A 72089-nucleotide genomic window follows, 5' to 3' on the forward strand; every position below is an offset into this window, starting at 1 on the left:
CGGGCTTTCTCTAGTTGTGGCGAACGGGGGCTACTCTTCATTGCGGTGCACGGGCTTCTCATCACGGTGGCTTCTCTTGTTGCGGAGCACGGTCTCTAGGTACGTGGGCTTCAGTAGTTGTGGCGCATGGGCTTAGTTGCTCTGCGGCATGTGGGATCTTCCTGGACCAGGAATCGAACCTATGTCCCCTGAGCTGGCAGGTGGACTCTTAACCAGTGCACCACCAGGCAAGTCCCACACTATCCAATTTCGAATCAGCTTTTACAGAACTTAGGGACCAGACAGAGGGGAGAGAGGCTGCTCAGCTGACCCTCAGAAAGGGATGGAGTTAATTCAAAATCATTCTGCTCTAGAATTCAGAGTCAACCAGGCTGGAAACCAGGAATTCCTTTGTATTTATATGGATGGTCACCTTATTTTTATTTATTTATTTATTTATAAATTTATTTGTTTTATTTATTTATTTTTGGCTACGTTGGGTCTTCGTTGCTGCACGCGGGCTTTCTCTCATTGTGGCGAGCGGGGGCTACTCTTCGTTGCAGTGCGCGGGCTTCTCATCGCGGTGGCTTCTCTTACTGCGGAGCACGGGCTCTAGGCGCGCGGGCTTCAGCAGTTGTGGCGCGCGGGCTCTAGAGCGCAGGCTCAGTCGCTGTGGCACACGGGTCCAGTTGCTCCGCGGCATGTGGGATCTTCCCGGACCAGGGCTCGAAGTTGTGTCCCCTGCATCGGCAGGTGGATTCTTAACCACTGCGCCACTGGGGATGCCCGGTCACCTTATTTAAGGTAGGTGAGTCTAGCTCTCCGTTCACGGTAGTGATCCAGCTTCCTTTTCAAACAAAATTGCTTACCGTACCAAAAAAAGGTCATTTTCAAAAAAATACTAAGTAAATGATAAGACAGGTAACACACAGAAAGGGCCAAAATTCGGCCTGAATGACAGAGAACCCAGCCTCTGGAGGTGTACACCTGGGCTCAAATACAGACATCCCTGGTGACCGACGGCTTTGCCCTCGTCTGGCCCACGGGGGCGACACCTACTCCACAGGGATGTTGTGACAGTCAGTGAGCTCAGGGAAGCCCAGGGGCTGGCACAACCCGGCTGAGTAAAGATGGGCCCCAGGGAGGAGCCTGGTCCGGGCCTGGCCTCCTCCCTGATCCAAAGCAGGCACCGCCTTCAACTCACCCCCGCCCTCCTCCACCCCCCCCCGCCCCCCCCAATATGTGTCAAATGTAAACATTCACACACACGCAGCATTCTTCCTTCTGTAATCACCTCCCCACAGCGGCCAGCACCTGCTCTCCATGACTCAGCATTCCGAGCCCAAAGTTGCTTTTTTGCTCCTGTCCCTGGAGTTTCAGCTGCTTCCTGTAGCAGGCCAGCTGCCCTGAGAGCGGGGGAAGAAAAACCCACCAGCACAGTTCGTATATGAGTTTTGCTCTTTTATCTTGTTTTAAACTTCCGGGGTGGGGGGCGGCCTCTTGGTAAAATAACCTTCAATAGATAAACACAGTGCGGCATTGGTTGCGAGAGTCTTCATCCCTAAGTACAGCTCCAGGGGGCATCCAACAGCTCGCGATGTAAACAAAAAGGCCCGATGCTTCTCCCGGGCGCAGGACAGAAAGCAGGAGCGGCCTCTGTCCTCCCTGCACCAACGGTTGCCCAGCGAGTGAGGGAGACCAGCTGTCGCAGCGCAGCACACTGTGTGCTCTGTGGCTCTCCTTGCAAGGGATGAAGATTTGTCAAGTCTTCAAGTGACAGGCATTCATGGTCACAACAGTCACAGCCACCCTAGCCGGCACTGGTGCTGGACAGACGCCAAGGGCTGCCCTTCCACTCCCCACCCTTCCGCAACTGCCCTGGGCCCTGGCAGGCCGCCCTCTGGGTTCTGCATCCTCCTAAACGCCTTGCCCTTTGTCCCCCCGTTGGATTGGCCTTTGCGGGGTAGGGGCAGGAGATCAGAGCGGGCGAGGAGAGGGGCTCGGGGGTATGCATCCCCTCCACTCCCGCCCTGCAGGGCGGGCTGGCCCAGCGGCACTCCTGGCCAGAGCCCACAGTTGCTGTCCTGCCACCCTCGCCTGAGTCTGCCAGCTGGCTCGTGACTGCCCCTTCCCCTCACCCCATCAGGCCCAGGAATGGAACCGGCTTCCTGCAGGTACCATTCTGTCAGCGTCCCCGCCTCTGAACCACACCTGTGTAAATGATCCCTTACACCCACCTCAGTTACCCAGCTGAGTGTTCCCCCCAGACCCGGGCTGCCACCTGGTTACAGAGCGCTTCACACGTGCCCGCCTCTTCTCTGCATATTATATGCATTCACTCACCCAGTCCTCACAACAGCCCTCTGAGGCAGACACCAGTATTAGCCCTGTTTACAGAGGCGGAAACTGAGGCACAGAGAGGTCAATAACTTACCCAACTTCACACAGTAGTAAGCAATGGGGCAACATTCAGACCCAGGCAGGGCAGCGCCGGACGCCACTGTTAGGATGTGTAAGGGACCAGGGAAGTAGGTGTGTCTATTTTTGCTCCAGGGAGCACAGGTCCAGCCCTACAAAGTTTCTGGAGTCTGGGGTGTAGTTCCAAAACAAAAAGACCCTCCAGGCCCCTCTGGGGATCCCTCACTACCTCACAGCTCCTGATATGGCCACATCATCGGGACTCAGGCATGATCTCTCCACTTGTCCTGCCACCAGCAGCCCTGCTTCTCTCTGCTCACCTTTTCTCGTCCTCATTGCTTCTATCTGCTGCCTTCCCTGTGTGTCCTTTAAAGTCCCCAAAAAAGGGTCTGATTGATGGGGAAGCCACCAGTGAGCCCTGAGTCACCAGCCCGTCCCTGAGTCAGGAGCTGCATGTTTACCACAGCGGGATGGGCTCAGGGGAAAGACCTCCACAGCCCCAGGGCAGGATTGTTTCATGGCAAAGAAAACAGAGCCACACACAAGCAGGAGATCACACAGCCTGCTCCAGGGTGTTCTTGTGGTGGGTGAAGGACGGTCCCTCCCCGGCCTCCCAGCTATTCCAGAGCCTCTCCCCGGGGCAGGACACAGGGGCAGGATGGCCTGGGTGAGGGGATACTCAGCTTCCCGGGGACCCCCGCAGAGGCTCAGGCTCATGCCAAGGCCACCCCTGCAGGCGCCCACCCCTGGTCAGCCACAGCCAGGGTGGGACCTCCCAGAAGGACAGAACCGGGCCGGGGACATGTAAGGAGCCACGCAGGGCCCTCTCTGCCCTCGTGGGGCATGGCAGATCCCTCGGTGCACACTCCTTGGGTGCCCCCCACTCCAGTCTCGCTCAGCTTCCAGGTCCCCAAACACACCGTGTTCACCACCTGTCATCTCCGCCCAAACCATTCCCTCCGCCCAGAAAGTCTTCCTCCACTGCGTCCCAGCAAACTCATTCCCACTCATCCTTTAAAAGGCATTCTGGAGAAAACCTCCCCAGATAGCCCAAACTATATCAGATGTCCTATCGCCTCAAGAGCAAGGCCTGGGTCTGATTTCTTTTTCTATTTGGGGCCCTTCCCCAGACGAGGAACATTCTAGACGTTCCCTGCGTGAGTATTAAAGAAATGAAGAGACGAGATCAAAGAACATGATCAGAAAAAAGGACGGGGACTGTTGTCCGCCCCCCTCCCCCAGCAAGCAGAGCACGAGAAGAGGCTTCAGTGCCATGTGTTTGGGGAAATGATCCCAGGGAACAGGGGTGAGGTGCGGGGAGAGGGGAACAAGCAAGGAGGGAAGGCCAGCACGCGGGTGGAGGGTGGGCTAGCAGCTGCTCACCACTGTGGGCGTCTGGGGCACAGTGCCACGGGCACTTCTGAGGAGCTGTGTGAAGGGACCTCGGAACCGCCCAGCTGACAGATGGGGCAGGCGGGGGGTGGTCCTCACCCTCCAGTTCCCATCCCCCAGTCATCGGAGGCTGCCCTGCAGCAGGGTCAGTCCCTCACACGTCCAGAAGGCAACCAGGTGACCAGCGTGTCCACACTGCAGAGTCAGGGAGATGTCAGGCAGAAAATGAAAGAGTCTCTGTGCAGCTCAAGTGAGAGCTGTCGGGCCACAAGCTGGCTGCCACAGGAGCGGCGAGAGAAAGGAGCTGGGCCAGAAGATGTGGAGCATCCACACAGGTCTGTACAAGGAGTAGGGGATGTTAAGGCTGGAGAAGTAGGGTGAAGGTTATGTTGTAGACGGCCTTGAACATCAGCCCAAGCAGTACAGCTTTATTTGGTAGGCTACCGAGAGCCACTGAGGATTTCTTTGTGATACGGCAATAACATGGCCGCACCAATGGGTGGCTTGAGTTAGTTTCAGCCCCCTTCCTCCATAAAATAACAGCTCTTCACCAAGACCTCACCAAATAAACATATAATCATAGTAAAAACCAGTGCAGGTCCTCTACCCTACTGCCATCAATCAAGAGCCACACCTAATCCCCTCTATAAAGAAACACTAAGCCCCAGTTGGGTGCTGCCGTCTCTCTCTACCCGTCCATGAAGAAATCCCTATAAATACATTTTGAAACGTTCAGTTCTTTATTTAAGCATATCTTTCAGATCTAAAGAAAGAGAAGCTTGGGAACCTTTAAGGAAGAAACCAGTTAAGAGAGCCTTCCTTGTTGCAACCCAGAAGGGGTCTTCAGATGATGGGGAACCAGCCAATTCCATCCAAATTTCAAAAAAAAAAAAAAAAAAGCAACTTAGAAAAATGATAGGTGAAAAAAAAAACCTTCAAATTGGAAAAGCATCAAGAGAGTTGCACCTGGAGAGTGCATGAGGTGCGATGACATGGCTTTTTAAATAATTCTATCAGTATACATACACTGAAAGCTCTGCGGCCCCCTAACACATGCTCTGATGTGTTCCCTGCTCCACTGTAGGAAGCATTTCTTTATCTTACCTCCTGACTCTGGTGGCACATTTATGTGAATATCCTCCAGGGTTGCTTTCTTTGTCTTTTTGTGGTAAATCAGATTTTCCTGAGTAGTCCAAGATCAAAGGCAAGATGAGGGATTAAGATTTATTTTCTTGTGTGAGTCACAGCCTGGATCACCAAACACAGAGTTCACTAATGTTTTGAGTGGTGGTGACACTACCGAGACAAGATTATAGAGTTCTGTGTGATGTTTAATTAAAACTTTTCATCTGATCAAGGGCACCGTCACTGTTGGTGACAATGTAAATTACCCATCACCCAGCAACTCTGCTTCTGGGAATTTATCCTAAGGAACTAACAAAAAATGTGGGATAAGATTTTGCTACAAGGTTATTCACTAGGCTGCTCTCTAAAAGACCAAAAATTTAGAAATAACCTGAATTCCCAAAGGGGGGTGGGATTAGTTAAACAAAGATAATACCATCATGTAATGGAATCCTATGTTCCATGCTGCCATAAATATAAACACTCTATATATGTATACACACACACACACATATATTTATATTTTATGCTTTGAGGCAAGGTAAAAGGAATCTGTGGTATCCCAGGGTTTGGGTAGATGCGATTGTGAGTAATTTGTGTTCTTTTCGCTTGCTTTTTCCTTACGAGCATGAACTGCTTTTTGTTTGGTTTTGTTTTGTTTTGTAGCCGTACCACGTGGCATGTGGGACCCTAGTTCCTCGACAAGGGATCAAACCCACAACCCCTGCATTGGAAGTTTGGAGTCTTAACCACTGGACATCCAGGGAAGTCTGAGCATGAACTGCTTTTATAGCATAGAAAAAATAATTAAAGAAACTTCACTGGAGGGAGTCCCATTGCTCATGCATAAGGTGGTCCTCATTTCCCTCTTTTTCGAGCTTCAGCTCATGGAGCAGTTTGGTCCAGGAGACACTTACCCAGCTTCAGTGGGACATGCCAAGCACTGCAAACTTCTGAGGACACAAAGATGAAGAGGGGATATGGTCCCTGCCCTTGCAGGACTCATCTCAAGTGGGGACACATACACCTCAACAGAAACTCATCAGCAATCTCAAGGAAGTCTAGGATTTGAAGCACAGCTGGGCCTCCCAGAGACCAGATATTATGTTAAAGTGCTTTGAAAGGCAGCACTATAGTAATGTGGGCTCTCAAATACTTCCCATAAGCAGGACCAACTCACAAGAGAAGCTAAGTGTCCTCAAGAGAACTGATACACGGCGTGTAGCATGTGAGGAAATGGTTGTACACCCTCTTTATGCAGGCGCACATAGGTAGAATCTGAGTAATGCTGCAGCCATCCTTCCGGAAGCAACAACCCTCTGATATAATAATAATAACCTTTTCCTCCTATAGAAGAGTACCATAAGATACTATATTAAAGGAAGACATTTCACTTTCCTTTGACACTAGACAGCTTAGGTCTTTTTATGGTCTGAGTTTCAAGTGTGATTTTTAACTGCAATTGCATGTCTCCCCCTAGTGTTCATCCACATTATTGCACCCTGTTGTAACAGGGTGAGGAAAGGGTGAGGATAGGGTGGAGGTAGGTCTGGGTCCCTCAACTTCCCAGAAGGAAAAAATAAGTGTATCGGACGTGTGATAGAACCGTCAAAAGCACTCAAAGAATCGCCACTTCAATTGCAAAACATAAGTCATGGCTCTATATTTTCTGTAACCACATAAAATTTGCTAGTTTTTGGTTGGGATAATAATAACAAATAATATTTATTGTACACTTCCCATGTGCGAGGCACAATGCTAAGTGCATTGCATATATTAACCCATTTAGTCCTCATAATAATCCTAAGGGCGAGAACAAGTTGTCACTCTGAGCTCGTGCAGTGTCTTGAATTCAAGGGAGGGGACGGACATAAGATGTCCCGTCAAAACAAAGCAAAGGGGCGGGGGCTTCCCTGGTGGCGCAGTGGTTGAGAATCTGCCTGCCAATGAAGGGGACACGGGTTCGAGACCTGGTCTGGGAAGATCCCACATGCCACGGGGCAACTGGGCCCGTGAGCCACAACTACTGAGCCTGCGCGTCTGGAGCCTGTGCTCCGCACCAAGAGAGGCCACGACAGTGAGAGGCCCGCGCACCGCGATGAAGAGTGGCCCCCGCTCGCCACAACTAGAGAAAGCCCTCACACAGAAACGAAGACCCAGCACAGCCAAAAATAAATAAATAAAAATAAATAAAAAAACAAAGCGAAGGGGCACATGATATACAGAGCAAGGACACTGGAGTGAAAAACCACATGCAGAAGGCGTGGTCAGCGCTCCATACTGTTGTTTAATTGTTAGTAATGTCTGGGTGGTGTGCTTTCAGTTTACCCTCAAAAGTAAACCATCTTTTTTTCTTTTAGCAGCTTTATTGAGATATAATTCACATCCCATATAATTCTCCCACTTAAAGGGTACAATTCAATGGCTTTTAGTAAGTTCACAGAGACGTGCAACACCATAATTAATTTTAGATCATTTCCATCACTCCTTAAAGAAACCACATACGCACAGGCAGTCACTCCCCATTTCCCCAAACCCTACTGATCCTAGACGACCACTGATCTACTAACGATCTCTGTACATTTGTCTATTTAGCCTATGCTACATTTCATAAAGATGGAATCACACAACACATGGGCCTTTGTGACGGGCTTCTTTCACTGGGCGTAATGTTTTCAAGGTTCATCCATGTTGTAGCATGTGTAAGTACTGTATTTCTTTATATTGCTGAATAATATTCCATTGTATAGATATGCCACATTTTAGTTACCCATTTATCAGTATATGAACACTTAGGTTGTTTCCACTTTTTGACTCTTATGAAGAGTCAAAAATATATTATGAATAATGTTGATATGAACATTCATGTACAAGTTTTTATGTGAACATATGCTTTCATTTCTCTTGGGCACATACCTAGGAGTGGAATTTCTGGGTCATATGGTGACTCCGCGTTTAACATATCAAGGAACTGCCAGACTGTTTTCCAAAGTGGCTGCACCGTTTTTCATTCCCATAAGTGCATCTGAGAGTTCGATTTCTGCATATTCTTCCCAACACAATTTTTTTTTTTTTTTTTTTTTTTTTTTTTAGCGGTATGGGGGCCTCTCACTGCTGTGGCCTCTCCCGTTGCGGAGCACAGGCTCCGGACGCACAGGCTCAGCGGCCATGGCTCACGGGCCCGGCCGCTCCACGGCATGTGGGATCCTCCCAGACCGGGGCACGAACCTGTGTCCCCTGCATCGGCAGGCGGACTCTCAACCACTGCGCCACCAGGGAAGCCCAACACATGTCTTTTTTTTACTATCGTCAGCTTAGTGAATGTGAAGTAGTGTCTCACTGTGGTTTCGTTTTGCGTGTCTCTGATGGCTAATGATGCTGAGTGTATAAAATCACTTTTTCTGATACTAGTAATACAGTAGCCACAAAGGCCAAATTAATCTAGTTTTACTTTTATTAATAGTCTAAACACCCCAGATAAAATATGAGTAAGGAATAATCAGAGGAGATGGAGTTGAAAATTCTGAAGATGGCAAGTCATTCATTTATTCTTTTGTTTGAGTCCCTGTTAGAGGGAAGAGACTGCTCTGGGTGCTGGGAATGGGGCGGACAGCCACACAGGGGCAGTTTCTGTCCTCCTGGAGTTTAACAGTCTATCAGGGGAGACCGACTAAGCAACTATTTACATAATGAAATCATTACAGTCATGAAAATCTCTGTGAAAGAGAGGTAACGGAGGCTGTGAGACATATAACACAGGGTCCTGACTTCGTCGGGCTCTCCCCCTTCATCACTTTAAATATGTCATGCCACTCCCTTCTGGCTTGTAGTTTCCTCCGAGAAATCAGCTGTTAACCTTACAGGAGTTCCCTTGCATGTTATTTGCCGTTTTTCCCTCGCTGCTTTCAATAATTTTTCTTTGTCTTTAATTTTTGCCAATTTGATTACTGTGTGTCTCGGTGTGAAGACTGGGTGCAGACACTGAATGAGGAGAGGCTGGCAAAGCAAGCCAGGTCATGCAAAGCACTACGACTAGTGTTCAGGGTTTCAACCTTTTCCCCAAGAACAATAAGAAGTCATTTTTTGTTTGTTTGTTTGTTTTGTGGTACGCGGGCCTCTCACTGCCGTGGCCTCTCCTGTTGCGGAGCACAGGCTCCGGACGCGCAGGCTCAGCGGCCATGGCTCACGGGCCCAGTCGCTCCGTGGCATGTGGGATCCTCCCGGATCGGGGCACGAACCCGTGTCCCCTGCATCGGCAGACCTTTCAGGAAGCGATTTTGACTATTCCAGGCCAGAGAGAAAGGTAACTTAAGTCTAGGGCTGGAAACAGTAGAGAGACGTGAGAGATAATTAGGAGAAATGTTAAAGAAACTTGGTGAATAATTAGATCGGGGGGCTAGGAAGTGGCACAGTCAAGGATGACTCTGCAGTTGGATAGAAGATGGAGCCATAGACTTGATCATGGAAACCCCAGGGAGGGAGCAGGGTGGGGATGAGAGAGATCATGAGTTCATCGCTGAGAAGCTAAAGTTAGGTGCCCAGGAAACACCAGAGGAACTCAGAGGAAAGAGCCAAGCTAGAGGTACCCATGTGGGATACTCAGGGTGTTGATGGTAAATGCGGCCTTGGGTGGAGATGAGCTTTTTTTTATATATATAAATTTATTTACTTATTTATTTATTGGCTGCACTGGGTCTTCGTTGCTGCATGCGGGCTTTCTCTAGTTGCGACGAGTGGGGCTACTCTTCATTGCGGTGAGCGGGCTTCTCATTGCGGTGGCTTCTCTTGTTGTGGAGCACGGGCTCTAGGCGTGCGGGCTTCAGTAGTTGTGATATGTGGGCTCAGTAGTTGCGGCTTGCAGGCTTAGGTGCTCCGCGGCCTGTGGGATCTTCCCGGACCAGGGCTCGAACCCATGTCCCCTGCATTGGCAGGCAGATTCTTAACCACTATGCCACCAGGGAAGCCCAAGATGAGCTTTTTAAGGGTAAAGGTATAGAATTAGAAGAGAAGGGAGCGCAGGGATGAGGGAGCCCATGTATTACTGCAATATTTAAAGGTCATACAGGAAGAGGATTTGCCAGCAGAAGAGGGAGGCTGTGGAGAGAGTAAACCGGTAGGATGAGAAATGGGAAAGTTATTCAAGTCAAGAGATAAGACAGTTTCGAGGAGCTAGTGATCAACAATATTGGAAACTACCGAGATGTATAACATGACATGCATTGAATTTAGCTACAGAGGTCATTGCTGACCTCAGCAAGATCTAACATGGCTGGGCAGTAGGGGCTGAAGCCAGGCTGGAGTGAGGTGAGGGGTGTGTGGGAGGTGAGGAAACAGAGATGATGCAAGTAGGCAACTCCTTCAAGAACTATGGAGGTAAAGAGCAGAAGAGGGGGAGTAGCTGGAAGGAGATGTGAGGTCAAGGGAGAGTTGAATTTAAGATGGTAAGATGAGGCATATTTAAATGTGAATGAGAAGAATCTATCCTACTGGTAGAGATGGGAAGATGAAGATACAGAAAGGCAACAAAGCTGAGTGACAACCCAAGTGGTCTGGCTTCTAGAGCTAGACCACTTGGGTTCAATTCTGGCTTCTCCATTTGCTGCCTGTGTGGCTTGGATCAGGGTATTTGGCCTCTTTATGCCTCAGTTTTCTCATCTGTAAAATGGAGAGAAAATGGAACTTCCATTGGGAGTGTTAAATAAAAGAGGAGCTGAGGTTTGGATTGAGTTACTTTGCCAATGCAGGATTCCAAAGCCACATTGACTATTTTCACCCCTCACCTGAGCTTTGCCATTAGAGACACCCATTTGCTGCCTTTTAATTCTTCACAGCACCTACCATATAATTCCTGACTCAAAGAGGATGTTGGCGATGGTAAACTATTTCTACAATTAAAATTAAGTGCCTGGGACGTCCCTGGTGGTCCAATGGCTAAGACTCTGCTCTCCCAATGCAGTGGGCCCGGGTTCGATCCCTGCTCAGGGAACTAGATCCCACCTGCCGCAACGAAGATCCCACACGTGGAAATGAAGATCCTGCGTGCTGCAACTAAGACCCGGTGCAGCCAAATAAATAAATAAATAAATAATTTTAAAAATAAATAAAATGCCAAGGGAAGGGGGAAGGATAAATTGGGAGATTGGGATTGACATATACACATTACTATATATAAAATAGATAACTAATAAGAAACCTGCTGTATAGCACAGGGAACTCTACTCAATACTCTGTAATGACCTATATGTGAATAGAATCATAAAAAGAGTGGTGGACTTCCCTGGTGGTCCAGTGCATAATACTCCACATTGCCAATGCAGGGGGCCCAGGTTCGACCCCTGGTCGGGGAACTAGATCCCACATGCATGCCGCAACTAAGAGTCCACATGCCACAACTATGAAGTCCGCCACAACTAAGAACCAGTGCAGCCAAAATAAATAAATAAATAAATAATAAATACGTTTTAAAATTTAAAAAATAAATAAGAGTGGATATATGCATATGTATAACTGATTCACTTTGCTGTACAGCAGAAACTGACACAACATTGTAAATCAACTATACTCCAATAAAAGTTAATTTTAAAAAAAGTACCAACAGAATGTGAACATGTGCTTACCAAAAGTCATAAACTAGAAAGTTCACAGCAGCGTGACTCATAATAGCCTCAAATTGGAAGCTACCTCAAAATCCATCCACAGAATAATCAGTAAACAAACTGGTATATGCAGACAATGAATACTTACAGCAATGAGAATATACAATCCACAACTACACACAGTGATAAAAATGAAAGAAGCCAGATACAAAAGAGTATATGTTATGTGATTCTACTTATATAAAGGACAAAACTAATCAATACTGTTAGATATCAAGACAGGGATTCCCCTTGGGGGTGAGTAGTGACTGGAAGTAGGGGAGGGCTGGACAAAAGGGGCGTTTCCTGGGGAGGTCATGAATATGTGCTTTAATAATAATTTTTAAAAGAACATTCTATAAAGGACATATATATTTGGAAAAAATACTTCCCACAGCCATCTTTCAAGTTCAAGTTCCTTTATCAGGTTAGTGAAGTAAGTACATACATTCTGAGATGCAAAGCAGCAACAGGTTTTTGCATTGTTCCTACAAAGGCAATAACCCCAGACTCTAAGAAAGGCGTTTAAGAGGCACCGCTTTTCAGAGGAAAAGACTCTTGAGTCTTCTCAGGATTTGAGGTCTTCCGTTTAGTTAAGACATTTGAATAGGTAGCTTTAAAGAAAGCACCTTCCTGATTCAGCCTGGGTATCCAAAAAACCTCAGCCCCAGGGAGAGTCACTTGGTCAGCCCAGGCAGTGTGTGAAACAGCATCTAACGGCCAAGAAACTGTTCCGATCTCTACAACGTGCTTGCCCAGAAAACTAGTGGATTGACAGTTACTTCTCCGCATGATATCTAAATGCCTGAATGTTTCAGAGACACTGTTGGGTGGTGGCCATAGTCCTACCTGACCTCCTGCATAGGTCTCTTGACGTTTTCTCTCCATTCCGGGTTTTTGCCTGGATTTCTGACAGAATGACTGCAGTAATCTAGCTCTGAAACTAACATAAGGATCTTTACCAAATTCTCTTTCAAACCGTACCTCCAGCTTGTTCCCACCATATTAGATTTGCGAAAGTGAGAACTGCCCTGGGTGAGCCGCGTGCTGCTTGGGAGTTGACCTGAATGGTGGTCTCCTCCCTGGCCTTGCTTCCCACACTTCTTATTCTCTTCATACTTGGGATCCTTCCCATTTTCCCAGTTGTGTCCCCTAATGTCCCGCTCAGGGTCAACGGCCATACTGCGGGGTTAAAGATCACCCTTCTCTCTTTTCCCCACCTGCCTGCTAAATGCCATTTGGAATTTGAAATAAAACCACCCAAAGCTCAGCCAATTGGTGGAAATCAATAATAAAAAGTGAAGCCGGGAAATAGATTCCATCCATTCCATCCAGTCTTTGGTAATTTCCTCAGGAAACAATCATTTTCAAATTGATCTGTCCTTGTTTTCAATTCCATTTTTTTTTTTTTTTTTGGCCACACTGCCGGGGATTGGACCCGGGCCCCGGCAGTGAAAGTGCTGAGTCCTAACCACTGGACTGCCAGGGCATTCCCTCAATTCCATTCTATAAAGAGTATACAGAAACTCAGGTCCCTCACTGAGTAAATACAATCTTTCCTAATTTTTTTTAAAGAGGAGGAAGCAACTAAATAAACCACTCTGTGACGACCTAGGTGGGTGGGATGGAAGGGGGGATGGGAGGGAGGTCCAAGAGGGAGGGGATACAGGTATACATATAGCTGATTCACTTCATTATACAGCAGAAGCTAACACAACATTGTAAAGCAACTTTATTCCAATAAAAAATAAATATATCATGTTTCATTTTGTCCTGAAGAACCAAGACCTACATTCATAAAATTCTCATTGAAATATAAATAAAAAGCTGCAAAAATAATATGCTGCACGTATCTTAATGAAGTTAACACCCAGTGAAATCTGCTTATCAGAGATGCTTCAAGTGAAGAGCTCTAAGTGGCTTTCCAGGATATTCTATTGGAATTAGCAGGGAGAGAGAAACTGGGGATTAGGAAGTCAAAAGTAAAATGGTCATGCTCGTCTATGTTAAGGAGTTTACCTAGTCTAGACTGAATAATCCCGTCCATAATACCATGGTGAAGGATTCCAGAACTTTACAACTGAAAATTTGGTGCTCAATTATATTATTACTGTTATACACACCCCTTTTTGTCAACTCTCAGAAACAAAGCCGGTCTAAGCTAGTCCTGCCCAAGATGCGGTGTTCTCAAAGTTTGATCCCTGGACCAGTACCATCAACATCAGATAATTGTTAGAAATGAAAATTCGCAGATCTACCCCAGACTCACAGAATCAAAACTCTGGGGAGGCACTACCAAGCAACCTATATTTTAACAAGCTTTTTAGACAGTTCTGACACATGCTCAAATCTGACAACTGCCACTCGAATTCGTCCTCCCTAACACACAGAGACATCAAGTGCCCTTAATTTTTTTTACTTTTTTTAATTTTTTGCAGTACGCGGGCCTCTCACTGTCATGGTCTCTCCCGTTGCGGACCACAGGCTCCGGACGCGCAGGCTCAGCGGCCATGGCTCACGGGCCCAGCCGCTCCACGGCATGTGGGATCTTCCCGGACCGGGGCACGAACCTGTGTCCCCTGCATCGGTAGGCGGACCCTCAACCACTGCGCCACCAGGGAAGCCCAGGTGCCCTTATTTTTGTGTGAAGTCATACTGGTGTCTCTCCTCCTTGTCCCATTAGCCCATCCTGGGTATGAGATGTCATTCTTCCTCTCTTATCCAGGACCCACGACAGAGACTATGAATTGTTCAGGATCCATTCCACTCTTCTCTCTCCTACTAATACAAGCAGGAAACTACATATCTAATCCTCTCTTGCCTCTAGATACGGCTCTGCAAATAATTAGTTTGGACCAAGAGTATATGAATGAAAGTGATGCATGCGACCTCCAGATTATATCTTTAAAAAACAAGCAAACCTGGTTGCCTTCCTCTTCTTTTTCCCCTCCTCCCCAACTGGAATGCTAATATGATATTTGGCTACGATGATGAGGACGACATTGCTTTGGGGCAGCAACAGGACAGACGTAACCTGGGTCCTTAGATACTCCTCGATCAGAGCTGCCTCAAGAACCTAACCTACCTTCTTCTGAAGTATTATGTGAGAGAGAAATAAACGCACTGTGACGTTGTTTGAACTACTGTATTTCTCTTTGTCGTAACCTAGCCTGTACCTTCTTTAGGGGGCAGAGCTTCCTTCCTAGAGTTATAATCATATTTCCTTTCCTAAGGCTGAGATTTCATGCATTTGTCCCCATAAATCCACCTTTTATATATGTTCCCATCCAAAACAAGTTGCCACTTTACATAAAGGACTTCTACTTCCACTACTGATGGGCTAGGTAATTTGGACCAACTTGCCCACTGAGGACCTCTCCGAAAGCCAGGTGCACTTAATTTTAAAAATCTACTTACAGGCATTGAAGAGCTAGCAAGGCAGGTAAAATAAACTAAGAAAATGGAGAAGGGGGAAATCCAGAGATGCATTTGGACTTGCTACTTTCCTGGGTACTTGCCAATTCTAGAAGAGGCAACTGAGAGGCCAAGCAAGATTTCTGACAGCCTTAAATGGGCTAAGGGAATAAAAAAAAAAAAAAAAATAGGAGTCTAAGCCCACCAAGTCTGGGAGAGAGGTGCCGGTAACCCCACACTTGAGACTGGGACACTGAAGGCTGCATTCTAAGCACAGGTTGAAGTGGAAATAGATTAACCCTTGTAGGGATGCAATCTAGCATTAAATCATGGCAATCACTGAAATTGGATTAAGGTGATCCTGCATTACGAGCTCTTCTAGGTTCCTTCCTACAGCAAATGTAATTCCTCTCCAGAGACAGACCACATAATCCTAAACCTCAAATTACTTCTACAATTTTTTCAAATAACAATGTCTGGCATGCAATAAAAAATAACCAAGTGACAAGATTACATGAACAATAACAACAAGTGAGCAGAAAAAGAAACAATAGAAACAGACCTAGAGGATTCTGGATATGGGAGCTCTCAGACATAGGCTTAAACATAACTATGCCTACAATGTTAAAGGAGACAAAAAACGGGCTTCCCTGGTGGCGCAGTGTTGAGAGTCCGCCTGCCGATACAGGGTTCGTGCCCCGGTCCGGGAAGATCCCACATGCCGCAGAGCGGCTGGGCCCATAAGCCATGGCCGCTGAGCCTGTGCGTCCAGAGCCTGTGCTCCACAACGGGAGAGGCCACAACAGTGAGAGGCCTGTGTACCACAAAAAAAAAAAAAAAAAAAAAGGAGACAAAAGACAAGTCTGAAAATTTCAATTCAAAAATATTAAAATATGAAGGACAGAGAAGATTTTTTAATGTATATTTAAAAATATACATTAAAAATGAATTAGGAAATTCATTTTTAGAATTAGGAAACCATGTGCCAACCCCTGATTATGGCGAGAGGTTTCGAGAGATCCTCCTCATGGAAATCCCATGAAATGGGGTCTCCACAAGGAAGGAGTAGAGAGAAGAAATCTCAGCAATCACTGTCCACCAGAAGGCTTTATAACCACGAGTACCAGATGGAGAGCAGACAGATCGCGAAATTAAACCAAGGGAAACGTGACCTTTCATAATGTTTCCATATCAAACTCACCCCTAGTATAAAACTTCAGCTATCAGATTTTCCTCTCTGCTCAAGCCATGTTCTTTTCCTACACAAACCCCTGCTTTTTCTTTTGTCTCCGGAAGCCCAGACACTGTTTGCAACTTTTCTGTTCTGCATTCGAAACCTAAGCTCCCACAGCTTTTCTACTGCACCATCCAGTGAGATTTGGAAGGAGCTTCTGGGTCAGCAAATGCGATGACGGGACAGACCAGAACAAGGCCCTAGGCACTGCCCTCAAAGACCTGAGGTTATTTCTTTGCATCTGGAAACAGCAGAACACATTTCTACTTCCTCCTCCATCCCCTTCTCCCCAACCCACCGCTCACCCCGGCTTCCACCAGTGCCCACAGCAGGTGAAAGGGGAGCAGAGGGCTTCCCAGCTGCTGCGAGGCCTCCCATACTGAGCCAGGTTTGGGCATGGTTCCTCTCACCTCCTGAGGGAAAGGCAACCCCACAGGGCTACAGCTGAGAGGGAAGGGGACTTCAGTCCTCCAGGCCACAAGTTGGGGACATCATGAAAGCTCCTCAGCGTGACTATGGGTGTGTACTTACTTTTCAAAATAACTCGGGTAATATTGTAAATACACATGTGTTGCAAAATATCTATATACAGGTATACATAGAGCTGAAGTTAAAGGACTTCTTCACTCTCCCACCCCACCCCCATTCATTCCTGCTTCCTAGAGGAATTTGTTTTTAACATTTAAAACAAAAAGCCAGCCCTCTCCTGCTTGAATGTGTATGCGTGTGTGTTTATCTCCATCTGTATCTAGGGTGCTGCCTGCCGTACCTGAGGGGCATCACACGTGTGTTTGTTCCTTTCTTTAGAGAAGTTTCAGCTACTGAACTCTAGGCCAGAAGAGAAAATCACTTTTAACTCCGTCATCTATCGCCATATAACAAACCATCCCCAAACGTAATGACTTTAAAAACAAACCAGGACACTCACCATTTTACCTCGTTTACAGTTCTGGAGTTCAGCTGTGCGGTCCTGACCTAGGCCAGCTGGTTCTTCCCTGGGGTCAGCTGGTGGGTAGGCTGGAATGCCCATTCACAGGCAGCTGGCTGGCCGGCTGACTGGTGGAGGCAGGGCCCACAGCTGCAATAGCTGGGCCGGGCCCCAGCAGCCTAGCCCAAGCTTCAGCACATGGAGACTTCGGGGTTCCCAGCAACAGAAACAGGCAAGCCTCCCAAGGCAGGAGTGCTTTTGTACTTCCGCTTACGTCACGTGTGCTAATGCTCCATTGGCCACAGCAAATCACGTGACCAGAACCAACTTCAAAGAGTGGAGCAAGGGACTCCACCTGTTGAGGGGAGAAGCCGCAAAGTTACAGCTACATTACAGAGGAGGGGAGGGAAGGAATTTGTAGCCACCTATTCAAGACCACACTCCCTAAGGGCATATGGAGGGCAGCTGGGAATTCCTAGGGATGTCTCTCTGAGACGCTATTTCACCTGGTCAGAAGGGCAAGAAGTTCAGTGTCTAGGGGAAAGGCACACCTCCTTTTCAGATTCTTCGTGCTCTGAGTGTTTAAGGGAAAACTCCTCCCTCAAGGGCAGAGCCTGGGAGAGAAGGCAGACAGTGGTTCTGGGTCTGAGAGGGGTGGGTACTGCGGCCTGGTCTGGGGCAGCTATGATGGGAACCGAATGGGATAAGAGCTGTAAGTTTGTGAACCCAAGCGAGGGGCACTCAGCAACCAGGATGTGGCTTATCCTCTCTGGAAAACTCAGGGCATCAGCCTGCGCGGTTGAGATAGTGCCAGCCAGGCAGGTAAGGGCTTAAGTGATTAACTTGGAAAAGACAGTGAGCGTGACCACTTTCACACGAAGTTCATGGAGAGGCTTATATTAATTATACATATTTTAGTTAATGTTTAGTCACTAAAACTTGTCCTAATGTGTTTACTTCATGAAATTTATCGAGCTGTACACTTATAATTTATACACTTTTCTGCATGTGTATTTTATTTTATTTTTTCTTTCAATAGTTTTATTTTTTTTACATTTTTATTGGAGTATAGTTGCTTTACAAGGTTGTGTTAGTTTCTACAGTACAGCAAAGTGAAACAGCTATACGTATACATATATCCCCTCTTTTTTGGATTTCCTTCCCATTTAGGTCAACCAGAACATTGCGTAGAGATCCCTGTGCTATACAGTAGGTTCTCATTAGTTATCTATTTTATACATAGTATCAATAGTGTTTATATGTCAATCCCAATATCCCAATTCGTCCCACCTCCCCCCTTTCCCCCTTGGTATCCATACGTTTGCTCTCTACGACTGTAGACTGCATGTGTATTTTAACTAAAAGTTTGCATTTTTAAAAATTGCCCCAGGTTGATCATAAAAGTGCCAAGGACATGAAGTTTTTCTGGTTTTGTGAAAATAGCATTGCCCTGGGAACCAGGTGACTTGAGTTTTAGTTCCCATGCAGCCACTAACTAGTTTTGGGCTAAGATAAAAACCATCAAGTATCTTTGAGTCAGAGTTGTTCACCTGTGAGGTTAGGGGTTATTTTAAATTATACCTAAAACCCATTTACTTTTATGTGATCTATCCACTTTTATTAAGTATCTACTAGGCCCTCTGAACACAGTGGAGGACAAAATAGATACATTTCCTGCCCTGGTGGGACTTAGAAACTAGTAAGTGCAAATAGACAAATACACCAGCAGAAACGCCTGTGATCTGTGCAATCTCTGAAGGGAGTAGCATCAGGGGCGATGGGGGAGGGGGCACCTCCTGGAAACCCTGAAAGACGAGTAGGTGTTAGCCAGGTGAGGCAAGGGGAAGAGCACACAGGAGTAGGAACACATGCTGCAAGCCCTGAGGGGAGAGGCACACGGTGGATTCAAGGACTGCAAAGACATCAGTAGGACCTGAACACAGGAGTGGGTGAGAGTTTAATGAGACATCACTGGAGAAATAGGGCCACAGCTTATTAAATCAGCCCCCAACCAAACCCTGGCTGCCCTGTTCACTGATACCATCATTGATGGGACAAGGTGAACATAGAAACACGACCCAGACTCCTGAGACACCCTCAGAGGGCCTCTCCTGAACCAACAGGCTGTACACCTTATCCTCCTCATTAAAGCTGCACTAGGAAATAAAGCAAGACTTTTAACCCCGTGGCCAGCTGCTCTCGGATGTCCAAGGCCTAGTGGGTTGTCAGCACTTACTGGAACGTAAGGATGAAAATAAAAACTATAATCCAGAAAACAGAGTAAAGAGCAAACCTGTGCATATCTCCCTGCTCACAGATGTTGTGCCTCTATGCTCTTCCCCCACGTAACATTCCTATAGGGTCAGCCATCATTTATTCAGTTACTCATTTGCTAAAAAATTCCACACAGTAGGGAGCTAACGAGTGGAGGAGAATCCGACTTGGCAAGGAATTTCCAATCAATCTGCCGCTTCCTTCTCAGCCTATAAATACACTTGGGTATTTATCATCTATGCCTATTTAAATCTCTCTCTTCTTAACCTTCTCACTTATTTTTTGGATCCATGACAAGCTTTGAAAGGGGCCTCCACATGGCTGCCTCTGGCCACAAACTTTAATTTCATTCTCGTCAGACAATGAACACCCTAAAATGTGAATAGATAATGCAATATGTACAGTGTGCCAGGAGCTGTTCTAACTTATTATGTATATCAACTCATTGAACCCTCGTGAGCAGCCGATAAACCAGTTTCAAAGAATATTAGTGCCCACTTCATGCGCTTGTCAGGAAGATTAAAATATTATTTTCATTTTGCAGATGTGGAGACTGAGGCCTTGAGAAGTCAGGTATCTTAGCCAGGTAGTGCAGCTGGTCAGTTTGGAGGCCAGGATTTAAACCCATGTCGTCTTGCTCCTCCAATCCATGTCCTTAATCATGTCACTGTTGTCCTTCTCAATAACACCACCTGCTAGGTGCTTGGATGGAGTGATAAAGAGTCCTCTGGGAAGACCACAGTTAAGTTCCAGGAGAGGAACCAGAGACTGCAAGGAGGAAGGTGGCTTTGAGCAGGTTGGGGCCGCCATGAAAATAAACACTTGTACCCTTGCTTTCTCCCAGCCCACATCCTGATTCCCATTCTGCTGAGGACTCTGGAAACAAACAAACTTGCCTCTCCTCAAACAAGCCACTTCCTTTAAGTAGAAGTGGCCAGCTGAGTTTCATGACTTTTAGGATCCCTTCCAGCATCAAAATGTTTTTATTGCCCAGAAAAGGGTTGGGTAATTTTTCAATCCATTTATCTTAATTGTATCTTGACATCTCCACCCATACTTCCCTGCACTGGCCCCCTTTCCTACCCTGGGAGAGCTGGAATGCTTTTGAATGGGTTTCACTCTCCTCTCCAAACACCCACATTTTCCCCTTCCTTCCAAAGCAGCTCAAATGTCCTCTCATCTGTGTTGACTGCTCCAATAGCCTGCAAGAGCTCTTCTTCCAACAATATTCTGTGTGTTTTCTCTCTGACTCCCTGAAGTGCACGGCAATTTTGTGCCTCTCACCTGCCGTGTCCTGTCCCAGTGCCTGAGAGCTTGCCGGACCCTTGCCCCATGCTCAGGTACTGCTGGCAGGTAGTGAGGGCAGGACACACTTCTACTCACTCATGGCCCAGCACCCAGCAGAGAGCTGGCTCATAGTACTCAATAAATATTAGTTTGATCTGATAATCATAAAATATTGCTTAGTGATTCTCGACTCTTAACTTTTCACTTTCTGCTTCCTTGAAAGCCCTGTATTCGTCTTCACATACATCTTAGGGGTAAGTATTATTATTCCCAATATACTCCCAGGGAAACTGAGGCTGGACAATGTAGGGTTATTTAACAGAGATTATACAAGGGGACTTCTAGGCCTAACCCTGGTCACTTAATATAAGGATCAATCCAGACCCTTTTCACAACATCCAGATGTCCTCAGCCACATAGAATCTCAGTTGGCATCCTTTACTCAGAGCTGAAGTCAAACAGCAGGAACAGAATCCCTCCCACCAGGAACCCTTCTCAGTCTTAACAGGCTTTTCAAAAGAAGCTGAACTGGACGGTGAAGTCATAGCTTCCAGTCTGAGTAGTAGGTAAACAGATGTCCATTGTATTATTCTGCATACTTTTTTGTGTGTATACAAATATCTTACACAAATTTTAGCAAGTATGAAACGAAGCAGGATCCTGCGGGACCCTCCCAGGTACAAAAGTTCTTCTGTGTCCCCTGTTTCTTGTTTGTAGAAGAAGGCTTTAGTCTCCTAGGAGCCTCCCCTGAGTCACAAAAGCCTGGTTCAAGAATTAATGATTGAAAGGATGTAGACATGTAGTGACAAAAATAGCAATTAGACCTAGAGAACTGGTAACAATTTAAACAGGAAATCGGGACTTCCCTGGTGGTGCAGTGCTTAAGAATCTGCCTGCCAATGCAGGGGACACAGATTCGATCCCTGGTCTGGGAAGATCCCACAAGCCATGGAGCAACTAAGCCCGTGCGCCACAACTACTGAGCCGGCGCTCTAGGGCCTGAGTGCCACAGCTACTGAGCCCGCATGCTGCAACTACTGAAGCCCGCATGCCTAGAGCCTGTGCTCCTCAACAAGAGAAGCCACCACAATGAGAAGCCCGTGCACCGCAACGAAGAGTAGCCCCCGCTCGCCACAACTAGAGAAAGCCCGCGCGCAGCAACGAAGACCCAACGCAGCCAAAAATAAATAAATAAATAAACAGGAAATCAGCCAAAGAGCAGTCACAGAATCTTTAGTTCTCCCTGAAGGACATAGATAACAATACCTGAGACACATTCCTGAGTTGTTTTGCAGATACTATAACCACCAAAAGAGGGAAAAAGCTAACTGCATGATGACCAGACTGTAGTCATAATATAAGCTGCTCCGTTCTGAGCAGTACTGAACCTATGGCTAGCACCATTCCAGGGACTGGCCTCAAGAAAATGGCAACACACCGATCCTGGAGCTGAAGACTTACTGTGCTTAAAACAATCAAGATGACGCTGACCAGACCACCGCATGACCAGTTTCAAGATGATGGTCAGAGCTGACTGTGCTGCTCTGCACATAGCCCCGGCCTGCACATCCTTGGAGCTTTCCTTTAAAGGCTCTTGCACTCTGATCTGGCCATTGGGGGATGGTTTGGGGGACACTAGTTCGCCACCTCCCCAGGTTGCCAGCTTCCTGAACAAAGCCCCTTTCTTTTTCCACCTACCCTTGCTTCTTGACCATCGACTTTTGAGCAATGAGCAGCCAAACCCGAGCTGGTTTCTGGCTCCGGGGGTAGCAAGTACAATGAGCTGAAAACAAAGCCCCAGAAAGACGCAGGAGATGCCTTGGTGGCCAGATGCCTCAAGCTTTTTCCACCTCCTGGATGGATGGATGAAACAAGCATCAATCAGACCCTGGACTAGAGCAAGGCACTCACCTCGGTCGCAAAAGGTAAGTGGCATCAAAAATCTCACTAATCAAGATAAACAATATTTAAGGCAGTGTTTTAAAAAACCAAGCCAGCAAACTACGACCAAGGACCAGTGCCAGCTTTTGTAAATAAAGTTTTATTGTAAGCTCCAGCAAGCACCCAAACGCCGGCATCAGCACTACCAAGAGGCCTTACGGGTGCCCATAGCTAGTAGCCACGCCCCCTCCCCAGTCCAAAAAGAAAAAGACTGGCTCCCCAATATTTTATAATAAAATTAAATGGAGTATGGTCTACAAAAATATTGAAATCATTATGTTGTACACTAGAAACTAATACAATATTGTAAGTCGACCATACCTCCATTTTTTAAATTTTAAAAAATTTTGAAAGGGCTTCCCTGGTGGCGCAGTGGTTGGGAGTCCGCCTGCCGATGCAGGGGACACGGGTTCGTGCCCCGGTCCGGGAAGATCCCACATGCCGCGGAGCGGGTGGGCCCGTGAGCCATGGCCGCTGAGCCTGCGCGTCCGGAGCCTGTGCTCCGCAACGGGAGAGGCCACAGCGGTGAGAGGCCCGCGTACCGCAAAAAAAAAAAAAAAAAATTTTCGAAAGACTGTCTCCAAAGGAGCTGAGAGAGATTGGAAAGGAAGATCAGTTCACGGCAGGCCGCTAGGGTTCTCCGAGACTCCGGAGAGCAGGTGCGAAAGGAGCTTTCAGTGGTCCTAGTTCCCCCCATGGTCGCTCCGTGCCTCTCCGCCCCTCTCCCCGCAGCGCCAGTCCTCCGGGCTGAAGGGTCCTGCGACTTTAATCTCCAGACTCGGGGGCCGCGCGGCCGGCCGTTGCCCAGGCAGACGGACGCACAGGAGGCCTTGCGCGCCCCAGGCCTAGACCCGCCGGTGTCCCCTGCGCTGGCCGCGATCCCGCTTCCCTCCCGCCGCGGCCAAAATGCACTCTAATCACAGCTTCAGAAAGCCCGAGGAGGAGGACGAGGAGGACGAGGAGGACGCGGCGGCGGACCAGGATGGGGGGTTCAGCGAGGAGTACTTATGGAAGCTTTTGGCCTTCGGAGATGGCAATGAGGAAGAATGGAAAGCCTTTCGTCCCCGCTCAGCCAGCGTAGTCAGCCCCAGCCTGAGCCCGACGCCGACGCTCAGCCGAACGCCGAGCCTGAAGTGGAGCCAGACGCCGGTGGCCAGCGAGAGTGCACCCTCCAGCACCTCCTCCCCAAAAAGTACCGCTCCCCGGCCCGCCCAACCCGTTCCTCGAAGGCTTCCCTGTCCGTAGGGGAGAGCAGGTCCAACTCCTCTAGAGCCTCCGTCTACCCGGCAGTCTGTTTCCAAATACACACAAGACTTCACACACACCCTTATCTCAGTCCCTCAAGACACTGAAATCTTGGCTGAGCGGTTGTGATGGTCCACAGTTGAGCCTCGTCAAACTGGAAACAGGCAGTGCTGTACGGAGTGCTCATTTTATAACACTTCGTGCCTTCAGTGACCGCGTCCTCTTACATTCATTCTCTCCCCCCGCCGCGCCCCTCAAACACGAGTGCGCGCGCGCGCGCGCACACACACACACACACACACACACACACACACACATACACACATGCGCGCGCGCCCCACTCCTGAAGAAGAAGTAGTGCTTTAAGGGCGCTCTGCTACTGAAACAGCCCAGCCAAAAATAATTCACTTTTGTGCTTAACTTCCTGGACTGAAACCACTCCAGCCACTTCCTTAAAAAGAGAGGCACAGCAGCTACTTACAGTAGACTTGTCCATCTCCCAGCATTGACAGTTTGGTCAGGATCATCCTTTGCTGGGGCCGCGTGGGTTGAGGGCAGTTGGATGGACTACACATTACAGGATGTTTAGCAGCATCCCTGGCCTCCACTTCTGACCATGCCAGTTAGCCCCACCGGGCTCTGTGACAATCAAAAATGTCTTTAGATGTTGCTAAATGTTTCCTGGGGGGCAAAATTGTCCTTTTGAGAGCCACTGATTTAAAGGGAATGGCTAAATTGTTTCATGTTTCATTCAACAGGTTTTCCTAAAATACTTCAGACATTTAAAAAAGACATGTCTGAAACGGATTTAGATAGGTAAGAAATTGTTTTCAGTGTTCTATATTATTATTTTTTTGAAGCTGATGATGTTTACTTTTGGAATAAACATGTCAGGAAGTAGAGTAAAATCATCCAGGGCATTTACAACCAATTTATTCAAAAAGGTGTTTTTTAATCTACACTGTTAGACACTTTGGAGGAGATAGATAGGGTCCCTGCCCATCACCGGCTTATTATCTACCTGTAGAGATGGCATGTCTACTTACTAATATAGCATGAAATCATAAATGTCATGTGCACAACAGTAAGTGCTATGAGGCTGTAGGACATAAGTCTCTATTGGCTAAATTTAGGAGTGATCAGGGACACCTGTGGTGGAGAGTGGACCGTACGGTTTCTTTTTCTTGTTGTTATTGCTATTAGCCTCCAAGCACTTCTAACTATAATAGGAAGACACCAGAGAAACACATTTGCAACATCTTTATCAGTCTTCCCTGAAACCTCACACCAAACATGGGTCCACAATCTCACATTATTGTTCACCTAAGTTTTGCTTTTATAAGCAAATTTCCATTTTTAAGCAGAAAGAGAATTGTTCTGCCCCACTAATATGTTTTTATTTATCCAAGTCAACATTTTAATAATATAATATATGTACATGGTTAAAACATTAAAGTAGACAAAGCTATAAAATTTAAAATTTCTGTACCCTTCTCTGCTCCCACTTCCACTCACCCGAGTTAACATATTGTTAACAGTTTGTTTTGTTTCCAGTATAATTTAGATAGCATATTTTCATTCCTTGATTTATTAATCTTTGACATAGCTACTGACTTCCCACCATGAAAGCTGAGGAACGTAACACACTACTTCCCTCCTCTCCATTTTCAGTAGATTATTTTTATACTTTCTAACCTTTAGGACTTTAAAGTATTTAAACCTCTACTTCTTGATTTATCAATTTTAGTAACTATTAACTCTATTTTGAAAAATTAACACCTTAATGCACTTCTACTTCCTTCTCTCTCACCCTTTCCTCTCCCAATTAACAACAAATTATGTAACAGACTTTATTAAAATATATAATATATAGTCCTATAAAGTCATATTACTTTACCAAGTTTTATAGTGTTTGCATATTTTGTAATTATAATTAGCTAGCTCTTAGTGCTTTGGGTACAAGTTGATTCTAAACGTTGAAGACCAATAACCAATACTCACAATTTCCTGCTAAGAACCCAATGATGTGACTGCATTCATGCATAAGAAAATGAAATCCTATGTCTGTAAAACTTGGCTCCTAAAAGAAGAACTTCTCAACTCTCAGTTGTTTTTAGTTGTCTTCAATTTTTCTGAGTTGGGCTCAACGGCCATACTTTCTTGTTTTCCATATTGTTTTCTTTCTTTTATTCCTTTTCTTTTTGCTGGAGAAACTCCCCAGGTAATTATTTCATATTGATCTCATGCATAGTCAAATTTCTGAGTTCTCGCCTGTCTTGAAATTTCTTCCTTTTGCTCTCATACTTTATTAATAATATAACCTGGAATAAAAGAATAGGTTTAAAACCATTTCCCCTCAGAGCTCCGAAGACATTGCTTCATTGCCTTCTAGTATCCAGTATTGCTGATCAGTCTGATTTTCAAACCCTTCTAATATTTATTTCCTCCCCTTCATTTTCTCTAGTCTTTCCTTTGGAACTGCTACTAGCTGGCTGTTGGACTTCTTGGATATCTTCAAGATTCTTGGTGTTTACATACTATGATGTAGCCTTTGTACAGAATTTTTTATTGGGGGATTCATATAATTTCCAAGAACCGATTCTTACTCTCTGAAGAGGTGTGTGTGTGTGTGTTTAAATCTCTTTAAGGGTACTGTTATAAAATACTAAAGTTCTCATTTGTTCTTTGTATTTCTTCTTTTTTCTTTCAAGATCACTTGTTCTATTTGTTTTTCTTGGTCCTTCTATTCCATGCTATGGATTGTCCTTCAGTGACTGGTAATCCTTGGTTATCCAATTGTATTTATCAATGAATGACTGACAGGTAGCTGAAACTAGGATAGGAGTCCTGCAGCCAAGTAGTTCTGTTTCTTGACTGGGCTGGCAGGGGAAGGTTGACTGTGAGTCCTGCGTGGGTGGGTAGGGCAGTCACAGCCAGCTTCCTGTGGGGTGTCAGCAGGGAGCAGGCAAGGTGGGTAAGCCCACTATTACTAGTTATGATAAGGACACTTCACTGTGTGGCTGGAGTTCCTCATGCATTTCTTTCATGGGACTCTCCCTTCCTCCTCTTTCACCCAAGCCTATTGGGTAGGTCCTGGGTAACTCATCCTGCACTCTGCTTCTCTTTCAGACCTAAACTTCCCCAGGCAGGCTTTTTAGAAACCAGTTCTTTGGGCTTCATCCAGAAATAAACACAACTGCTGCCAACTGCCCCGTGTAAGAGGAGAGGAAGGGGTCTGACTGGCCAGCTGTCCCATGTTCACTCCTTGAACTACCCTGATGACCATCTCCAGCCCCCTCCCCTGTGCATTTGGTCGAGTCTGGGCTAGGAGCTTCTCAGGAGTTCCCTTTGGAAGAACTTTACTTATGTCTCTTATCTTGAGCTGTGGCGGTCTCTGCTCTAGTTTTCCATCAACCTGAGGCCATTTATTTTCTTTCTTTCAAGGACTTCTTCAATATTACTTGGCTACTGACGACACCGCTCTTGTTTTCCAGGGCTATTGCTTGTTTGTGGGTTTGAAGTGTTAGTTCAATAAGATCTTGGAAGGAAGGGGAGAATTGTGTGTTCAGGTGCCATCCTGACCTGGTCTTTCTATCATATGGGAACTTCTCTTTCCTAAATCAAATTCTTAATTTCTCCTCATAAATCTTCCTAAGAAGATGCTTCTTCTGTACTTCAAAGCATTCTCTGGTGAATTTGGTGAGATTGTGTTTTTAAGGAAATCTGTCCTTAAACAGAAATGCAACCAATATTGGCTCAATTTGTACTTTTAATTGCCCTATTACTATTCTGGGGCAAACTTTAGGAGGCAGATGAATCTGGAGAAACACAGGTTTTGGAACCAAATAGGTCTGGGCCCCATCTGCCTCGTCCATGTTTGATTTTGAGAAGGCCCCCCAGAGCCTCGATTTCCTTGCCTATAGAAAAGGAATACTACCTGCTGTATAGCACAAGGGACTACTCAATACTCTGTAATGGCCTATATGGGGAAAGAATCTAAAAAAAAAAAAAAAAAAAAAGGGGAAATATGTATATATATAACTGATTGACTTTGTTGTACACCTGAAACTAACACAACATTGTAGATCAACTATACTCCAATAAAAATTAAAAAAAAAAAAGGAAAGGGTATACTAATTCCTACCTTGATTGGTTTTTGTAAAGATAAATGAAGTAATGTAAGTAAAGCAACTACTATGTATCTACTACAACACAGTAAGTTCTCAGGAAATGTTAATTTTGTTCTTATCCTCCAATGTCTGCCATCTTTACACAGAATTTCAGAAACAATCTTTCATGTTGGTTCAAGGGAGGCAGAGACCTAGATGAGTTATGTATTGATTTTGTTAACTACTGTATTGGGAAAACACTGAAATGTAAAATGTTGTCTAGGGATTGCTCGTCAATGTTCCTTTACTCTTGGTCCCATAACTTCTTTCCATGGGAACTTAGACAATCAGGACTCCCCCAGACACTTGTTCAGGTGGCTTCTGCAGAGGAGTTCTCAACACACAATGTTTCAAGGAACAAAGCACCAAAAAAGGAAGGTGGAGACATAAGAGAACTGAGAAAGGTGAAAAAGTGACAATCCTAAAGTTGACTAAATTATTTGGGAAATTTTGTTTGATAATTTTAGAAGAGCCAGCAAATTATGGCAAAAAAATTTGAAATTCAAAGAGGCAAAGGAACTTGAAAAGCAATAGGTATTGTTTACTTGTTACCAGTAACAGTCATTTTAGCTAGTAAAAGTCAATAAATTCCTGCTTCCTATCATGCAGATGGTAACTAACTGATTAAACTGCTTGTGGAAAGAATACAGATTGCTTAATTACAACGCATTTAACTTCAGCCCTTTAAAAAGAGCTTGGATTATTTTAAAGCTATTTTAAAATGAACAACACGTTCTAATTTAAATTCAAGTAAATGTTTAAACACACATACCATCATCGCCACCACCACCAGCAACACACAGCACAGATAGAGGGGTAGTAATTTACTCCGTGAGAGAAATAATACGGTATTGGGAGCCTCCAGGATTGAGAGAGGAGTGCTTTGCAAAGAACAGATATGATGCAAACACACTGTGCCTGACTTTACTGAAGACACAGAACGGAAGAAAATATTTCAAAGGAAAAAGAAATCAGGATCTTCTAAGAACATCTGTTATTTGATTGTTAAATGTACTAGATTTAGAAGAACTGCTAACAACTCTATAGGTATACTGAAAACTAACATTTTGTCTAAATTTCAGGGCTGTCTATCACAATCTGTATCCAAGAATTTCAACATCAGTACAAACAGAAGAAAGTTGGCTTCAAGAATTGTCAGGCATGCAGCAGCTGAGTGAGTAGTTCGGTTTTTTAGCTTTTGCTGGGAGATGGGATTGTACACTGGAAAGGGCACTGGGGTAAATGGCCAGGAGAGCTAGGATTGAATCCCAGCCCCAAAACAAACTAACACCATGACAACTGGGCAAGTCACTTAACCTCATTGACTCTGTTTCTTTCTCTGTTGGCCTTAATAATCCTTCTGCAACAGGACTGTTATGGAGATCAAAATGAAACTCAACATTTAAACTCCTTGGCACTGAGCCTTTAATAAATGGTAGCACCTGTGTTCACATCAAGAAATAATCTGTCATCATATTTTGAAACACATCTTTATTTTTTATTACAGAAGTAACATGCGTGCCGTTTTTAAAACATCAAACCATTAAGAAAAATATAATGTAAACATTAAGTTTTTAACTTATCCCAGTATATTCCTCAGAAGTGATCGTTATGAATAGCCTTTCCTTTCAATTTTATTGTTTTATGTTATATCACTTATTCATGAGATGTTTACTGAGCACACACCAAGCACCTGTCATAGGTCAGTTTCCTGTTCTAAGGTAACAGCAATGAATAGAGCAGACAAACCCTCTGTCTCAATGGTCTTCTATTAAAGTGTGGGAGGTGGAAGTAATAGTGAGATAAATGATACACAAAGTAAGGAAATACACAATATCTTATATAATGTAATTGCTAAGGAGGAAAATAAAGCAGGGAGAGGGATGGGAAATGTTGGGTAGATGGGTACAAGCTTACCCAGGATGCTGAGAGAAATCTTCACTGAGAAGCTGAAATATTTGAGTAAAGACCTCAAGGAGGAGAGAGAGTGATAATGATCTCTGGGGGAAGAGTGTTCCAGGCACAGGGAAGAACAAGTGCTTCCTTCTAGAACAAGGAGGCAGCCAGCTTGGCTGCAGTGGGGTAAGTAAGGAGGTGAGCCCTACGGGATAAAATGAGAGACAATGAGGACCAAATCTTACTCAATGAGAATGAAGTGGGAAGTCACTGGAGGGTCTGCACAGAGGAGTGACACAATCTAACATAAAAATTAAAAATTTGGGCTTCCCTGGTGGCACAGTGGTTGAGAATCTGCCTGCCAACGCAGGGGACACGGGTTCGAGCCCTGGTCTGGGAAGATCCCACATGCCGCGCAGCAACTAGGCCCGTGAGCCACAACTACTGAGCCTGCGCGTCTGGAGCCTGTGCTCTGCAACAAGAGAGGCAGCGACAGTGAAAGGCCTGTGCACCGCGATGAACAGTGGCCTCCGCTCGCCGCAACTAGAGTAAGCCCTCACACAGAAATGAAGACCCAACACAGCCAAAAATAAATAAATAATTTTTTAAAAAAATTAAAAATTAGACGTATAATTAATATTAATATATTAAACCTAATATTAAAACATGTTAATTATTCCCAAATTAATCTATATATTCAATGTAATTGTGATGAAGTTTTTCAATGGAGTGTGACAAGTTGATTCTTTGGTCCTGCTCTGCAGCGTTCAAAGATAAGTTGAGGCATTTTCAAATTTTTAAGAGTTTATTTGAGCAGATGTGGATTGGAAACAGGTAGCGCCAAACCAGAAGTGGTTATGTCCACAGACAAGAGCTAAGGAGAGGTTTTTATAGAGAAGTCGTGGGAGCAAAGCAAGGAAATCATTTGGCTGTTGCTCAAGGTTGCATTACAGTAGGTCACCTACATATGAACGAGTTCCATTCCGACAGTGTGTTCGTAAGTCCAATTTGTTCGAAGTCCAACGAAGTTAGCCTAGGTACCCAACTAACACAATCAGCTATATAGTACTTTACTGTAATAGGTTTATAATACTTTTCACACAAATAATACATGAAAAACAAAAAAATTAAGAAAACATTTTTAATCTTACAGTACAGTACCTTGAAAAGTACAGTAGTACAGTACAACAGCTGGCATCCAGGGGCTGGCATCAAGTGAGCAGGCAAGAAGAGTTACTGATTGGAGAAGGGAGATGAGGTGGGAGGCGGTAGAGCCCCCTCATCTAGTGGCTTCCTTGTTTGATTAGTTTAACAGCAGGAACCTAATGTACATTTTCAATTTTTTCATATCTTTTTTTGTAGGTTTTTTTAATAGAGAACTGATATGCACCTCTTATTAGTTTATTCCTAGGTGTTTTACAGTTGTCTTTTATTGATGTAATAATTGGAATCTTTTTTTCCTATTATATTTTCTAATTGGTTATTGTCAATGTATAGGAAAACTATTGATTTCAATGCATTAATTTTGTATCTGATTCCCTTGCTGAACTTTCTTATTCTAATATTTTATCAGTTAAAAGTCCACTAGACAATTACATTTCCTGTGAATAACAGCAGTTTTATCTCATCTTTAATTTTTTTTACTTAGCAGTGTATCAGGGACATCTTTCCATGTCAGGAAATATTGATCTAATTCCTTGAAATGACTATGTAGTATTGCCTTATATACCTACAGTTACTGTGACTTATGAATACATCTGATTGTTAGATGTTGCAGGGTTGTTTGGTTTGGTTTGGTTTTGTGTTTTGACCTCTTCCCTATGACAAATAATGCCTTAATGAAAGTCTTGTTCATTCGTTTGTTTTTTAATACCTGTGCTGGTATTCCTGTTGGGCAAAATGCCCAAAACATATTTTTAAATTGTTCAGGTACTCAACATATGAAGTATGTCATTTTCTGAAGCCCACCTCTTTCTCCAGCACCAGCCCTGGCTATACAGGGAAAATGGGTCTGCCCTCTCCCTTTACCTCTGCTTCATTGTAGGTTGTTCTGATTGGTTTTTCATCATCCCAGTCCTATCTGCTTACCTTCCCAGATATTTACTCCAAGCGGCTCGTGTGTTGATAGATGGCTGTCTTCCCCATTTCCAGTATTGCCCTGGAATCTGCAGAGGGAATTATTCTGGTGGTTTAGTTCACTGTCTTGAACTGGGAACCGCCCTCTCACCCCACGCCAGCACTCTTCTCCCTGAAAAATCTTTTGCAGAATAACAGTCATAAATTAGACAGAACAGTAATTTTAAAAGGCAGAACACAAAAGTGTCTGCAAACCATGATTATAATCAAATAAAATATGCATTCGTGTAACATTCTACGACTAAAAAGAAGCAAGGAAGCATTTTTTAATGTGATTCATTAGTGGTGAGTCTTCTCTGTTTTTTACTTACTGTTGACAAAATGTTATTTGGGAAAAGGCAAAAAAAAATTAAAAATAAAACACAAAAAGGGCACTTATTTTTCCAAGAGGCATATTTTCTTTTCTATTAGACTTCTTTCATCCTCTGTCAGGATTGATGACAAATGTACACTCTTTTTACAGAGAAGGAAGTGCCCTCTGTAGAGAAGGAAGATGAATCTGAAAATCTAGCTTCTAAATTAAGAGGTAACTGGATGTTTGGCGTCATCCCCTCTGCTGGCAAAGGCAAACTGCCCTTAGGAAACCAACCCCTTTAGAAAAGAGCTCCCCTAGGAGTATATGCAAGAAGGTGGTGAAGGTAGGGTTTCAGGGCATTTAGACAGCGTGTGTGTGTGTGTGTGTGTGTGTGTGTGTGTGTGTGTGTGTATGAGTCAGTGTGTGTCATGGGCTAGGATCTTCAAACTAGAGAAAATGGAATACACTGCACAAAGTTTTCAAACATTCCTTCTAAATCTGTCTTTTTGTCTTCAGCAAAATGGGTAATTAACCCAGAAGAGCCAAAACTAAATATTTTATGTGAGCTGGAGGTAAGAAATGCTTATCAGTCCAACTAGTACACTGAACTCATGGTAAAAATCACTTATTCAATCTTCAATTTTTTTCTTTCTCCCTCTTTCTAAAATTTAGTTTAAGGAAGACTTCATAACACTTTTTGAGCCCTCTCTGAGAACACTACCCAGCATCGGACCACCATCTATTCTCACATTCAAACAAGAGAGTTCCAATTTAGGCATTAAGTTCAAGGTAATTTTCATTTATATTTCTTTTTGCTTTTACTGTAATAAATGGTATAAAAAGCCCCATGATGATGTGCACAAAAGACAGTGAACATACTTTTACAAAAAAAAGGCAAGGAGCTCATTTACTTGGAATAGCACTTAGGGTGGCTCTATTCGTTTCCTAGGGCTGCTGGAACAAAATACCAGAAACTAGGTGGCTTACAGCAACAGAAAAGTATTGTTTCACAGTTCTGAAGGCTGGAAGTCCAAAATCAAGGTGTCAGCAAGTCTAACCTGGAGGGGAGAGTCCCTCCTTGCCTCTTCTGAGCTTCTGGTGGTGGCCGTCAATCCTTGGCATTCCTTGGCTTTCGGCTGCATCACTCCAATCTCTGCCTTGGTTGTCCCAGCACACTCTGTGTGTGTCTGTCCAAATGTTCCTCTTCTCCAAGGGCACCAGTCATATTGGATTAGCGCCCACACTAATGACCTCATCTTAACTTGATTATATCTGCAGAGACCCCGTTTCTAAGTCAGGCCACATTCACAGGTACCAGGGGTTAGAAATTCAACAGAGCCTTTGGGGGAGCACAACTCAGCCTATAACAGTGGTCATAAAGCCAGGCAGCACAGGTGAACGTTAGCTGTATTTGATCACATTAAATGACCAATTAATGTCTGCATTCAATGGGCAAGGGAGAGGTCACCTTAGTAATTCCAACAGGACACAAATCACCCTGCCTTGCCACAGAGGTAAGGGACTGACCGGTGGTATGATTATTTCCAAACTTGCAGGGCATGGCCATGTGGAGAGAGCTGCACACTCCCCAGACTGGAACCTCCTTGATTACTTCTTTTGGGGTACACTAAAGGTACAGGCTTATTCACTGAAATCAGAGATACCAATCATGTGAGGCAGGACGGCACAGATGCGTGTGCAGGAGTTGACGGGAATGCCGTGTGGATGCACCAGTGTGGTTGGTGTTCACTGTCATTCTGTGCAGCACGTTGAACTATGCGATCTAATGCATGGTAATCATTAAATACATCACGTAACGTAATATGAGTCAACATTCACTGTTTATATTTGCCCAGGTTTCTAAATTGTATGGTCACCTTATAGACGCTTCAGGCTGAAATTCTTTCTTCAAACATAGCACCTTCCTTTTTCTGAAGCACAAAGGCCTGTATCCAGGAAGTTTCTTGAGCTCTCTTCCCCTGACACCCAGAGATGCGCCTGAACATGAGGAAGGCCTTGGGGACTTCCTTCCACAGAGCTGTCCCTACACCGGCCCCTGGACAGGGCTGGCTCCCCCTGCATCCCTGGGCCAAACTTTCAGGTCTTCTGAGATGGGCCTGGACACTGGTCTAGTTCAGGGGCAGCAGCAGCTGGTTGGCCAGCTCTCCTCTTCAGCCACACCCTCTTGAGGTGGAAATTCCAACCCCACTCATGTATTTTGAAGCATCTTTACTTACTTCGCCCCCAGGTGAAGGAGTGAAGGGGTGAAGGGGCCATGGGCAGAGGAGTTCACTACCGAGATGCTGGCAGCACAGTCTGTAGCTGGCCTGGCGTTGCCAAGCTCTTCCTGCCCATTCCATCATTTGGTAGCTGTCCTGGATTCGTCACCACCATCTCTCTCTTACAAGGCTTTCCTCCCTGAGTGTTCTGCTTTCAGCGATGTGCAGTACTTATTATGGGGTACTTTCCATGGCCTAATTATACTGGACTGTACTCTAGGGTCCCTGGCTGCACCGGCCATCTCAGTCACCCTTTGGCCCCATTGCGGTCATTTTGCCAGGCTCGGAGAATGGTTTCCATGGCAACTGCAGGTGCCCTGGTGGTTTCATGACATGCAAGTCATGATCTGGGTCTTTTCCTGGAGGCCTGTGCCGAGGCTTGGCTGCTCACCTGCCAGGAGGCTCTGTAGTCACAGCCATGACCTCAAATCACTAAGAGTGCCATAGTGCATCCACCCCTCACTAAGTCACCTGCGCCCGTAACTCCCAGCCTCCTCTTGCGTTCCCTAGCCTCCCCTCCCCTCCTGGATTACCTTCACAGCACAGACAGGAGAATGTGGTGCCCCAACTGGGGCTTCCCTTGAGAAAGGACTCTAATTTATTTTAGAAAGTTGAGCATTGTAAACAGTGGCCTACATAGTAATGTCAAGACTTTTTCTTAGCTGACACTTCTTTTTTAATTTTTATTTATTTATTTATCTTTGCGGTACGCGGGCCTCTCACTGCTGTGGCCTCTCCCGTTGCGGAGCACAGGCTCCGGACGCGCAGGCCCAGTGGCCATGGCTCACGGGCCCAGCCTCTCCGCGGCATGTGGGATCTTCCCGGACCGGGGCACGAACCCGTGTCCCCTGCATCGGCAGGCGGACTCTCAACCACTGCGCCACCAGGGAAGCCCTTAGCCGACACGTCTTGAAAGAGTTTATGGTATTTAAACACCTTAGACCATTTACACAAAATCAAATATGTGTTATCCTTTGTGTCCCGCATCTAGTCACACACTGTACCTCCCCCTGCTCGACAAGGGACACTGATGTCAACAGTAAAATCATTTCTGCAAATTTCTTCTTACACTGAGGAGGCATCCCAAGGACCCACAGAGCTCCTGATGGGCTCAGCTGCACCCCAACGAACTGCACCAGACAGAGGCCTCCAAAACACCACTTCAGCCTCCCCAGCCCTTAAGAGCCCTTGAACAGAAATGATGTCTCATTTCTGGAATACACAGATCCTGCTGGCTTCGTGCCTTCTGATATAGGATCTCAGACCCCTGAAAGTTCCCTACGAACCATCGCTGGGAGGCCTCATGTTGTCTGACAGGAGTTCTCAAGCAGGTTTGTACATCCCTCATCAACCTGTTGTCTGACTGGACATTCGCTGGCCCCGTCCAGGGCTCTGGCTCCGCCTGCTCTGAGAGGCTCTGGGCCTCCTTGTGGGCATGTCTTCATTTTTTTTTCTCCTCTCTGAAGAGAGAAGAGGAGGAGGTATCACCCACGTGTGAGTTCTGTGGGAGCGATCTAAGACCATTTCTCTCCAATGTGGATCTTTCCTGTGACTACAATAGCTCTGAACTAGTAGAACAGGTAAGTTCTAAAGCAGGTTCACGGAGGAAATAGTGTTACTTTTAGACACTAATTTAAGCATAGGTAGTATTTTCTTCTGCATCTTTCCAATGCATTGCCTTTCTTTTTCTTTTCTTTTTTTTTTTTTTTTGGCTGCACTGCGTGGCTTGTGGGATCGTAGTTCCCTCACCAGGGATCGAACCTGGGACCCTGGCAGTGAAAGCCCAGAATCCTAACCACTGCACTGCCAGAGGATTCCCTGCATTGCCATTCTTAAGAGAGTTACATGTTAGCCGTCAGGGCAACGCAAATCATAACCACAATGGGATACAATTTCACACCCACTAGGATGGCTATAACCCAAAAGACAGATAATAACAAGGATGTAGAGACACTGGAACCCTCATACACTGCTGAAGGGGAATATAAAACGATGCAGCCGCTTTGGAAAACAGTCGGGCAATCCCTCAAAAAGTTAAACATACAGATGCCATATAACCCAACAAACAATTCCATTCCTAAGTATATACCCAAGAAAATTAACACCATATGTCCACCCAGAAACGTGTATACAAATATTCACAGCAGCATGATTCATAACAGCCAAAAAGTGAAAATAACCCAGACATTTAGCAACAGATGAAAGGGTAAATAAATGTGGGGTATCCATACAATGAAATATTATGCAGCCATAAAAAGGAATGAAGTACTTATACATGCTATGACATAAATGAAAATACTTGCTATGTGAAAGAAGCAAGTCACAAAGTACCACATGTTGTGTGCAAATCTATAAAGACAGCAAATAGATTAGTGGCTGCCAGGGGCTGAGACGAGAGGAGAATAAGGAGTAACTGTTAATGGGTACAGGTTTCAGTTTCTAAAATTGATTGTTGTGATGGTTGCAAAATTCTGTGACTATATTGGATTGGCCAAAAAGTTCGTTCGGGTTTTTCCTACAATGTTATGGAAAAACCTGAGCGAATGTTTTGGCCAACCCAACACTAAAAACCATTGACTTGTACACTTTAAATGGGTGAACTGTATGATATGTGAATTATATCTCAATAAAACTGTTACCAAAAAAATGTTATGATAGATTGTTATCCAAAACCCCATTAACATTTTTGGGGTTTTTTTCCCTCCTGTAATTATCATCTAGGACTGATGAGATGAAAATGAACTCTGTTTTTCAGACCTCCTGTTGTAGTTATTTCCAAAACCTGATTGACTACATCTATGAGGGAAAACAAAAAATCCAAAGCTCTAAAGCTGAATTAATCTGTATTGACCCTCATGCCGCCCACGGCAGTGAAGTCGACAGACTCAAAGCAAAGGAAAAAGCTTTGCGGAGGTAACAGTGAGCCTTTGATATTGAAACTCAGATAGGCCCACTTAGTTAGTTTTTTGTAAAATGAACCTCATTTTCTCAAAATAGATAATTTTGAAGATGCATTCCCAGTGAAGAAACAAAAATTGGCCAAAGCAAACCTATTGCAATTCCTGGTGGACACTGTAAGAGTCAGAAGATTTCAGAAACTCAGTGAACTCACTGACTTAGAGTAGAAATTTGCCAATCCCAAATTCTCAGGGCAATTCGGAATTCCTATATTGGAGAAATCTGTCCACTAAATATAGTAGAAACACACGCACACTGATTAAATGACTTGATTCACAAGTAGTAACAGATAAAAATAACAAGGAATAGCGTTTAAACAGTAAAAATTTATAGTATACTGTTTTAAACTTCCAACATATTTCAGACTTATGCATCATCTTTTGATTTTGTAGAAAACTGGAGCGACGAATGGCCCAACACTATGCAATGTTTACAAAAGAACAGACTCCTTTCTCTGAAGAAGGTAAGTTCCTTAACACTGATGTTATAGATCAGAAAGCTCACATGTTTGACCAAGAGCAAAAATTGACATATTCTAAAAATAACATTTAAATTTTTCATCTTGGTCAATACATCAGTCAAAATGGCTCAGAAAATCCCGCTTTTCCGTCATCTGGCTTTTGAAGCTTTTAGTCTTCAGCTCACTGTTGTTATTGACTGAAATAAATTAGCAACATCTATAGAGCACTTTACAGATAGCTAGAAAGAGCTTTTGAGTTCATTGTCTCTCATTTTATCAAACATACATTCCATTTTGTTTCAAGCTAGGATATGGAAAATCTGTCAAAAACAAATCAGATTCCTTTCTTATAGGCAGGCCCCATCGGTCAGCTGGCCAGTATAGCTGTAGTACTGGTACGACTGAAGGGGCACCGATTTTAGAATCAGAAGTTCTGGATTTATGTCCTTGCTTTTCTCCTCATAGGCTGCCCAATTGGGGATAAATTATTTAATATTTCTGAGCATCAGGCTCCTCCTCTGTGACTCAGAGCCATTGAAAAGATACTTAGAGAAGATTTTTTTTTTCAACGAAACCCCTAGTATAAAATTCCTTGGTATTCAACTGTTTTCTACTAAACCTAAGGCCAGAAAATTCCACGTAATGAAAATCATCATTTTTCTTTCAACCAAATGAGAATTTCTCGTTTTTTTAAACAAAAGAAGGAGGTCCTCATTTTTCTTCCATTAAAAAAATGTCCAATGAATCAATGCATCCGTAACAGAGTTTGCAATTTCATTTTAGAAGAGAGGTTTTGGAAAGTTTTAAACATCGTATATGTATTTCATGTGATTCTTTTCCCATTAGATGCAAAGCAGTTTAAAACAATTTCTTATCAACTTTCCATGGATATTCCAGAAGTAGAGTCAGCTAAGGAAGAACTAACTGATTATCAACTAGACGAAAGAAATATATCCATTGTTTGTTGTGATTCTAGGATAGCATGTGGAAAGGTAATTAGCTTGTAATTTTTTTTTATTTGCTACTCTTTAAAAATCAGTTTTACCTAAAATTATAAAAGCTGTCATGATGAATATGGCAGCGTGGCTACATGACACATTTAACTATTTGTCAAAAAGAATTGGTACGGACTTGGCCTTTGAACTTATACTAGACTTTATAACAATGCTTTACATATGTTTTATGAGGGGGTATTTTGGTTAAAGCTTTTTTACTTTAAAATGTGATCAGTGTATAGTAAGGAACATTTGGAACTCTTTAGAAAACTAAAAAGAATGGGAGAAAATCATCAGAAGTCTCACCCACATCCCCCAAATCATTATTAATATTTCAATATTATCTAGATCTGCACTGCCCAATATGGTAACAAATACTCCACATGGCTATCCAAATTTAAAATAATTAAAATTAAATAACTCATTTAAAATAATTTAAATTAAATAAGTAAATAAAATGTAATTCTTCAGTCATGCTAGCCACATTTCAAGTGTTAAATAGCTGTGTGTGACTAAAGGCAACCATATTGCAGGGCAGATATAGAAAACTTTTATGGTCACTACAAGTTCTATTAGACAGCACTGTTCTACAGTTTTTAAGCACAGGTTTCTGTTAAAACACTTGTAATTATATTACACATGTAATTTTTATCCTTTTAACTTAATTATCAACAATTTTTCCATGATATTACATAGCTTACATTAACATCATTTTAATATCTATGTGCCTTTTCATATAGTTTAACCATTGCTTTCAATATCTTTGTGTATAAATTTACACTATACTAAATATAGTTCCCCAGAATAGAGCCCTAGAAATTAAACTCCTGAGACCAGTTTTGTTTCTCCTGGGTGATACAGAATTTAAGGCATGGCGGTGAACTGAGGTTCTGACAGAATCAAATCCAAATCCTGTCTGAAGGAAGGTCGCTTATCTAGCCCTGAAATCACTCCTACAAATTATCTTTCAAGTTCAATTACCAGCACACAGTGAAAAATAATTAAGAACACAAGGAAACTCAACACCACAAATGAAAACTCAGAGGATTAGTATCAATAAGAGAAGATCTACAAAGACTTCGAACACTGAAGTAATCTAACTATGTTTATGAAAACAAAAGATCAGCTTGAAGATATATGGAGGGAACAGAAAACTATAAAGGGACATACAATTGAAAAGAAAAAAATGAACTTTAGAAATGAAAAATACAAAAACTGAAATTAAAAACTTAAAAGATGAGAGTTAAATGCAGGTCAGACCCAACTAAAGAAAGAACTAATGACCTGAAAGAAAGGTTAAAAGAAAACTATCAAAATTTACATGGGGGCAAAAAAAGGTAAGGAATACAGAAAAGTGTGTATAATATGAAAATAGAATGAAGGGTCTAAAATGTATTTGTTCAGAATCCCAGAAGGAGAGGAAAAAGATAATCAGGCAGAGGCAGTATTTGAAGAGAGAATGGATGATAATTTTCCAAAACTGATAAAAGAGACCTATTCACAGATTTAAGAATCCCAAGCAGGATGAATTAAAAAAATAAAATAAAGTAAAATAAAAATAAATCCTAGACACAGTACAGTGAAACTGCACAAAGACAAAAAGAAAATCTAAAGATTAGCAGAGAAAAAGAAGTCTGTTTACATTTAAAAGAGAACAGTTAGAAATCAGATAACCTCCCAACAGCAACAATGGAAGCCAGTATAATGTCTTCTGTGTGCTGAAAGAAAATGTCAGTCAGTCTAGAAGCCTATACCCAGTTAAAATATCTTTCATTAAAATATGCCCCCAAAAGACATGGTCTGGCAAAACAGAGTTTGTCACTAGTAGCCTCTGACTAAAAGGAATTCTAAAGAATGTACTTTGTGTAGTTGGATAGTATGAGATTCAAGAAAGATGAAGAGCAAAGAAAACTGTTCATGGGATATATGTATAAAACTAAAAGTTGACTGATAAAACAATAATAATAATAATGGCTCAAGGACTTTCAAGAAACGGTATAGAGTAAAAATACTTGAAAAAATAGTACATGATTTGGCAAGAAAGCTAAATGCAATTATAGTGTTATAAAAGTCCTTGGTTTGGGAGAAGGGCAAACATAGTTTAAACTCAGACTTTGATAAATTAACTTTGCTTGCTGAAATTTCTGGGGTAGCCAGAAAAATAACAAGTAGAGAGTATAACTTCCAAGCTATCAGAGGCAGAGCAAAAAAATTAGAATAATTCACTTTAAATGCCCCCCAAAAGATAAGAAAGGATAAGGGAAAAGAAAAACACATAACAGAGGACAAACAGAACACGTCAAGGAATGTCAGTAGTTATATGTAAATAGAGTAAATGCTTCAGTTAATAAACAAAGACTGCCTGACAACTTTTTTAAGGAAAAATTCCAACCATATACTGATTACAAGAGACTATATCTAAAATATAAGGATAGGGGCTTCCCTGGTGGCGCAGTGGTTGAGAATCCACCTGCCAGCACAGGGAACACAGGTTTGATCCCTGGTCTGGGAAGATCCCACATGCCGTGGAGCAACTAAGCCCATGCACCACAATTACTGAGCCTGCACTCTAGAGCCCATGAGGCACAACTACTGAACCCGTGTGCTGCAACTACTGAAGCCTGTGCGCCTAAAGCCCGTGCTCCACAAGAGAAGCCGCTGCAATGAGAAGCCCACACACCGCAACGAAGAGTAGCCCCCGCTCGCTGCAACTAGAGAAAGCCTGTGAGCAGCAACAAAGACCCAACACAGCCAAAAGTGAAATAAAATAAATAAAAAATAAAATAAAAGGATACAAAAAGATTAAATATAAATAAACAAAAATGACGTATCATGAAAATATTAAAGAACATCAGTGAGATAGAGGACCACTTCACAGTGACAGAAGTTTTAATCCACCAGGAAGGTATAATGTTACAAAATATGTTTCCCCTATTAACATAGCCTCAAAAAATATAAAGCAAAATTTTACGGAAGTAAAACGGGAAAAAATTTAATCCATAATCATAATGGGATACTTTAGCCTGCTTCTCTCAATAATTGAGAGGACTATTAGACCAAAAAAAAAAAAAAAAAAAAGCAGTAGTACGATAGAATATTTGAACAACCCATTTAACAAATTTGACCTAATATTCATGGATTGGAAGAGTATTTTAATATGACATTCTTCCCAAATTGATCTATAGATCCAATGCAACTGTAATTCAAATTCTAACAAGGTTGTATATTTGCGTGTGCAGGGGGAAGGAAGGTCTTGACAAGTTGATGCTAAGATTTACATGGAAATATAAAGAACCTAGAAGAGCCAAGACTTTCTTGAAGAAGAAGCCTGGGAGGGAGGGGAACACGCTCTATCAGATACTGAGATCTATTACAAAATATAGTAATTAAGACAGTGTAGTGTTGGGGCAGGATAAACAAATAAATCTATGATACAGAATAGTTCAGAATCGGATTTATGCACACACAGACTTGTGATCTATGCCAGCAGTGGCACTGCACAGTAATGGAGAAAGGAAAATCTTTCCAATACATACTGTTGGGACAATTGGATATCCATATTTTTTAATGAAATTGGAATCATACCTCACATCATATAAAAATCAGTTCCAGTGGATTAAAGACCTAAATGTGAAATGCAAAACTACAATGATTTTTTTTTAACAGGAGACTAGCTTTATTACTTAAGGTTAGGGAAAGATTTACTAACCAATTTTAAAAAAGCAGTATCCATAAAGTAGTTGATAAATTAAACTTAAAATTTGGGGGACTTCCCTGGTGGCGCAGTGGTTAAGACTCTGCGCTCCCAATGCACGGGGCCTGGATTCGATCCCAGGTCAGGGAACTAGATCCCACATGCACACCACAACTAAGAGTTTGCATGCCACAACTAAGGAGCCAGTGAGCTGCAACTAAGGAGCAGGTGAGCCAGAACTAAGGAGCCCACCTGCTGCAACTAAGACCTGGTGCAACCAAATAAATAAATAAAATATTTTAAAAAATTAAAATTTGGAAGACAAGCCAAGGGAGATATTTTGCAGCACATAGGATATACAAAGGGCTTTTATCCTAAATGTATAAAGAACTTCTATAAATCCACATGAAAAAAAAGTCTACCTAATAGAAAAATGAACTTAAAAAACTTGACCACTTCTCCAAGGAGAAAATTCAAATAATCAATAAACATATGAAAAGGTGTTCAACCTCATTAGTAACCTGGGAGAGGAAAATTGAAACCACAATTAGAGATCAGTACATACGTATAATATTGGCAAAAAAAAAAATTGTGAAGTCTGATACTACTGAGTGTTGGAAAGGATATAGAGTAACAGTCCCTATTATTTGCCTCTAGTGTGAATGCAAATTGGTACAACTTGAAAATCATTTTGGCAGTACCTTGTGAAGTGGGAGACAGGCATATCTTGGGGTTCAGCAATTCTACCTCTGGGTATAAGATCTGAGAGTAACTGGGTACCAGCATACATGCAAAAGACGGTTCAGAGTATCATTGTTTATAAGCCAAAAACTGGGAACAACTGAGATATCCATTAACAATAGAATGGATAAGTAAATAATGATGAAGTCATACAATACAATCCTACACACAAATGGAAGTAATTGGACTACAACTACACACTGGGACGTGTATGAATCTTACAAACATAATGTTGACTAAAAGAAACAAAGTATTAAAAATTCATAATGTTCGATTCCATTTATGTAAAATTCAAAATGGGAAAAGTTAAACTATATTGTTTAGAGATTACAGAACACTGACTTTGGGGTAGCACAGAGGGAACTTCCAGAGTATCAGCATTGTTCTATATCTTGACCCAGATGGTGATAACATGGGTGTTCACATTATAATTGCTCATTAACAAAATAGCATATTTTAGTGCTTATCTGAATCTATTTTATATTTCATAAAAGTGAAAAGTGTATTATCTTTCAAAATAAATGGCAACATTTACATGAAAATTTAGATTGTTTCGTTGTTTAGCCCTAGGAATTCTTGTATGCATTTTATTACAATTCAAGATTAGGAAGAAACAGAATTCAACTGAAGCTTTAGTTCATTTTAAAACATTGTTGGGGGCTTCCCTGGTGGCACACTGGTTAAGAATCCGCCTGCCAATGCTGGGGACACGGGTTCAAGCCCTGGTCCGGGAAGATCCCACATGCCACGGAGCAACTAAGCCTGTGCGCCACAACTACTAAACCTGCGCTCTAGAGTCCGCGAGCCACAACTACTGAAGCCCACGTGCCTAGAGCCCGTGCTCCGCAACAAGAGAAGCCACTGCAATGAGAAGCCCGCGCACTGCAACAAAGAGTAACCCCCGCTCGCCGCAACTAGAGAAAGCCCGCCCGCAGCAATGAAGACCCAATGCAGCCAAAATAAGTTAATTTTTTTAAAAAGACATGTCTATAAAAAATAAAATATTGTTGGCTACAAATTCATTCCCCTATTGAGTATTACATAGAAAGTAAAATAGTTAAGCTTACAGGTACAACAAGGAATATCTTTTGTATTTCTTTCTTCATCTTCCCATATTCCACTAGTGTTTTTCTCAAATGAACTTCAAGAGCAACCTTGAAAAGACACCAGATGCTGCAGCTTACACTGGAGTGTAAAGTCAGTTTATTGAAGTATAATTTATTGTAAAACTCACCTTCTTATATGTGCAGCTCCATTAATTTTGACAGTTATGTAATCACCACTACAACCAGGACACAGAATATCTCCACTGTGCTAGGGCTGGGTTTTTTTTTTTAATCTTCTTTTGTTTTTATAACAATATGCATATAAAGTAAAAGTAAATAAATAAAAAATAAACCTGATTGAAAAATTGGCATAAGACCTGAATAGGCATTCTTTTAAAGAAGACATACAGATGGCCAACATCATTAATCATCAGGGAAATGCAAATTAAAACCACAATGAGATATCACCTCACACCTGTCAGAATGGCTGTCATCCAAAAGAACACAAATAACAAATGTTGACAAGGATGTGGAGAAAAGGGAACCCTTGTGCACCGTTAGTGGGAATGTACATTGGTGTAGCCACTGTAGAAAACAGTATGGAGGTTCCTAAAAAACTAAAAATAGTACTACTGTATGACCCAGCAATTCCACTCTTGGGTGTATAACTGAAAAAAAATGAAAACACTAATTCGAAAAGATACACACACTCCAATGTTCATAGCAGCATTTTTTACAGTAGCCAAGATATGGAAGCAACCTAAGTGTCCATCAACAGATAGATAAAGAAGATGTGGGGTGTGTGTGTGTTTTTTATATATATATATATATATATAAAACACACATACACACATATATATATGGGAATACTACTCAGCCATAAAAAAGAATGAAATTTTGCCATTTGCAACAACATGGATGGAGGGTATTTGGCTAAGTGAAATAAGTCAGAGAAAGACAAATACTGCATTATATCATTTATATGTAGAATCTAAAAGAAAACAAACTAATGAATATAACAAAAAAGAAAACAGACCCACAGACATGGAGAACAAACTAGTATTTTCTAGTGGGGAGAGGGAAGTGGGGAGGGGCAAGATAGGGGTAGGGGGTTAAGAGGTACAAACTGCTATGTATAAAATAGATAAGCTACAAGTATATATTGTACAGCACAGAGAATATAGCCAATATTTTATAATAACTATAAATGAAGTATAACCTTTAAAAATTGTGAATCACTATGTTGTTCGCCTGCAACTTATATAACATTGCACATCAACTATACTTCAATTAAAAAAAATACCTACCATATAAGTTCTTTTTAAGTGTTTGCTGTTATGATGATGACGATTACTTAAAATATAATTCTGACTGAAGCCTGAGCACTCTCTTCTATCTTGTTCTATTGAATAAAAATTGTTTTTAATTTCTTAAAAAAGACAAAAAACAAAAAACACTCTTCAAACAGATAAGTAATGTCAGATTCCTGCCAGAAAGGTTTAATCAGGTTATCTGCAGGGGTTAGGGACAATCTTTAATGATTCCTAAGGATTGTTCCCTGTTGCTGATTTAGGATCAAAAATTTAAGTTAAGAAATGGTTTGTGTGAGTGTCTAGCAAGCAAAGGATGTCTGTTGTCATCATGTAACTGTGCTTTTGTTTTCTACGGTGTATAGATCATGACAAATGAGCTCTTTGAAAAGCACTACAAACATGGGAGCAAATTTCTGACTTCATTTCCAGACGGGACAACACAAATATTGTATCCTTTCTTTCAACAACTTATTTTCGTTAGCTTTATTTCTTCACAAAAAGAAAGATAAAGAAAAAACAGATTGAAAAATATGAAGAAAAAAATAGTTATTATCAAATCCTACCACCCAGAGCAAAGCTGTTAACATCTTTTTATACATCTTGCCTTACTTTTTTCCTATGAGTAATTATATGATTCTTTAAAAATTAATTCAACTAGTTATTCATATTTTGTAACTTGCGCCCTTTACATAATATACAATACTCATAAATGTTATGAGTATATAATATGCAATAAATATAGAGATAACAACACCATCTTCATAAGCACATGGCATTCCATCACAGTGATGTACTGTAATTCCTTTCATCTATCCCCTATCACTAATCAAAGGTGGTTTCACAATTTTGGGCTGTTTTATACAACAGCTACATGAACAGCTTTGTGCATCCTTCGCTGCACACTTATCACTTACTTCCTTGAATTAAATACCTAGGGATAGAAATTCTGGGTAAGAAATTATGGACATTTTAAAGGTTTAATAGATTTTGCCCCCCAGAAAATGTGTACCAGTTTACACATCCATGAGCAGCATGTTATTTTTTAATACAAAAATTCAGTATCCATTTTATGCAACACTCAGTTATTGAGTGTTCAAGTTATTGATCACTTGAACTTCTGCCTGATGATCAGACCATTTGCTATTTTGACGCAAAGGCCATTTAATATCTCAAGGAAAGTAAAACAAAACTATGAAACGAGAAGGACTTTTTGGCGAACTAAGGGCCTCATTTTGTAGGAGAAAGTCATTTTTAGTCACAGTTGCCTAAATGTTTAGTCAAACCCCAGTAAGAAACCATAAAAATGGCTTTCATGGCATAGAAGTGTAATGAAGTTTTAGTTCCCTAGGCCCTTTGAGAAAGAGTGTAGGTTTTTTGTTTTAATTATATCAAAAAATTTTAAATAACTTCCCCAGCTTGTATCATTAGTTATCATTTCCTGCCCTGGCTTTAATTCGTTTTCACTCCTTTGAAGGCTATGGCTGATTTTCAAAATGATTCAGAATCAATTTTGTGTTTACTTCATCTCTGGACTTCCGATCAGCTGAGATAGGACTGAATATTAACAGTTAGTGAATTATCCTCAGTATATTTTATACTTTTTGATGCTATTGTTAAGTGGAATTATTTTAATTTCATTTTCAAAATGTTCACTGCTAGTGTATAGAAATACAACTTATTTTTATACATTGATCTTTTAGCCTACAACCCTACTGAACTCTTTTGTTAGTTCTAACATTATTTTGTGGATTCCTTAGGATTTTCTATATACAAGAGCATGTTATCTGCAAATAGAGACAGTTTTACTTCTTCCATTTCCAGTCTGAATGTCTTCATTTCTTTTTCTTTCACAAAATTTTCCTGACTGGAACCTCCAGCGTGAGGTTGAACAGCAGTGGAAAGAGTGAACATTTTTGTTTAGTTCCTGATCTTAGGGGGAAAACACCTAGTCTTTCATCATTAAGTATGATGTTAGCTCTGGGGTTTTGTTAGACATTCTTTATCAGGTTGAGGAGGCTCCCTTCTATTCCTAGTTCATTGAATCATTTATCATGAAAGGTATTGGATTTTGTCAGATGCTTTTTCTGCATCTATTGAGATGATCATCTTTTTTTTGCTCTTTATTCTATCAATATAGTATGTTTCATTAATTTATTTTTAGATGGTAAACCAACCTTGCATCCCGGGATAAACTCCACTTTGTTGTGGTACACAATCCTTTTAATATGTTGCTAGATTCCATTTGCTGGTATTTTTGTTGAGGATTTTTGTGTCTCATAAATATATTTTGATCCACATAAAAAGCATGAAATTATTTTGTAATAACCCTCCCATTTTCAGAATGCTTTATAGTTTCAAAGGGCTCTCTTATAAATTGAATTTATTCCCAGTATAAAGACCATTAGCATAACTCAAATGACCTTATCTGATCTCAGCTACCCATCTGGAAACCTAGCCATCATCCGAGTGCCCAATGAGATAAATGGCTTCACTTGCATAGTCCAAGAAGACATGCCCACTAACCCTGCAATCCTGGCAGTGCTAGATTCTTCGGGTCGAAGTTCCTGCTATCATCCCAACGGAAATGTCTGGTAGGCTTCTAGGTTCCTCCTGCTGTCATTTTGTTTCTCAGGTTTTGTGAAATTTTATTTTTCCTTTTATTTTTTCGACTTTATTGAGATATAATTGACATATACTGTGTAAGTTAAAAGTGTACAGCGTGTCGATTTGATACACTTATATGGTGCAAAATGATTACCTCTATAGCATTAGCTAACACAGGCAACATGTCACATAATTACCATTTCTTTTTTGTGTTGAGAACATTTAAGATATACTCTCTTAGCAACTTTCAAGTTTATAATACAGTGTTAACTATAATCACTATGCTATACATTAGATCCCCAGATCTTATTCATCTTATAACTAGAAGGACAAAAATAGCTTTAAGAAGATTTATTTATATTAGTGGTCTTTAGATAGTAATGTTCAACTCAGATAAATTTTTGATTTATGTCATTCCATATGCTGCTTAGTGGAAAAATCCCAGGCAACTACATAAAACAAAGCTCATCATATTTTTTCTATAAACAGAAAGAAAATATAAACTATACAATTTTAATATTAGAAAAACATCTCTAAATAAATTGTATGGCCATCCTAGGGATCTGAGATATGAACCCAGGCAGTCTCTCTAGATGCTATGCCCTGATAATGTTATCCTGGCTTCATCTATGGAAATAATTCGCAATGGACAGCTGCCATACTGTGTTGTTACTGTTTGAGATATATCCCTAACAAGTAGGCTTCCCATAGCCACAACCAACAATAATATACAAACAAAATCTCTAGAGAAATGAAGGTCCTAAGGCCTTCGATCTACTAACTTACACACTCTGTGATTTCATATTATTTCATTTAGTCTGAGAAAGTGAAATTTGGGTTCTAACTTCAAATACAATTTAATCTTTTGAAGCTTTTCAGAAAGAGATATTCTCTCCCTTTAACTTATTTACAGGTATAACAATCTTATCTTGAGACACTCTGCCAATAATTGACAGAAATTTGAACACTCTGCCAGTACTTGAGAAAGTTAGGACACAGGGAGGTATTTGTACTTTTAGTTCAAAGCAGTAGTCAATCCATTACCTCCAAGTCTATTGGAGACTTTCTCCTTATCCTTCAGGGTTCAGTAGCAGCTCTGCATCACATCTGGTGGGGCACTATGTCAACTGTCACCAGATATTCACTGGCTTCTAGGACTTCTCCCTTTACCAGTAAAGACCTCCCAGCCACCGACTGAACTCCTGGGCCCACTGACATGACTCCTTGACACTCTCATAGCCCCTCTCGCTGCTTCTTGTGTAGCAAGCCCACCTCCCCTGTGGGACTGAAGTCCCTTGAAGGCACACCCTGCACCTTTGCCACTACATAACATTTATCTGTACATGGCATAGACTCAAAGAAAGTTTATTAAATAAACAATTTATCTAGATAATTTTAGCCAAATGTTATTTTCACCCACGTACCAAGATAAAACTAAATCTCCCTCCTCCCAGATACAAAGATAATCACCTCAATTTCTCAGTTGTACTTTTGTTATCAGATTACTGCCACTCATCAAAGCTGGGAAAATACTATGTGAGTTATTTTACTCTAGGGAGCCCTCCTGGCCAATTCATCTGTTTAAAAAAAAATAATTTATTATCAAATTAAGCCAGCTAAGTACCCAGAACTCTACCTATCCTCTCTCCTCGAGAAAGAGATGGTGACCCCAGATGGAAGAAAGTGAGAGGGTATGCAAAGAAGCTCATAGAGTAGGATGGCAGTCACTAGTGCCACTAGATCTCAGATTGTGCAGGGCTACATCTGTAGGTAATGTGGTAAAATGTGGCATTAACAACTCTAAGAGATTGGGGAGGCCCTGCTGGCCTCAGTTCCCCCTTCTGCTCCATTACCAAACTCTTCTAAACTACAGTGATCTCAGAGATGATCCCTGAGCCTCTCCTGCCCACACTGGCCCTGATGAGAGGTCTCCTAGAAGGACTCCTGGCCCCCAGTTGCTGGGCACTGTTAGGAAACAGGTCTCTGTACTAAGGCCAATTTGGCCTTTCCCAGAACTTACACTCACTGATCTTCATTTTGACACAGGGAAAATCTAAGTACGAGTCTTCTCCCCTCTTCCATGTAGAGCCTGCTCTCCTGTATTTCTTCTTATCCAAACTAAACCTTCTGTGCTCCCTCTTCATCCTCCCCAGCACATCATTTTCCAGATCCCTTTACCATCCCGGTTCCAGCCTTTGGACCCATTTTGGTTTATTACTACATCTTAAACCATACCCAGTACTTCAAATTAGTATAGAAGTCGGTCACAGTATTATTGCTCCTAAGATTACCTGAGGTTTTCCACTATTCATATGCTATTGGCTAGTATAAACTGCTATTCCCTTTGGTTAGCAAGTGAGCAGGCTAATTCAAGGTTGAATTATAATGTAACTGTTTATGATTTTTAATTTCCTTTCTGCCCAGGGTATACATCAATATCTTAGGCGGTCAATGTTCAGATCAAGCTGGCAACAGAGTAAGGGCTTGGAATTGGTCAAGTTCCGTCACTTCCTCACCCTTCGTTTCATTTAAACCTGTCTTTCTGGCTTTGAACCGTTATGTTGGAATCCGCATTTTAGAACAAGACAAGATTTCAATCACTTTTTTAGCAATGGGCCAACAGGCAAGAATCAGTGTCGGAACCAAAGTGAAGGTAGGTACATTTTTATAAACAGTTGAAAGCATTTAGAATAATAAGAGTAAAGCAATGTTTGTTAATGTTCTTACTGATAGATTATACTTGTGTGTAATCCACTGTGCACTACTGTGAATTTTGGAGTTCAATGAAAAAACATATAGTGAAAGTTTCATATGGATTGAGGCAACCTTACTGTTTTTTCTTCCTCAGAAATTCCTTTTAGTTCAGACTTGATTCCAAATAACATTTACTGAGTGTTTACTCTCTGACTGAGGTAGTGCAGCTTTGGGGGTTTGGTTTTGGGATTTTGTATTGGGTTTGCTTTTCTCTGTGCTCTAGCAGAAAGTGCCTGGCTGAGTCAGGAGACCTGGGTTCTGACCACGTTCAAGACCCAGCACAAGCCCCATCTCCTTGGAAACACTTCCCAGAGCTCCTAGCCCTTTGTCCAATCAGGGTCGAAAATGTCCTTCTCTGGGTTGTCCGTGTACTCACCTCTGTCCATGCACTTGCTGAACCATGTGCCTTACTCGCCTTCATGGCTGTCTTTCCTACTGGAAGGTGAGCTCCTGCAGGACAGAATCTGTCTTACTGATTCCTTTATCCTGCCCGGGGCATGGCCCAGAGTACACTCTCAGTGACCAGAAATGCTGCACAACGGTTAAGAACACAGACTTCGGGTTACAGAGACGTAGTTTCAAACCTCAGCTCTGCCACTTAGCTAAGTAGCTGAACTTGAACTTCAGTTCCCTCCTCTACAAAATGGGGATAATGATTCCTCTCTTACAGATTGCTGTGAAGATACAATGAGAATGCAAAGTACTTAGCATGGTGCTTGGAACTGACTAAGTACTTAGCAAATGATAGCTCAGTAGAGATATAGAGTTTGTCAGTTATACCTCAGTAAAGCTGAAATATATATAGGCATGTAGAGAAAGATATAGATAGAGATCTATGTCACATATAGAGCATATATAGTATGTGACTTTGAATAAGTCCTCTAAACTCTGAGGACCTTGTTTCATCAATTATTCAAGTAAGAGATTGTTCCAAACTTCAAAGACATCTTCAGCTTCTAAAAAGTCTATACGTTTAATCGAGTGGAAATACGACTTCAGGATTCCACACAGGCAGGGATATTTCATAAACACCAAACAAAAAGGAGACTCCAGATTCAGCCAACACAGAGCAAGGGTCTACAATGTGCTAAGCACTATTTGAGCTACTTCCAGTCAGTCTAGCTACTGCAGTCAGCCGTCATGCTCCAAACAAGCTTCTTCCTTGGTTAGAAATTTACAAGATAGCCTTTTTTTGGTTCATTACATTCATGGTAAATATACATTTTTACCAAAAATGTCTAAAATGCTCTTTCTCCTCACCTCCCTCCTTCGAAATGAATTTTAATCAGAAAAGAGAGTTGGTGCAAAAGAAAGAATTTGATGTTAAAAGTGATTGCTTTTCTCATCATCCTCATGAACACCCTTTCATTTTTTTAAAATCCCAAGTGATATGTGGATACATTCTCATATTTGAAGATTCAAATAATATAGAAATATAGAGAGTAACAAAATGAGATACCCCCTTCATCCTTTCTTCTAATTCTCTTCCCAAAGGTAATCACCACTGAAAATTTGGTGTGTACTTCTCTTTTCTATGTACTTATAAATTATTCACATACATCTTTTTAAAATAAAAATTGGATCAGACTACACTGATTGTATTATTAGGCTTGTTCTACTTGTTTTTGTTTTCCATTTAACATGTGTTAAAGATCCTTTCATGTCTACATATCCAAGCATATTTGTCTATTCTGTTGCTACCTAATATTTCATATGTTCTATAGTTAATTTATGTTGAATCTAATGCCTTCTCAGTGGCATTGGGCACAGTTGCTCACTTCCTCCTCCTAGAAGAATTTCCTCCCTTGCTTCCAGGACCTACTCTCCCTTGATTTTACTTCTACCTCAAGGGTTACTCCTTCTCATTTTTCTTTGCCTATCTTCTTCACCCCTGCCTTTTTCTAAATATTGAGGGGCTCCAGGGCTTGTCATTGGGCTCATCTTTTCTCTAGCTATACTCACTCCCTAGGTGATCTCATTAGTTTTCTGTCCTGAAATACCATCTGCTTGCTGATGACCCCTCCATTTATCTCCACGTGGATCTCCCAGGAACTCTAAACTTGCAGATCTGATTCCAACCCTCCATCTCCATCTGGTGTCTAAAGGGCATTAGAAACTTCACAGAGCAAAATGACATTTGAAAGCGTGCTCTACCTTGGGTCTTCTCCATCTTAGGAAATGGCAACTGCTTTCTTTCAGTTGCTCAGACCCAAAACTTGGGGGTTGCTACCCTCCTCTCTGTTTCACAACCCCACATCTTTCATCTGCAAGTCCTATAAACTCTACCGCCAACACATCTCCAGACTCTATCACTCCTGGCATCCTTCAAGACTACCACCCTTATCTGCCTCATGTACCTAATCCATCTCGTTTAAATTATTACAGTAGCCTCCTCCTAAGTCTCCCTGCTTCCGGTCTTCCCAAAGTCAATTCTGCCATGATAGTGGAGGTGATACTTTGAAAACAAAAGTCTAGTCAAAACTGGAGACTTCTAACCTTACTCACAGTAAAAGCCAAGATCCTGTAACTGCAATATTGTATGTGATCTGGACTTCCTTCTATTAACATTCCCTCTGTAGTCCTCTTTTCCTACCCACTCTGTTTCAGCCACCCTGGCCTTTTTGCTGTTGCTAGACAATACCAGGCATGTCGCTGCCACAGGGCTTTTGCACTCGCTATTCACTCAACTTAAAATATTCCTCCCCCATTTAGCACATAGCTGCTGCACTTCCCTCAGGTTTCTGTTCTCGGAGTCCTTTCCTGACCACCCCGTGTAAACTCGCACGACCCCCACCCCTACCCTGGCACTCTGAGTGCCCCTTTGGCCACATATATATGCCACAGGTTCTAATATGTAGGGCTCCCATTTTCTTTCACCTATAAAGTGTTTATGATTTGTATTCTGATTTCTTCAACTCAGTAGTTATTGAATTTTCAAATAGAGTTCTTAAATTTTCTCTTTTTCTTGTTAACTTCTAAATGGCCAAGGAATATGGCTTGTATTTTTTCCCTGCTGTTCAAAATGTACTGATATTTTCTTGGTGGTTGATGACATAACTTATGACTGTTCCATGTATATTTGACCCCCCCAAAAGGTTTACTAGCACAAAACTGTATATGTCTAAATGTTCTATTTACACTTCTCTCTATATCCTTTTCTTTTTATTATGGTTGGTTTATTTCTGAGAGATGTATGAATGTCTCCCAATATGACTGAATTAGTACATTTTTCCTACAATTTCTATCAGGTTTTGCTTTATCTGTCCTAAAGCTCTATGGTTAGGAAATTAAAGGTGTCGACTGTCTTCATGGTGAGTTATACTTTTCACCCCTGGGCCACCTCATTTATTTGCCTTTCAGCTGTGCCCATTACATGACTCAGCATATCACTGAGGGTTTTTGTTTCTATTTTGACAAAAAAATTTAATGTCATCAATATGTATTATTCCCAGTTTCCCTCTTAATGGTCTTTGCCTTAAATGCTACTTCATATGATGTTAAATTGCTACACCTGCTTTCTTTTAGTTTGCACTGGCTTCATACATCTTTTTTTCATCCTTTGATTTGCAACCTTTTTATGTAGTTTTGAGTTAGATGTGTCCCTGCAAACACATCTAACTTTTGTTGCTTTCCTCAACTTAACAGACTTGATCTTTTAATATGTTATATTTTAATGGTTATTCTAAAAGTAACGTATCTTTTTTTCTATGTGCATAGAACTAAGTTCCAAATCCTCTATTTTCCTTGACAACAATAATTCTCCCAAATCCCTCAGAAAATATTAACTATACACACACACACACACACACACACACACACATATATATATGTATGTATATATATATTCTAAGGTCTGTTTCCCTGAATATTAGCATCTCTGACAGGTAAATCTGGTGCCTCTCATTGAGAAGCCCTGTTTTCCTGCATGTTCTCCTTACCGAAGTGTCCTTCTGCTAACTGTGGAGGAGTGGCATGTGCTGCTGAGGGGTGGAAGGCGAGCTCCAGCGCCAGGCTTCCAGCCTCAGCCTGGGGGCACCGCGGCTCAACACAAAGGGGAGGCCAGGGGACCATGGCAATATTTACCTCAAGGCCTCTCCTCCTCCCATTGCTGTTGACTTTGATCTCAGAATGTGTGTGTTTGGGATTAGTGGTTCCATCTGGTCATTTATCTCTGTACGGATGTGGTCCCAGCTGCTTCTTGATTTTCAGGAATTCCTTAAGATTATTCCTGCAGATAAAAAAAATCTTTCCTATTTCCTATTGATTTACTCTCTGAAAATGTTTTCTGCCATTTTATGGGATTTGGGATCGAAGGAAAACTAAAAATGGAGATCCATCCTCATTACTCAGGCATCTCATCCTCCTTCCCCCCTCCCTCCCTCCCTCCTCCCTTCCAAAGAGGGGAGGGATAAAAATGCAGGAAGATGCTGCGAGTTCTCACATCTCTGGCAGGTAAGAGGTCACTCAGCTTTGCAGGAGGTAGTAGGTGGGCTTGCATTTAGCCCCGCCCCGCCCCGCCGAGGCTATACAGCCCTCCTGCGCTGCCTCAGAAGCCGCAGCTGGGAAACACCTCAGGCGAGGCTGCCCTAACAGACCCTTGACCTTCCCGCAGCTGCGAGGAGACAGCATCAGCCTGAATCACTCAAGGCCGTAAGGAAGTGGGGAGGGTGGAGGGCAAGGAGGGTCGTGTGGAAGGGCCTCCTGGAGATTGGGGCGCGCTTTAGAAGGAAAGGTGCCTTAGTCATCCCGGCTCCTTCTGGAAAGCCCAGCTCAGGGCCTTCCCAGCCTCTAGGCCCGCACCCACCACGCTCTCCGCACTGGGCGTGTCCCAGGGACGGGGTGCCTGCAGCATCTCTGTGCTTCCCCCAGCAGATGCCGGTAAATGACTTAAATACATTGTAAGCATTTGAAAGAAAGTATCCGATTTCTATGTGGTCTGGCCTGCTGTAGTCTCTCAAATCTCCAGAGCATCTCAACTCATTCCTGTTCAGACTAGAATTAACACCACTGCCCCTATTTATAGATAATTAGACTCAAGAGGGAATCCAGCCCCAGATTAGTGTCGCCTCTCGCCTCCTCCCACCCCCTGCTTCTGCAGTCACCATTTCCACCCTGGACCCTGAACTTCCCTTCTCTCTTTCCTGAAAAGCTACCAAACCCTGAAGAGATTCCAGCACTCCGACACCTGAACGGGGACGACCTTCTTCTGCTAGCCAGTTTAATAAAGATCCGACGCCTGTTTCATAAACTGGAAGGATGTGTGAATTTCCCCTCCAGCCAGGTCCGGGAAAAATTAAAGCAACCTTCCTACCTTTCTTCACTTTCTCTAAAACTAATTGCCCTTTGTCACAATTCTGGTATGAAGCAAGATACAATAACAACAATAACAGCTTTGATAAATGAAAAGATTTAACGACAGTGATGGTGCTTTCCTTTGTTTTCTTGAGTCTTTCCGGGAGGGGGTGTCGGAGATTTCAAGAAAAGTGTATAAAACGACTAGGAAATACCAAGGAATGTGCTTTATTACAAATTTAGAGCACATCCACAGTCATCACTGGTTTGCATTCTTGGTGGGAAAACTAACAACTCACTCTGAGGACAGCAGAGAACAAGCAAGTCAGCCAAAGTGCCCCTATCAGCCAGAGTTCCATCAGGAAAACCGAAAGCAGGGAGGGAGCAGGTGCTTCCACAACCTTCCCCTTCCTAAAGGCTGGGAAAGTGAAGGTCAAGGAACTGCCCTGAGGTCGCTGGGGAAATGAGGGAATCTCAGGAAGCCAAGAAGCCAACAGCACCGAGGAAGAGCTGCAGCCTCACATCCCGACCGGTGCAAGACAAACAGCTACCCCTTCCCCAAGTCCACCCTCCTGCCAGAGGTGAAGGATGGCTGCTGCTCCTCTCCCGCCTCCCACACCTCAGGCAGCTGCCTCCCCCTGGGGAAACATAATGGTTCCCGCCGGCAAAGGGTTATGGAACAATATGTATCTCCCCTTCTGAGGGGAGGGAGGAGGGATGTTGCTGGATCTGCAATGATGGCCCAGCACAGCATCCTCTGCTCAGTGATGAAGATGCTTCAGAGCAGAAAGCAGAGTTGAGAGTCGGATGTGGAGAACCCTAAAGACTGGACCGCCCAACCCTGCCCTCTCCTGAACTTCTCTGACTTCTCAGTTCCCTGTTCTTTGGGAGAGGGAGGAATGTAGTTGGAGGGGCCATTCCTTCTAGTGAATAACGCATTTGGTGCTAAGGTGTAGCAAGAGAGATTAAGCCTATCCACCGGTGATTGATCAGTTAGCGTGAGGTACTAAATCATACTGTTTTCCTACTAAGAGCCCGCTGAGGAAGCATGGGGAGAAGGAAGGGACAGGAAGAGTGGAAAGATGCTGTGTCCCAGGGAGGGCCGAGTGCTGGGCAGCACGAAGCAGGTGAGCTACTGGGAGACTAGGGGCTGGTCTTGGTATTAATCCATTCACCACCTTTTTGTTTAAAGCTGCCTTTAACAAATTTACGGTTACCAAAGGGGGAAGTGGGTGGGGGAGGGATGAATTAGGAGTTTGGAATTAGTAGATACAAACTACTATGTACAAAACAGATAAACAACAGGGCCCCACTGTATAGCACAGGGAACTATATTCAATATCCTGTAATAAACCATAATGGAAAATATGAAAAAGAAAATATGTATAACCGAATCACTTTGCTATACACCAGAAACTAACACAACATTGTGAATCAACTATACTTCAATTAAAAAAAAATTTTTTTTAAAGCTGCCTTTAGGGGACTTGTCTGGTGTCACAGGGTTAAGAATCTGCCTTCCAATGCAGGGGACACGGGTTCGATCCCTGGTCAGGAACTAGATTCCACATGCATGCTACAACTAACAGTTCTCATGCCACAACTAAGGGGCCCACAGGCCACAACTAAGGAGCACGTGCCACCAACTAAAGGAGCCAGAGAGCCACAACTAAGGAGCCCACCTGCTGCAACTAAGACCAGGCGCAACCAAAATTTAAAAATTAAAATAGAAAAAAAAATTTTTTAAAGCTGCCTTTGGGCTTCCCTGGTGGTGCAGTGGTTGGGAGTCCACCTGCCAATGCAGGGGACACGGGTTGGAGCCCTGGTCCAGGAGGATCCCACATGCCGCGGAGCAACTAAGCCTGCGTGCCACAACTATTGAAGCCTGTGCGCCTGGAGCCCGTGCTCCGCAACAGGAGAGGTCACCGCAATGAGAGGCCCATGCGCCACGGTGAAGAGTGGTCCACGCTCACCCCAACCAGAGAAATCCCATGCACAGCAATGAAGACCCAGTGCAGCCAAAAATAAAATAATTTTTTTTAAAAAGCTGCTTTTAATTATCTTACTTTTTAGGAACTGTGTCAACACTGAGAATTCAATTTTCTTATTTTTTCATTTCCATTCTTGCTAATCTCCACTGCTTTCTGAAAAAGAGGTTCTGAGGCTTACGTCTTGATCAATGCTAAATGTCTCTTTCTCTTTCTTATTTTTGCCTTTTGCCTCTTCCTTTTCACTGATAAGTGAAATTTTATTTTCTATAAAGTGAGACAGAAATATTAATTGAGCTAATATGTTTCAATATAGCTCTGAAAAATAGCATATAACAGTATAACGTGTAACAATCACAACAAAGCCTTAACTGGATCTGTTTTTGTACATCATTAAACACTATTTTTGGGTGTGCTGAGCCCTAGTGGATACTGAATAAGGCCTTGATTAACTGGAGATTGGCAGGATAATGAGACAACATCTTTCAACAATTTTGCTTCATGTTTAATAATAAAATGTTATTTATTTAAAATAATTTATGTGTAATAAAGCAATTTATGCTGCTTCTTTAAAATGTATTAAAAATGAACATGTTTATATCTACTTCTAGCTATCTTTTACGGTCATATTTCAAGGCAACTGTATTTACTGAAGGGACTGAGTTGTTAAAAATAACAATAATGATAAATTTTATTTTGAGTATCTATGTATACCAAAAGTGCATTGGGATATGCCACAGATTTTATTTATCATTGTCCATTTTTCCACTTCTCTGTTTCAGGTAATCTTGGTTTTGAATCTATTCTGTTAATTCATGGGGTGTGTTTTTTTTTCTCATTTTTCACAATAAAAACCTCTTCAAAAAAATTAATCTCGTCTAGGAAACCATGAACAAAACAAAAAGACAACCTACTGACTGGGAGCAAATATTTGCAAATGATGTGCCTAACAAGTGCTTAATTTCCAAAATATACAAACAGCTCATGCAGTTCAATATCAAAAAAACAAACAACCTAATCAAAAAATGGGCAGAAGATCTAAAGAGACATTTCTCCAAAGAAGATATACATTGCCAACACACACATGAAAGAATGCTCAACATCATTCATCATTAGAGAAATGCAAATCAAAACTACAACGAGGTGTCACCTCACACGGTCACTAATAGTAAGTCCACAAATAATAAATGCTGCTGAAGAGGGTGGGGCGAAAAGGGAACCCTCTTACACTGTTGGTGGGAATGCAAATTGGTGCAGCCACTATGGAGGACAGTATGGAGGTTCTTTAAAAAACTAAAAATAGAGTTACCATATGATCTAACAATCCCACTCCTGGGCATATATCTGCAAAAGACGAAAACTCTAACTTGAAAAGATAAATGCACCTCAGTGTTCACAGCAGCACTATTTACAATAGCCCAAGACATGGAAGCAACCTAAATGTCCATCAACAGGTGAATGGATAAAGAGAATGTGGTACATATATACAATAGAATATTACTCATCCATAAAAAAGAATGAAATAATGCCATTTGCAGCAATGTGTATGGACCTAGAGATTATCATATTAAGTAAAGTAAGTCAGACAGAGAAAGACAAATATCATATGGTATCACTTATATGTGGAATGAACTTATTTACAAAACAGAAACAAACTCACAGACATAGAAAATAAACTTATGATTACCAAAGGGAAAGGGGATGGAGGGATTAACAGAAACACACTACCATATATAAAATAAACAAGGATTTACTGTATAGCACAAGGAACTATATTCAATATCTTGTAATAACCTATAATGGAAAAGAATTTTTAAAAAGTATACACTTAAATATATAGATATGTATAACCGAATCACTTTGTACCTGAAACTTAACACAATATTGTAAATCAACTATACTTCAGTAAAAGAAAAATTAAACTCTTCTAGCCATACACCTGAAAACTAACACAATACACCTGCAATTAACACAATATTGTAAATCAACTATATTTCAATAAAAGAAAAAAAATTAAACTCTTCTAGCCATAAAGTTGTCATATAGTAATATTGCATAAATTGAGGGAGAAGAAAACACTCTAAATATGTAGGTTTTTCCAGATGTAAATTTCCGAAGAATTATTGATGTACTTAAAGCTTAAAGCAGGACTACAAATCCTTGTCTCCATTTATTCCTGATCTCAGGATTTTCACTTTTTTATTTTGTTCATGCATATTTTACATTTTATGTGTACCATTTTGAACAGATAAAATGATCATCTTTGAGAAGATACATATATGCACTTCAATGTAACTGATAAGAAATGAAAACTTTCTGCTTCAGGTAAAGCTGGCAGCAAAGCATGTCAGCAAAGCCTTGGAGAACTGAAACGTAAGAGCACATCCAGTGTATGGGCCTCTGCGCAGTTCTAATAGTGTGTGAGCAACATACACCAAAGTGAGTTTCATTGGTAGCTATTCTTGCTAATAAAAGTCATACCAGGGAATTCCCTGGAGGTCCAGTGGTTGCAACTCCACGCTTTCACTGCCGAGAGGTCTGATAATAAATAAAATTAATTAAAAAAAAACAGATTATAGACATAGGTCACATAGACTAAAAATTAACAGGAACTGGAGGCTGGTATCAGAGTGAATGATTTAATTATTGCTGTGACATAAGCTATATTGATAAGTACTGACAACAGCAAAAGTAACTTTGTACTATACAGACATATTTGTCTTTCACAGACAGAGAATGGATAGAAAATGCCGTGCACATACAAAACACATCCACGTAATTTCCATAAGCACACTTATTTTGCAGAGTTTATTAGTTATCAGTCCTAATACAGATGAAGTTGTGAAGTATGAATCAACTTCTGCTTCATTAAACTATGAAGAAAAGGTTTAAAATAAATTACCTTCTAGTGAATGGTCCTTGGCCCTCCAGAAGGAAACGAAGCAATCCATCTAGAGCAGTGATCTTCACTTTTCCCTTCTCAAGCCCTTAAAAAAATTTTTTTAATGCATGTTCTCCCTTGTACATTTTTCAGTTGACATCTATAATGATTCATCACAAGTTTAAGCAATTGCAAAGAATCTAATTTCCAATGTATTATAAATCTTAACATTTTGAAATAAAACGTTACTTTCTGAAATGAATCCAGTGGAATCTAAATACCATAGCAATATGATACCCGTCATTATCCATTAAAAATATATGATTTTTTAAAAATTTTATTTATTTTTGGCTGCATTGGGTCTTCGTTGCTGCGTGCAGGCTTTCTCTAGTTGCGGCAAGCAGAGGCTAGTCTTCGTTGCGACGCACGGCTTCTCATTGAGGTGGCCTCTCTTGTTGCACAGCACAGGCTCTAGGTGCGCGGGCTTCAGTAGTTGTGGCACGTGGGCTCGGTAGTTGTGGCTCGGGGGGCTCTAGAGCACAGGCTCAGTAGTTGTGGCGCTCGGGCTGCTGCTCCGCAGCATGTGGAATCTTCCTGGACCAGGGCTCAAACCCATGTCCCCTGCATTGGCAGGCGGATTCTTAACCACTGCGCCACCAGGGAAGTCCCTGACTAACTCTTCCTAACATCATTCTTTTTTTTTCTTTTTGAACTTACACTTTCACCCTACTTCCTTCGAAGAAGTTTATTGGACTGTGATATATTTTTATGCTTGAAGATCTACTACTGATCATCTGCTCATACTTCTTGACTACAAAAGTATTTGACTACAAAAGTATTTTATTTTAAAAAGTTTTAAACTTCACTTCTTATGATCTTAAAGCTGTAAGTGTTCAAAAAAATTATTTTGATTGAGTTAACATTACCATTACTAGTAACACATAATTGATCAAAACAACATGACAAATTTTAATTGAAAGTAAAATTTTAGTGGAAATTTATACTCACCCTTTTAAAATTTGATTTAAAGCAAAGAATTGCAAACCCCTTGACAGTGATCTTCAAACTGGCGGCTGTCAATTAATACACAGGCCCCAAGCACTAGGACCTAAGATGACAAAAGAAAATTTTTCCTCCCAACAGTGTTTGTGCGTTTATGTGTAATAGTATCTGTTTCATGACCAAGAACCATCTCCATTTTGCACCCCATATGGTGGGGAAACTGGACAAAGCATATTTGGGGTGTCAATTTTACCCTGGATATTCAGCTAAAGCTGATCCCCTGGAGAATCCTTCACCCCTGGGTGTCCTCATATCCCCAGTTTAAAGATCACTATTCTCACCATTTCAGTATATATTTAAAAATTTTCACGTTAGAAAAAACCACAACATACATATATATACATACATATAAGATATACATATATATTTTATATTTATATATACACAAAATATACATATTTTATATTTATATACACACATACATATATTTTATATTTAGACACACACAGACACACACACACCTCAGATGGCTGGCTCCACCAGCTGATTCTAAATTTAAGTTGGTCTAGGATGGAGATGGGCTTCAGTAGTTTTTTAAAGCTCCCCAGCTGATTCTAAAGTGCAGCTGAGGCTGATAATGACTGGATTAGGGCTAAAAGAAGGGAGAAAAAAAATTCCCTAAAAGCATCATAATCAGCACAGACTCCTGCCTACACTCAGCAGGGCCTGCTTTTTTGTTGTTGTTTTTTCCTTTTGTACTGGAAGGAAAAACCATCACCTCCACCATGAAGAACTCTGGGACATGGTATTGTCTGGGAATTCGGGGACAGGGAAAGGGTTCTTCCCTGCAAAGCATACTGTCTCATGCAGAGATCGAACTGACAGTATTCAGACTCAAAGGAAACGTGCCTTTTTTTTTTAAACCAAATTTTTACAAGAAATTCAATGCATCCATTTTAAGTGTAGTGTCCTTATCTTCTGTATTGGAAGGCTTCCTCTTCCTCTATAAGCAATGTGTCTTGTTTTCCTCCGGCTGCTTTATAAGGTTTTTCTCTTTATTATTGGTTTTCAGCAGATAGAAAAACAACAGAAAAAAAAATCAATAAACCAAAAGTTGTTTCCTTGAAAATATCAACAAAATTGACAAGCCTTTAGACCGGCCAAGGGAAAAAAGAGAAAAGACTCAAATTACCTAAAACAGGAACAAAAGAGGAGACACGAAACTTACAGATATGAAAAGGATTATAAGCGAATACTATGGACTATACTAACAAAATAGATAAATGAAATGCACAAATTCCCAGGAATACACAAAATACTGAAACTGATATAAGAAGAAATGGAAAATATGACTTGGCCTATAAGATATAAAATTAGTAATTTTTAAATTTCCACAAAGAAAAGCTGAGGCCCAGATGGCTTCACTAGTGAATTTTACCAAACGTCCAGAAAAGAAATGATATAAATTCTTCACAAATTGTTCTGAAAAACAGAAGAGGAGCAGACACATCCCAACACATTCTATGAGGCCAGTATTACCCTGATACCAAATCAAAGATAGCACAAGAAAAGAAACTAAAGATCTATATTGCTTATGAATATTGATGCAAAAACTCTCAATAAATACTAGCAAACCAAATCTAGTAACATATAAATAAGATTATACACCACACCATGGCCACATGAAATTCATCCCAGGAATATGAGGTTGGTTTAACATCTGGAAATCAATTAATATAATAGACAATAGTGTAGAATAAGGGGGGAGGGAGAGACATGATTAAATAAATGCAGAAAAAGCAGGGAACTTCCTCACCCTGATAAAGGACATCTATGAAAACTTCACAGCTTTAAGTAACATCATACTTAATGGTAAAAGACTGGATGCTTTCCACCAAAATCAAGAACATGCAAGATGTCTGCTCTGGCCACTCCTGCTTAGCACTGTACGAGAGGTTCTCGTCAGGACAAGAGAAAGAAATAAAAGGCATCCAGATCTGAAAGAAAAGAAGTAACACTATCTCTATTTGCAGATGGAATGATTTTATACATAGAAAACCCTAAGTAATCCACACACACACGCAAATATTAGAACCAATAAACAAGTTCAGCAAAGTTACAGAATACAGGATTAATGTACAAAAATAAATTGTATTTCTACACACTAGCAATGAACATTCTAAGAATGAAATTAAGAAAACAATTCCATTTATGATACCATGAATAAAATATCTGGGTACAATTTTAACAAAAGAATTCAAGACCTGTACACTGAAAACTACAAAAACATTGTTGAAAAAAATTAAAGACCTAAATAAATGGAATGACACCTATGTTCTCAGATCAGAAGACTTGATATTGTTAAGATGACAATACTCTTCAAACTGATTTAACATAATCTACAGATTAACAATCTCTATCAGAATCCTTGCTAGTTTCTTTGCAGAAACTGACAAGTTGATCCTAAAGCTCATATGGAAATGCCAAGGGACCCAGAATAGCCCAAACGATCTTGAAAAGGAAAAACAAAGTTGGAAGACTCATCAAACCCTATTTCAAAACATACTATAAAGCTACAGTAATCAAGATAGTGCCCTAATGGTATAAGGCTAGACAGTGGAATAGAATTGAGAATGGTCAATGGATTTTGACAAGGTGACAACACAATTCAATGAGGAAACAATAGTCTTTTCAGCAAATGTATTCCACATGCAAAAACTGTACTTGGAACCCTCCTTAAACCCTATACAAAAATAATGCAAAATGGATCAAAGACCCAACTGTAAGAACTAAAACTATAAAACTCTTACAAAAAAACATAGGCATAAATCTTGATGTCCTTGAAGTAGGCAATGGTTTTTCAGATATGATGCCAAAAGCAAAAATAACAACAAAAAAAGATAAATTGAACTTCACCAATATTAAAAATTTTTCTGCTTCGAAGGACACCACCGTTAAGTAAAAAAGACAACCCACGAGAAAAAGAAAACCTGCAAATCATATATCTGATAGAAGTCTAGCATGCAGAATATATAAACAACTCTTATAACTTAATGAGTAACAACCCAATTAAAAATGGGCAAAAGATATGAATAGACATTTCTTCAAGTAAGATATACAATGGCCAATAAGCACATGAAAATATGCTCAACATCATTAGTTATCAAAATTTCAGATAAAACCACAATGAAATACCACTTCAGACACTAGGATGGCTATAATCAAAAAGTCAGATAAAATAACAAGTGTTGGTGAAGATGTAGATAAATTGGAACACTGCTGGTGAGAATGTAAACTGGTGTAGCCACTTTGGATTTTTCTCTTTCTTCAGTTTACTTTCTTTTGCTATGTCTTCAAGTTCATTGATCTTTTTCATCAGTGTCTAATCTTCTTTTAAGCCCCTCCAGGGAATTATTCATATAAGATATTGTACGGTTTCATTGCTAGAAGTTCCATTTGGTTCCATTTCTGTATCTCCAATTCCTCTTACCATTGTATTCATGTTTCTCTTTAAATATCTGAGCATATGTATAAAAACTATTTTAAAATCTTTGTCTGCTAATCCTATCGTTAGTCATTTCTGGGTGCTTTCTATTTATTGGTTTTTCTGCTGACTATAGTTCACATTTTCCAGCTTCTTTCTATGTACAGTAAATTTTTAATGGATTAACACTGCAAATTCTGCATTGGGGAGTGTTGAATTTTGTGAATTCCTTCAAAAGGTGTAAGACTGTTCAGTGAGGCAGCTTGGTTACTTTTGGATCATGCTGAACCTTTCAAGGCTTGTTATTAAATTCATGAGTGTGAGTTTAAGATAATCTTTACTCTGGGCAGTTTAGCCCTACTGCCAAGATGTGACCCTTCTGAGGTCTCTACTGAATGGCCTAAATGTATAACTCTCCATTCTAGCAGCTCAGAACATGAATGTTTCCCAGCCTTTTTGAGCTCAGGTAATTTGTTCAGCTTGCCAACTACCCATTCTTTGCCCAGCCTTATGAAGTTTCAGCAATACACTCAATGAAACTCCTATGGAGACTTTTGTGGCCGTTTCCTTTTTTTTTTTTTTTTTGTGGTACACAGGCCTCTCACTGCTGTGGCCTCCCCCGTTGCGGACCACAGGCTCCAGACGCACAGGCTCAGCAGCCATGGCTCACAGGCCCAGCCGCTCCGCAGCATGTGGGATCTTCCCGGACTGGGTCACCAACCCGTGTCCCCTGCATCGGCAGGCGGACTCTCAACCACTGCGCCACCAGGAAAGCCCTTGTGGCCGTTTCTTTGCATAGCTCCTTCTTCTATGGCTGTCTGCCCTACAAATTCTAGCCCCCTCCATGAATTCCAATCTGCCTCAACTTAGTAACATGACTATGCTTTGATGGGGATCCCCCTTCTCTGCATCTTAGCCTGGAAAGTGCCTTTGTTATGAACTGAATTGTCTTCCCCCGAAATTCATATGTTGAAGCCCTAACCCTCACTGTGACTATACATCAGAGATAGGGCTTTCAGGGAGGTAAAGTTAAACAAATTCATAAATGTAGAGCCCCAATCCTATAGGCTTGGTGTCCTTATAATAGACAACAGATCTGTCTCTCTACTATGTCTTGAGGACATAGTGAGAAGACAGTTACCTACAAGCCTCACCAGAAACCAACGCTGATAGCACCTTGTTTATTTCTTTCTCGTCTCCAGAACTGAGAACATAAATTCCTGTTGCTCAAGCCACCCAGTCTGTGGGATTTGGTTATGGCAGCCCGAGCTAAGATAGCCTCCCAAGCGAAAGCCTGAAAGTGGTGGTTGTATGTGGTTCATTGCTATTTTCCTTTCTCTTGAGGATCAGAGTCCTGCACTGCCTGCTGTCCAATTTCTGAAAGTAGTTGTTTCACAAATTTCATCTACTTCTAGTTATCTATTCAGGAAGGTTAGTTAGGTCTCAGTTACTCCATCATGGCCAGAAGCACGAATGCCCTTGCAACATGTTTATCTTTTAACTCAATTATTTTCAGAAATTTCAAGATGGAAAGGTACAACCCCATCATGAGTGACCCTTGAGAAATCTTCAGTCACTGCCCACTATTCTCCAGAGAAAAACAAGTGTATTATGCCATCTTGACTGCTGAGGGAGTGAGGATCCTATATATATCTGGCAGCTCAATATAGGCTAATCAAGATTTCAGATTTCAGCAAGACAAGACTTTTAGGTCCTACTCATATTTGTAGTAACATGGAGTTCTCATTCAGTCCAAGAAAATAATCAGTTTAATATCCATCATACAACTCTCCTTACAGTAAGAAAAATTAATCCCCTACAGAAATATCTAGCTGTGTCCTTCCTGAAATCAATACTCACAGGACATACAGAGTACTTCCCCTGGAGACTGAAGCCAAGATTATGTCCTGGACTGGATCACAAAGGGCAAAGATGGATTCTCAAAAACACACAACAGGGTTGTTTGGCCTGAGGCGACCCAGCACTGGAGGCTACAGGCTCCTTGGTGCGGCTAATGGCTGACTCCCGGAGGGCTCATGCCAAGGAGTACTTCCCAGAACTGCTACCAGTGTCCTTGTCCTCACCGTGAGGCACAGCCAACCCCCGCCTCTTCAGGAGGCCCTGCAACACTAGCAGATCACTGGTTCTCCAACTTTGTCTAGCGTGTATCAGAAACCCCAGGAGGACATGTGAAAACACAGATGACTGGGTTCCAGCCCCAGAGTTCCTGATTCAAAAGAGAGTTTGAGACCATGTAAAAATCCTCTTCCCCCAGAGACGGGTATGAGACGCTAAGGCTGCTGTTGCCACCACCAAGAAGCCTGTGGACGAGCACAGATCACTATCCACACCTCCCCTCCTTGGAGCCCGTGCAGCCTGCCACAGCCAGGATCCCATGATCCAGAGACAACTTCCCTGGGAGAACGCACGGCGCGCCTCAGGCTGGTGCGACGTTACGCTGGCCTCTGCCGCCGCAGGCTCGCCCCGCACTCCGTGCCCCCACCCCCCGCGCCAGCCTGAGTGAGCCAGAGCCCCCGAGTCAGCTGCTCCTTTAACTCCCTACTGTCTGAGCGAAGAACAGACGCCCTCAGGCTACCTACACGCAGAGGCGGGGCCAAATCCAAAGCTGAACCCTGGGAGCTGTGAGAACAAAGAAGGGAAAGGGAAATCTCTCCCAGCAGCCTCAGAAGCAGCGGATTAAAGCTCCACAATCAACTTGATGTACCCTGCATGTGTGGAATACATGAATAGACAACGAATCATCCCAAATTGAGGAGGTGGACTTTTAGAGCAAGATTTATGATTTTTTCCCCTTTTCCTCTTTTTGTGAGTGTGTATGTGTATGCTTCTCCGTGAGATTTTGTCTGTATAGCTTTGCTTCCACCATTTGTCCTAGGGTTCTAACCCTCCGGGTTTTTTTTCTTTTACTTAAAAAAATTTTTTTTCCTAATAATTATTTCTTACTTTTTATTGTAATAACTTTATTTTATCTTACTTAATTTTATTTTATCCTCTTTCTTTCTTTCTTTCTATTTTATCTCCCTTTTATTCTGAGCCATGTGGAGGACAGGCTCTTGGTGCTCCAGCCAGGAGTCACTGCTGTGCCTCTGAGGTGGGAGAGCCAATTTCAGGACATTGGTCCACAAGAGACCTCCGAGCTCCACATAATATCAAACAGCAAAAACCTCCCAGAGATCTCCATCTCAACGCCAAGACCCAGCTTCACTCAACGACCAGCAAGCTACAGTGCTGGACATCCTATGCCAAACAACTAGCAAGACAGGAACACAACCCCACCCATTAGCAGAGAGGCTGCCTAAAATCATAACAAGGCTACAGACACCCCAAAACACACCACCAGTCGTGGACCTGCCCACCAGAAAGACAAGATCCAGCCTCATCCACCAGAACACAGGCACTAGTCCCCTCCACCAGGAAACCTACACAACCCACCGAACCAACCTTAGCCACTGGGGACAGACACCAAAAACAACGGAAACTACGAACCTGCAGCCTGCAAAAAGGAGACACCAAACACACTAAGATAAGCAAAATGAAAAGACAGAAAAACACACAGCAGATGAAGGAGCAAGGTAAAAACCCACAAGACCTAACAAATGAAGAGGAAATAGGCAGTCTACCTGAAAAAGAATTCAGAATAATGATAGTAAAGATGATCCAAAATCTTGGAAATAGAATAGACAAAATGCAAGAAACATTTAACAACGACCTAGAAGAACTAAAGATGAAACAAACAATGATGAACAACACAATAAATGAAATGAAAAATACTCTAGATGGGATCAATAGCAGAATAACTGAGGCAGAAGAACGGATAAGTGACCTGGAAGATAAAATAGTAGAAATAACTACTGCAGAGCAGAATAAAGAAAAAAGAATGAAAAGAACTGAGGACAGTCTCAGAGACCTCTGGGACAACATTAAATGCACCAACATTCGAATTATAGGGGTTCCAGAAGAAGAAGAGAAAAAGAAAGGGACTGAGAAAATATTTGAAGAGATTATAGTTGAAAACTTCCCTAATATGGGAAAGGAAATAGTTAATCAAGTCCAGGAAGCACAGAGAGTCCCATACAGGATAAATCCAAGAAGAAACACGCCAAGACATATATTAATCAAACTGTCAAAAATTAAATACAAAGAAAACATATTAAAAGCAGCAAGGGAAAAACAACCAATAACACAAAAGGGAATCCCCATAAGGTTAACAGCTGATCTTTCAGCAGAAACTCTGCAAGCCAGAAGGGAGTGGCAGGACATATTTAAAGTGATGAAGGAGAAAAATCTACCACCAAGATTACTCTACCCAGCAAAGATCTCATTCAGATTTGATGGAGAAATTTAAACCTTTACAGACAAGCAAAAGCTGAGAGAGTTCAGCACCACCAAACCAGCTTTACAACAAATGCTAGAAGAACTTCACTAGGCAAGAAACACAAGAGAAGGAAAAGACCTACAATAACAAACCCAAAACAATTAAGAAAATGGGAATAGGAACATACATATCAAAAATTACCTTAAATGTAAATGGATTAAATGCTCCCACCAAAAGACACAGACTGGCTGAATGGATACAAAAACAAGACCTGGGGCTTCCCTGGTGACCCAGTGGTTGAGAGTCCGCCTGCCGATGCAGGGGACACGGGTTTGTGCTCCAGTCCGGGAAGATCCCAACATGCCGCGGAGCGGCTGGGCCCGTGAGCCATGGCCAGTGAGCCGGCGCCTCCGGAGCCTGTGCTCTGCAACGGGAGAGGCCACAACAGTGAGAGGCCCGCATACCGCAAAAAAAAAAAAAAAAAAGACCCGTATATATGCTGTCTACAAGAGACCCACGTCAGACCTAGGGACACATACAGACTGAAAGTGAGGGGACGGAAAAAGATATTCCGTGCAAATGGACATCAAAAGAAAGCTGGAGTAGCAATTCTCATATCAGACAAAATAGACTTTAAAACAAAGACTATTACAAGAGACAAAGAAGGACACTACATAATGATAAAGGGATCAAACCAAGAAGAAGATATAACAATTGTAAATATTTACGCACCCAACATAAGAGGACCTCAATACATAAGGCAAATACTAACAGCCATAAAAGGGGAAATCAACAGTAACACAATCATAGTAGGGGACTTTAACACCCCACTTTCACCAATGGACATACCATCCAAAATGAAAATCAATAAGGAAACACAAGCTTTAAATGATACATTAAACAAGAGGGACTTAATTGATATTTATAGGACATTCCATCCAAAAACAAGAGAATACACATTTTTCTCTAGTGCTCATGGAACACTCTCCAGGATAGATCATATCTTGGGTCACACATCTAGACTTGGTAAATTTAAGAAAATTGAAATCATATCAAGTATCTTTTCCAACCACAACGCTATGAGATTAGATATCAATTACAGGAAAAGATCTGTAAGAAATACAAACACATGGAGGCTAAACAATACACTACTTAGTAACGAAGTGATCACTGAAGAATCAAAGAAGAAATCAAAAAACACCTAGAAACAAATGACAATGGAGACATGACGTCCCGAAACCTATGGGATGCAGCAAAAGCAGTTCTAAGATGGAAGTTTATAGCAATACAATCCTACCTTAAGAAACAGGAAACATCTCAAATAAACAACTTAACCTTGCACCTAAAGCAATTAGAGAAAGAACAAAAAAAACCCAAATTTAGCAGAAGGAAAGAAATCATAAAGATCAGATCAGAAATAAATGAAAAGGAAACGATAGCAAAGATCAATAAAACTAAAAGCTGGTTCTTTGAGAAGATAAACAAAATTGATAAACCATTAGCCAGAGTCATCAAGAAAAAAAGGAAGACTCAAATCAATAGAATTAGAAATGAAAAAGGAGAAGTAACAACTGACACTGCAGAAATACAAAAGATCATGAGAGATTACTACAAGCAACTCTATGCCAATAAAATGGACAATGTGGAAGAAATGGACAAATTCTTAGAAATGCACAACCTGCTGAGACTGAACCAGGAAAAAATAGAAAATATGAACAGACCAATCATAAGCACTGAAATTGAAACTGTGATTAAAAATCTTCCAACAAACAAAAGCCCAGGACCAGATGGCTTCACAGGCGAATTCTATCAAACATTTAGAGAAGAGCTAACACCTATCCTTCTCAAACTCTTCCAAAATACAGCAGAGGGAGGAACACTCCCAAACTCATTC

General features: G+C 41.9%; 1 protein-coding gene across 1 annotated transcript; it reads left to right on the forward strand.

The window, feature by feature from the left end:
* Positions 1 to 23533: 23533 nt before the first annotated feature.
* ERICH6 (glutamate rich 6) lies at positions 23534 to 56625 on the forward strand (the record flags this gene model as incomplete). The annotated part of the gene is made up of 14 exons (XM_082654648.1): positions 23534 to 23819; positions 24631 to 24688; positions 29124 to 29215; positions 32537 to 32599; positions 32885 to 32940; positions 33041 to 33157; positions 36114 to 36227; positions 37403 to 37560; positions 37998 to 38068; positions 38912 to 39057; positions 46217 to 46302; positions 48290 to 48445; positions 50883 to 51111; positions 56362 to 56625. The coding sequence occupies 14 exons, from the start codon at positions 23534 to 23536 to the stop codon at positions 56623 to 56625; spliced, it is 1896 nt and encodes a 631-aa protein (XP_082510774.1).
* Between the last annotated feature and the right edge of the window lie 15464 nt (positions 56626 to 72089).

This window comes from Grampus griseus (genome assembly GCF_964374135.1).
Source record: "Grampus griseus genome assembly, chromosome: 5".
NCBI classification, from domain to species: Eukaryota; Metazoa; Chordata; class Mammalia; order Artiodactyla; family Delphinidae; genus Grampus; species Grampus griseus.